The following is a 72,089-nucleotide window of genomic DNA, read 5'->3' on the forward strand; positions in this document are numbered from 1 at the left end:
TTGATGTATGCTAAGAATTCATTTAGGTGTTTTGGTGTCAACCTGAGGTAGCGTTTAAACGAATCATAACAAAATGTAAAACTCTCCGTTGGTAAAACGGGAAACACTGTATAATTTCGACTTTTTGGTACTTGTGTACTAAACGGTCGGCAGTGAAACTTCCCCCACGGAGCCCCCTACTAGAATGTACCATTTTATTTTAATCCAGCAAAATGAAACCTCATAATATTTTACACTCGAACATAATTCATACGAAAATGAACGTTTGTACGTTACCAGCATTCTCTTACCTTAGAAGCCCATGTGGTCCAATATGTCTTGAACAAAAAAACAATCGCGTTAAACAGCAGAAGCTGGCTTGTGCGAAGTCACGCTGGTCTCCAGCCATGTCTCAGCCATGTATTGTACGCTGATACGGTGGTATCTAGACGAATTTCCACCCCTCATGAAATCCTTCGTGACACGACCATAGCCAAGCCCGTTTGATGATAAAAGGTGGCAAACCTGCAGTGCCCGTAAACCAAATGGCCACGTGACGCACACATCAGCACCTAGAGCTTGCAGCTGCGTCAGCGCAGGATATAGGGATCGGGAGCTACAGTTCAGTCACTCTGTGTTTAATTCCTCGCCGGTATGCTTCATCGTACAGTCATAACAGCTCTAACTGCTGGAAAAATATTAGTCATTATTTCACACAAATGTATGTAGGTAAGTTGTTGTTTGAAGGCGCAAATAGAACAGTTTGGGCAAACAGTATTCGCCATCCGCTGTAAATAGGAATAACAGAAGTTCTGTCACACGTTGTTTCAGTTAAAATATACTGTGTATACAGTATATATATATATATATATATATATATATATATATATAAAATCCCTATGTGCGTCCAGGTGTCCGTGTGTGGGTGTCTTCTGGTGAAGTGCGCATGCGCGGGGCACAGTGCGACGCGTGATATTACTGTCAGAGAAAGTTACAGGCGTTTTACGGAAATACAAACCAGTATTACTGTCAGAGGAGATTAAAGGCATATTACCGATGATCACGCCTGTATTACCGCCAGAGAAAATTAAAGGAATATTACGGATGTACAAGCCAGCGGACATACAAGACGGTATCCTTCAATAAGGGTGCGCACAAAAAGGCGAGCCTCAAAAGGGCGACCTCAATTGGTCGCAGCGAATAAAGGCGCACGTAAATAAAGATCTGCACCTTTGTTGCTCTTCACATATTCCAGAGCCATTTGAACTAAATTATCTACGAACGCCTTTATTCGCCGCGCTCAATTGAGGTCGCCTTTTTGTGTGCGCCCTTATTGAATAGAGCCGTACAAGACAGTATTACTGTCACAGAAAATTAAAGACACACAATACACGGCGGCAGCCCACGAAGAACGGTCAGCTCAGCAAGTAAACATCAACAAAAGAAAGGCTGAAAGACAAAGAAAAATACGACCAACAAAAAGAATGAGCTCAAAGTCCCTTGCCATTTAATATTGACTGTTCCTACTAATGTTTATGCACTACTGTTCTAGCGCCCGTTATTGTAACGGGCTAAATGACTAGCTATTAATAAGAAGCCATTAAAACAGTGACTGCAGCTGTTTAAGACTGAAATAAGCAATTAAGGATGGGGAACCTTAAAAAGAGAGACCACTAAAATGAAGCAGAAAAATATCACTTGAGTAATAAGTGCTTAATAGCAATAACTGACTTCTCATTAAAAAACTGGGTTGGAACAAAAACCTGCAGCCACTGCGGCTCTCCAGGATCGACGTTGCCTACCTCTGTCCTAGGAGAGAGATGCCCAGAGTCGTTCCTTTCAATTACCTGACATCTGTACATTTCAATTATTTTTCTGACAATTTCAGTAGTTTTTAGGGCCCCGGGCTTTTTACAGCACGGGCTTACACAACTAGTGTATACGATATAAAAAATACGCTCTAAACCGATTTTAGTTCTTGGCACTACAATTCCACTTCCAACTTTACACTCAGTGCCGCCTCTAGCCAAACCCCAAAAACAATTTTGATGCAGCCACCACTACAACTACTAATACTAATAATGATAAAATATTACTAATATAAAAATACTACTACTGATAGTAGTAGTAGTAGTAGTAGTAGTAGAGCTTTATTGTCATCCTAACAATATACTTAAAGTACACAGTGGGACGAAATATTGTCCTCCAGAGTCAAAAGGTGCAGTACACAAGATATATATATATATATATAAAACTAAAAAACATATACAGTATTACGTAGTATTATTTATTCCAGAGAGTGTGTGGAGTAAAGAGTCCAGTGTGGAGGAGGGCAGCATGGTGTTCAGGAGCCGGACTGCTTGGGGAAAGAAACTATTGCACAATCTCGCAGACCTGCTCCTGATGCTGCAGAGTCCTCTTCCAGATGGAAGAGGAGTAAACAGTTGGTGGGAGGGGTGGTGGGGGTCAGCCATGATGCTAGTGGCTTTATGAAGGCAGCGTGAGGTGTAGATCTCCTGCAGACTGGGTAGAGAGCTGCCAATGATGCACTCAGCAGTCCGCACAATCCTCTGAAGGGCTTTGTGGTCGGAGGCATGGCAGTTTCCATACCAGACTGTAATACAGCTGGTCAGGACGCTCTCTATGGTGTCTCTGTAGAAGGTGGTAAGTATGGGTTTAGGGAGGTGCACCTTCTTCAGTCGTCGTAGGAAGTAAAGACGCTGCTGGGCTCTTTTTGTAAGATAGTTGGTGTTTTTGGTCCAGGACAGGTCCTCTGTGATATGAACACCTAGGAACTTGGTGCTCTTCACTCTCTCTACTGTGACGCCATCAATGTTGAGTGGGAAATGGACAGCCTCTGTCTTCCTGAAGTCAACAATCAACAATAACTATTAATTCTACTATTGAATGTGCTTAATAAATTTACTTAATACAGTAAATAGTGGGTCAAAATAAAGCTTAATATTTGGATATTCTAAAAACAAACATGAGAATGTATCACCTACCTGTAGGAATTTATCTAAACTTCATTTTGCTCTTCCAGTGACAGCAGGTAACAATAAGGTATTAACTTAATCAGTAATGTTAGCTACCAAATAAAATCATCTAACAGTTGAAGTTAATCTGTGCTCATTGCTCTTTTTGTATCGCCTTACCATAATTTAGACAATAACTAGCTAGAAAGCAAGAGAGCCTGTGTGTTTTGGTGAAATTTACAAACATGTCCTCGATACGACACTATGAGCACTGAATGTGTCGACTAACGTTAGCAACCTGTAACCACATGTAAAGGCGCTGAGGTCTGTATGGCGCTAATAAATAATCCTCAACCATGTGAACAGCTAGGGACTGTAGCATCAGATAGCACCTCAGACACTCGATATCAAAACTTTTGCACATAATGCTATTGTTACTCCATTGTTACCCCTGTAGCTTTAGTGTATTGACAAAGTTAGCTTGTTGGAAATTGGACAAATGTAGATTTCTTAATACAACTGCTAGTGCTGCACATGCTGCTGCTTTAGATAGATAGATAGATAGATAGATAGATAGATACTTTATTAATCCCTTTATGCGTTTTGTTTCCTGCGCTCCTGAGTGCAGTTGACTTGAAGCTATCTCTTCTTGTTAATAGAAAATGATCACAACATGTGACTGTCAACAACATTAATCTGATGATTCATAAAACAGCAATGACCACAATAGAGACACACTGAAGACCACCAGAGTCCTGCTGCTTTGAGAAGCCTTTGCATTATACATCAGTGATGTTATGTGATACATGTTGTTACACTATACTTAGGATTGTGGGCGGAGTATCTGAGATAAATAAACTAAAGCAAAAATGACAAAAACGTGCGATCCAATTGGCTGTCTAGTGGAGCTGCTGAATCACGGAGGTCTGTGAACCCTCAGTGGGCCCGCCGAACATCGGTCCTCTGATCACAGGCCCCACTTGCAGTGCATGATCTTTACAACACTGTCTACATCCCTGAAAACCTCACAACAAACAACAGTCCACTTACTCCATGCCTCAACCTTAAGATTGTGAGATGAAAGAAAAAATAGAGTCAACTGACAATAGATAAGCAAACGTCAAACAGACTGTTTGTTAAACTTAGAGGCATAGTGTTAGCAAAGAGCTGTGCCATGTCATATCTGCTAAAAGAAAAAAAAAGTTATGGCCATGCTGAGGTGTCATGAGGTCCACCTGATGAAGCCAAATCATCTTCTCTCTAACCTTCTTTTGTTTTTTTTCAGTTTGGGAATAACCTTTACTTTTTAACCCCACTTGGTGGAATATACCAAAAATTACTATTCCTGTCACCAGTCATGTCCTTCCCTGAAAACATGAATTATTCTTCTTTTAACAACCTCCATGGCAGTTTGACAGATACTCAGAATATTGTTAGATAAATGATTAATTGTTGCAGGAGACGGCTCTCAATTAAACTCTATAAGAATGGATGTGCCATTGTTGAACTGTCTCACATTTAGCGAAGTTTCATCAGCAATGAATGTACCTAACAGAAATATTTTTTTAAGCAGTAGAAGAGTGGTGGCATGGTGATGTAGTGGATAGCACTGCTGCTTCACAGTTTCTGGGTTCTAAACCAAGAACTATGGAGACTTCATTTTCCCCACATCTGCACTGGTGCTTTCTCCCAGATTCGAAAGACATCCATGGTAGGTTGATTTGTAACTTCAAATTGAGTTGATGTGCACGAATGTGGATCAGCATGTTCTTCTATGTCCTGATCCTGAGGCCATAAACTGTTTTCTACCTCACATCTCCCCTGACCTTAAAACTGGATTAAAAACCTTGAAGATGGAAGATATTTTTTGGGCGTAAGGTGTTAGTAAGCAAGTACTGCATTATTGTAAAAGGAGCACAGTTTTTTTTCAAAATTTGTCATACATTTGTGATGCAAATTTGCTCATTTTATGTACATTTTAACCTAATTAGGGTTAGGGTTAGGGTGTTGAAAGTGCAGTCCCATTCACAAATGGAGGAACAATGCTAGCTACATGTGCAAGCTTATTTGATTGCCTTCTTGAATGTCCGACTTCTATGTAAGATGCCTTATTTGCTTTTGTAAAGGGAGGCCTTCATTCTGAACTTCTGCTTATGCCTTTTAGTTCAGAGAATCTGTTGTAGCCTTTGACAATTGTTTGACGTGCAACCTGTTTCTGAAAGTTTCGAATGTCATGTTTGTGTATGCCAACCTATTGTGTGTTATTCAGCCTGTTAGTGTGACGGAGGGAATGAATGGTGGACTTCAACAGTTCTCCAAGTTTAGTTTACATCACAGGTGTTGAACTCTGGTCCTGAAGGGCCGCAGTGGCTGCAGGTTTTCATTCTATCCGAATTCATTTGTGTCCTGCTTTTGCTGCTAATTAACTTCTTTTGCCTAAGTTTTAATTGACTTGGCTCAGACCCCTTAGTTGTCTCTTTTTCCTTAATTAGCAGCCAAACAATAATGAGACACAAAACGAGTCGCCACATGACCAGCTCACCTGTGTCCAGCACATAATATCTGAAAATAAGGAAAGGTGAAGGTCTCAGTAAGGTTGATTTCTCAGGTAATTTTGACGATGTTCTTAGAAAAAACAGAAAATCAACAGTTTTAGAAATGTCTGCCGTGGCAGAATGAGAACAGCAACAAGGCATAGAATTAAATAACAAGTTTAATTAACAGCAAGAATCAGCTTTTCATTAACAGATTGGTTGGAGTGGAAATCGGGTTGGAGTTTGACTTTCCAATTTAGCCGGTCATCTGTCGGCTTGTTTCATATCTCATTTCTGTTTGGCCGTCATTTAATGAAGAAAGGAATCAATTCAGAGGACTGAATCCTTAAAAACAGGGCTATGAAAATGAAGGGAAAAGGAGTTAATTAGCAGTGAAAACTGATTAGGAGAAGGGTTAGAATGAAAACATGCAGCCACTGCGGCCCACCAGGCCTGGAGTTTGACACCCCTGGTTTACATAATGGTTAACCAAAGTTGGGATAAAACAGTACAGTAATCCCTCCTCCATCGTGGGGGTTGCGTTCCAGAACCCCCCGCGAAAGGTGAAAATCCGTGAAGTAGAAATCATATGTTCATATGTTTATTTTTATATATTTTAAGCCCTTATAAACTCTCCCACACTATTATAAACATTTCCCGCACAATTATACAGCATAAACCCTTTGTATTCTCTTAGATATTAGGTAAGATTCGTTGAAATTATGTATGTAAACACAGTTTATATACAGTAAAAACTAAATATTATTTTAAAGATATCGAGCGTCTCTGATATCACGTATGTTACAGCCATTATGACAGACAGGCCACCAGCAATAAATACGTACAATGCAAGAAAAATTGTATACAGTAAAATGTGTGTACAGTGACACTAAACTATGTACATGTAATAAGTACTGTACGTAGATAATTAATTATGGTTACTCACCAACAATGACACGACGACTTGTCCGATAACGATGAGTTTAATTTTGCTGCACAACAAAGGATAGCGTTACAGCTCTTCTAAAGGAGCCTCTTCAGGCGACTGTGTAGCACACAGTGTTCTTCTGTGTTCTTCTTCCAGCACTCTTCAATCCAAATCCCTAAAGCAGATTCCATCCAGACTACTGCCTTATCACGTCCACTTGCAACTCGTTTTGCACCCTGGTTAAAGGACACTGCGGCCGTAGATCTTATATGCTTTTCCTCCTTTTTAAATAAAAAGAATCGTGGACTCACTGATGCCGTAATGGTGTCCTGCAGCGGTGTAGCTGTTCCCTTCCTTCAGCATATCCAAAACTTTTACCTTTTCTGCAATCATTTGCATCTTCTGTTGGCGCTTGGACACGGCCCCTGAAGCAGTAGCAGGAGCACGTTAATGCTGAATGAGTGAGATGAGACTTCCTGGTTAATGCAGCACTCCGTCGCTGAGCCAATCAGCACACAGGAACTTAACTGCGTGCTCTGATTGGGTAGCTTCTCAGTCATCCGCCAATAGCGTCCCTTGTATGAAATCAACTGGGCAAACCAACTGAAGAAGCAAGTACCAGAAGTTAAAAGACCCATTGTCTGCAGAAACCCACGAAGCAGCGAAAAATCCGCGTTATATATTTAGATATGCTTACATATAAAATCCGCAATAGAGTGAAGCTGCAAAAGTCGAAGCACGATATAGTGAGGGATTACTGTAGTTGGATCTCTTTGTGTTGATCCACACAGTAGCAACATGCTCACATAGTACAATATTTAAGCTCACATCAACAATGGGGGGATAGCATTTGATAGACTCATAAATAAGCATATAGGCAACTAACAGGCAGGCAGTGTTGAAATTCAAACCCCGAGGTTGTGGGTACAAATCTCACTATTGACACTGTGTGACCTTGAGCAAGTCACATGACCTGCCAGTGCTCCAACTGAAAAACCAAAAGAAATGTAACCAATTGTTTCATAGATGTTGTAAGTCACTTTGGATAAAGGTGTCAGCCAGCTAAGTAAATGTAAATGGGATACCTCAGCTGGACCACGATGAATATCTCCAAGTCTGTCCATCTGTTATCTTCACCAAATCATTGAAGATGAGATTTTGGGAGTCCATCCAGTTCTTTACCTGCATGTTGAGTTCACTGCCATGGGGAGTCTGTACCTACTGCAGCACTGCTGGCCATAACATGGGAACCAATGTCTCGGGAGTCATTGATGCATATAACCTGTACTGACACTCACATTTCAATTTGTTAGTTAGCCTAACCTGTTGTGATTTCAAGCTTCACAAACTACACAGTAGGGCTGAAAACAGCAAGTAAGTATGGATCTCAAAAATCAGACCTGCAGCCTACACCCATGAAAAGAGCAAGGCCTATAGTATCCAAATGGGAAAATAAGCTGTACTAACCCCTGGCCTAAAAGACAATGTTTATTATATTAATAACTAGACATTAAGCCCAGTACAATAACGGACGCTAGAACAGTAGTCCATAAACATTAGTAGGAATTTTTTCCGTAAAATGCCTGTAATTTTCTCTGACAGTAATACTGGCTTTGCTGTCCGTAATATGCGTTTAATTTTCTGTCACAACGGTGGGCAATCAGCAGATTCTTCCCAGCAACTGATGTAATGTGCGTGAAAATAAATCCACTTTTAAAAGTCATCGTATTGTAATATCATGAAAATTCGTATATTTAGGATAACCCCTTCAACGACTGACACTTTACCGGGCCAAGCTTCTTAATCGCAAATCTGACATCCTCAGAGTGAAAACTTGCACAACAATGAGGAAGCTGGTCTCCGCGTCTCAGTACCCGATTGTATTTTTCGTGTTTTCTGTTTTAGGTTGTACCTCATTTACCGAAATCCGATTGGATTGGCCGTGCGATATTTTATAGGTCCTGCCCTCTCTGTCTTGTGTGACGCGTCACGCGGCCTTTGAAGCATCTGCTTTGAAAGCGTTGCACCGTGCCCCACGCATGTGCACTTCACCAGAAGACACACACACACGGACAATGGACGCACACAGGGGTTTGATTAAAGAGGATATTAAACTTTTTTCATAAAGTATCTATGTTTTCCTCTAGAAAGCGCTAGCTCCCTGGTTGGAATACATTCTTTTTCAACTGCGTTCTCAAGTAACCCGAAACTTTATAGATATAATATTAAGGAGGCGATATCCCTCCCATAGTGATACAGCGGTAAGAAATCACATAAAAGAATATAACTTAGCTTTCTTTAATGACGATTTACATGGCATTACAGACAAAGGAAGTCATAGCAAGACTATTATCGAAGTGGGATCTTGATGTATACAGTCTGCCATTTTCTTCGTTGCGCTGGAAGGATTTTCAGGATCGGATGACAACAACAACAACATTTATTTATATAGCACATTTTCATACAAAAAGTAGCTCAAAGTGCTTTACATAATAAAGAAAAGAAAAATAAAAGACAAAAAACAAAATTAAAATAAGATAACATTAGTTAACACAGAAAAGGAGTAAGGTCTGATGGCCAGGGTGACGTCATCTCCCATCTGTCAGTTGGCTTCAAAGGTGTGCCAGGCAATGTTCCAAGGCTTTATACTCTTTCTCCATGTGTAGGCCCTTACTTAGGTAAATCATGCCTTTCCAAACAAGGCAAAGAGGATCCAATGTCACGCTGACTCTGACACACAGATATAGTACAATGCCCATTTTCATAGTTGTCCCTTTCTTGTCTTCTAATGCTTGCCTAGCAGTTCTAAATGATGAGCTCCTGTGTGCTAAATCTGGCCTTTCGCTGTACATGTGAGAAGAAGCAGATTTATAATATTTGCACAGAGCACAGTGACATTAAACTTATATTCTGATTACAGTCTAAAAACAAATCAAGAAGTGATATCATAAATGGTTTAGAAGTCCATGAGGCAACCCAAAAGCAAGCAAAATCAAAACTGCAAAACAAAAGTCATAAACCAAGGGCAGAACAAAATGCTCAAAAACTAAAAGAAGTGAAAACAAAAAAATTACAAGCAGAGGAAATCAAAGAAATGGAAGTTGAACAACATAAGCAGTAGGTAATGATTCGGCAGTAGGCTGAGGCATCTCTAGCCTTTAAAATAGTCAGGCTGCCCAATTTGGCTTAGCATACCAAAAAAAAAAGGGAAACCATCCGTCCATCCATCCATTTTCTGTTTATTATCTGTTTATCCAAAGCAGGGTCACAGGGAAGTTAGAGCTTTTCTCAGAAAGTATCATACAAAAGCCAGGAATGATCCCCATAAAGCCCATATCAGGATGAACACACACACACAGCAGGACCAGTTTAGCACCACCACTCTGCCTAAGCTAAATATCTTCGGACTATGGAAAGAAACCCGAGGAAATCCACAGACACAGGGAGCACTAAACAAAGTTGGTAAGTTCAACTGACCCATGATAATATATAAGAATTGCATTGGTTTGGGATTTGGGAAGAAAACCCATAAAGACACACTGCTTTGTGAGTGGACTATGTAAAATAACAATTAATTGATTTCCCACTCTTAATTCAAATATTAAATCCAAGATGACTTTTATAGAGCAGTTTATTGCAAATGAATATTGCAAAATAAGCTTTTAAAAACAAAAATAAAGTCCACCTTTACTACCAAACGAACATCAGCTTCAGCTTTCTGCGTCTTGACAGATTATCACTAAACTCCGAGTCTTGTTTCTTTTCACACATATTATACTGTGCTCTGTCTTGTAAGAGGCACTCAGGAAGATAAAAGCTACTTGAGCAGAATATCTTATGGGAAGGTGAAAGTGTTTCTAACCTTATCATCATCCATCACTGCAGTGCCTCCATTCTTAAAGTTTACTAAAAGGGGTCATTTTCATCATGATGTGTCGAGAGCCGTATCTCCGTACATAGCAGCTGATTTCAAGGTGAGGCTTAGTGAATTTAATCATGAATGCCTCCATAACCAGCTTAAATGGAATCACTATAGTATCACGTACATAAGCAACGCTGTTTAAAACGGAGCACAAATAAAAATCTTTAAACCACAAAGAAACTATGAAGCATAGGGGATTCAATCAGCTCAAAAGCTAAACAGAAGAGCAAGACAAAGCACTTTATCCTTGTATAACAGAGTAAAGGTTTCAGTTTGCTAATTGAAAAAAAAGATTTGGTCATCAGTAAAAATGAGGTGGACCTCCTAAAGAGTGAAGTTTATCAGACACTGAAAGAGGAGGTTTGTGATGATCTGGCAAGTACTTGTGTTCTCTTCGTTGCGATGAAATGATTTGCCTATCTTAGAAAATCTTGCATCAGGAAATTGTAGAGCCCAGTTTGTGTTTCCTTTTATGGAACACTGATGTTCCATGGAAGGGTCCAGTGGTAACCCTATCCTCACCTTAGGACTTTCTATGTAGACCAGAGTATCTCCAAACCTTTGCCTCTTGCTCTTATAGTCACCAGCCTAGGAGATGGAAATAATAATAAGAATACATTTTATTTATATAGCGCCTTTCTCATGCTCAAGGCACTTACAGAATATAATCAAGAACGGCAGTGTATACAGTATATAGCATTGTACACACCAGATAAATAAATAAAGAAGATTAAGACAGTGAAATGCATGTAGTGCTCTGCCAGAGTGTGAGAATTAAACCTGTTTAGTCTCAAGCAGAGAAGGGGGTCTTAATAACCTTTGAGAATTCTGAAGATCTGGATTAAGAAGTAGAAAGTAGATCCAACCAGACTCGGTATCTGTCAATAAGGGTGCGCACATAAAGGCGACCTTCAAAAGGGCGACCTCAATTGGGCGCGGCGAATAAAAGCGCACATAAATAAAAGCGATCTTCAAAAGGGCGACCTCAATTGAGCGCCGAATAAAGGCGCGTGCAAATAAAGGCGAGCTTCAAAAGGACGACCTCAATTGAGCGCAGTGAATAAAGGCAAACGCAACAAAATTACAGAAAATTTATTAGATAAAGGCAATGATTGAATGTATAAAAAGGTGAAAGCAAGAATATTAAAACATCCAATTAATTAATGCATGAACGTCTAACGAACTACTTCTAACAAACTATTTCTAAAGCTCTCTATATTTCATTGTTTTCAAAATTACAGAAAATTCGATTAAGGCAATGACTGAATGTATAAAAAGGTGAAAGCAAGTTACACTTGAAGCTGTAGATTATGTGCAATGCCACGTAGATATTCGAGATGCGGTCTATTAGCATAATCAAGGACAATTAATTTAATTCGCTCCGAAGGTCATCCTTTTGAAGCGCTCCTTTATTTGCGCGCACATTTATTCGGCGCTCAATTGAGGTCGCCCTTTTGAAGATCGCTTTCATTTATGTGCGCTTTTATTCTCTGCGCCCAATTGAGGTCGCCCTTTTGAAGGTCGCCTTTTTGTGCGCGCCCTTATTGAATAGAACCACCAAACTCCTTCAAATAGGTGGTGAATCATGTATACAAGGAAAGCAGTGACAATTAACGGAAATTACATTTAGGACTGAAGCCAGGAAGCACTTCTTTACTCAAAGAATTGTGGGAATCTGAAAAACAAAACTACTGAGACATGGAGATGAAGCAGAAACCTTAACAATCTTTAAGAAGAAGTCCCAGAGGCACCAATAAAGTAAAATGTGAATCATGTACTGTACTCAAGGGTACCAGTGGGGTGTATTTAGGACTGAAGCCAGGAAGCACTTCTTTATGCAAACTACCAAGACATGTAGTTCAAACAGACACCTTGACAGCGTTTTAAGAAGAATCTGGATGAGATGTCTTAGCTATTAGCTAAACAAACGAGCTTGATGGACTGAATGGTCTCCTCTCGCTTGTCAAGCCAAGTGGCTTTATTGTCATAGCGTCCATACAATGGTATGAAATAACGCTCCCCAAGTCTGCAGTGCAACAAATACATAAATACTGAACAAGTGCAGGCAAAGAACTACACTATACAATAAATAAATACATAAATAATAGGTAAGTGAATAGATATTAATTTTAAACAGATAGTAATAAATAAATAAATACACAACAGTATAATGATGAAAAACAGCAGTAATAAGAGGTGTAACACATGTACAGCATATAAACTAACTACTAGGAGCAGATCTAAGGGCAGTACAGAGTTCAAAGTCTGGACAGCCAAGGGGTAAAAGCTGTAGGAGAACCTAACAGAACTTGTTTTGGATGCTACAGAACCTTCTGCCAGATGGAAGCGGGACAAAGAGACTGAGGCAAGGGTGGGAGCTGTCCTGACATCTTCAAAGGAGGACAGAGAGGTCCCCAAAGGTCCTAATGATCTGTTGTAAGTGACGTAGTTCTCAAACCCAACGGTGATGCAGCTATGGGTTTGCCTCGTTTGCATACATTTTATTTTTTTCCTCCCCCAGACACATACATGTTCAGTTGATAAGGTTGTCCTTGTTTCCATATACAAGCATGTGCCATGATGGGGAAACGTTCTGTAATAATAATAATAATTCTTTACATTTAGGGCAGTTTTCTCTCTTAGGCTCAGAATTGCAATGCTAAGCATTTGGCTCTCTGCACATTTTCAATGAGATAATTATGATTAGGAAGTTGATTAGAGAGAGGAAATTTTTAACAAACCGTGGAGCAAATAAAAGGCTTTAAATGTCTTTTTAATCAGTAAAGACCTGGCAGCAGCAACCAACAACACAGAAATAAGCACAGTTCTTCTGCTGCAGGCTTCAAATTGAGAGCCATAACGGCAAGTGACATTTTTGTGTGCAAGGCAGCCTGTGTGCCTTTCCCATGAAGACATTTACATGCGGCGACTGCCTTACTTTTTGCCGTCAGAATGCTTTATATTCTGTATACTGTCTCTAGTCTTGATGTGCCAAGGTGATTACAAACCTCTGGGGTTTGCAGCACATTTACTGAAGGACAAGTGTGCAGCCTGTCATATCTTTGCCAATAAATCATAACGAAAATGTCAAAATGAGTGACAGCTGTGGTTCCTACGGGCTCTGGAGTCCAAATATGAGCGTTAGTGAATATATCAGGGGGCTCTTGGGTGGTGCTTACATACTGTATTCCATATCGTGAGGACATCTGAGTTTTGCATATTGCAAACTATGGGGAGTCCACAAGGTTTCTGTACAATTTGAGTACAATATGAAGAGATACCTCTGTGCAAATTGTTGTAATGCAGAGTAATTTAAGTTTTACATGACATATTTTTTTGTCATTTTCAGGTAAATGGTATATTAAGTATTAATTCAAAATGGCTACTCCTCAAAAAAAGGCACAGGGTGTATCCTGTTGTATTGAAACAAAATGAGAGTTGCAGACTCACGGAAACATCAGGACAAAGTAAGGAAAAAAATCCACCATCAGGTATGAGTACCCATGACTGGCACAAAAGGTTCATGGAGATAGAAGAAGAAATTCTCTTAACATCGCTCCCTTATTTAGGCTGCTCCTGTTAGGGGTTGCCACAGCAGATCATCATCTTCCATATCTTTCTGTCCTCGTCATCTTGTTCTGTTACACCCATCACCTGCATATCCTCTCTCACCACATCCATAAACCTTCGCTTAGGCCTTCCTCTTCTCCTCTTCCCTGGCAGCTCTATCCTTAGCACCCTTCTCCCAGTATACCCCTCATCTCTCCTCTGCACATGTCCAAACCAACGCAATCTTGCTTCTCTGACTTTGTCTCCCAACTCTGAGATGACCCTCTAATGTCCTCATTTCTAATCCTATCCGTCCTCATCACACCCAATGCAAATCTTATCATCTTTAACTCCACTACTTCCAGCTCCATCTCCTGCTTTCTGGTCAGTGCCACCGTCTCCAACCCATATAACATAGCTGGTCTCACACCATCCTGTAGACCTTCCCTTTCACTCTTGCTGATACCCGTCTGTCACAACTCACTCCTGACACTCTTCTCCACCCACTCCACCCTGTCTGCACTCTTCTTCACTTCTCTTCCACAATCCCCATTACTCTGTACTATTAATCCCAACCATTTAAACTCATCCATCTTCGCCAACTCTACTCCCATCATCCTCACCATTCCACTGACCTCCCTCTCATTTACACACATGTATTCTGTGTTGGTGGTAATACTGACCTTCATTCCTCTCGAGAGAACATGGATGGAAATTGAATACTATCTTGAAGTTCTTCATGTGACAAACGGTGGCCATGAAGAAGTTAAAGAAACATTATGTAGTTTAGTTATTATGCAACAAACTGCAGAGAGCCTTCACTTCATTTGCATAGTTAATAAAGTGTTTCAATTGTACAGTATGTTTAAATATAGGGCTATGTGGCATTACGCAAATTTTGATTTTCAGTTCCATAATCTTAGCAAGTCGGAGGCACCAATGACTCCCTCTTGTTAACCTGATATCACATAATGTCTATCAATTCATTCCGAAAAAGTCAAATCGGTTTGGTTTTGTCTTTAGTCGTAGACACGTAAGTGGTATGCATAACAGCTGATAACCAATGACTGCTCAACCAGAAGCAGAAAGCATTTAATGAAGTAACGAGAAATAAGCAGTGTGGGTGTTTTGGACCTAACAAACAGAAGATAAGCTTGTCTGATGTCTCATTTTATGTACCATGAAAAAAGGAAAGAAAACACAAAACAAGGTCAGTACTCTGTCGATAAATGTGACATGGGCAGCAGTTTTCAGTCATTTACATCGCTGTGGTCTGGCAACAACATCTGGAACAGCAGTTGGCCAATTTCGTCATACCCTGCGACTTAATGAGACATTGGCTTCAGTAGCTGAATTAGCCGGTGTTGCCTGGGTATATTTGTGTAATGGTTTACAGGGTAAGACAGCGTGTTCATGTGTTTTTCCTTAGAACTTTATTACTAGAAGACTACAGCCAAGAAATACTTCTTTACGCAAAGAGTTGAGGAGAATCTGGAAGAAACTACCAAGTCATGCAGTTGAAATAGAAAACAATCATTAAGATAGATAGATAGATAGATAGATAGATAGATAGATAGATAGATCTTTATTGTCATTGTCACTTTTACAAAGGAACAACGAAATTGAAGGTGCAATCGACTCAGTGTGAGGAATAAGAGTTAAAATGACAAAAAGACAGAATATAATAAACCGAATAGTAATAAATATACAAATTGCACTTGTTGACTTACGGTCTATATTACACATTGGAAGAATAATATGGAGCAGTTTTATTTTGAGTTCAGGGCCATGATTGCTTTCAGATAAAAGCTGTTTTTAAGGCGGCTTGTCCTAGTTTTCATAACTCTGTATCTCTTGCCCGATGGCAAAAGCTGGAAGAGGCAATGACCGGGATGTGATGAGTCCTGTAAAATGTCTATTGCATTTTTGCGGCTTCGGGATGTGTAGATTTGTTCCAGAGTGGGGAGGGTACAACCAATTGTTCTCTCCGCTGTCCTGACGACCCTGTGTAGCGCTTTCTTTTCTGAGGAAGTGCAGCTGCCGTACCACACACACAGTCCGTACGTGAGCACACTCTCGATGGAACAGTGATAAAAGGCAAGGAGCAGATTTTTTGGGAGGTGGTTCTTTCTCAGAATTCTCAGAAAATACAGTCTCTGCTGCGCCTTCTTTAGCAGCTCCTTGGTGTTGGCGCTCCAGGTCAGGTCATCCTCCAGCTCCATACCCAGAAACCTGAACACCGGGATTCTCTCCACACAGGCCCCGCCAATGATGAGTGGCTGGATGTCAGTTTTGTTTTTCATAAAGTCAATAACAAGCTCCTTCATTTTTTTGGTGTTGAGGAGCAGGTTATTGACCGTGCACCACTCTGACAGTCGCTCCACCTCGTCCCTGTATGCCAGCTCACCCTCCTTGCCCGAGATGAGTCCGACCACCATTGTGTCATCCGCAAACTTTATAATCTTGTTGCTATGGTGAGTGGGGACACAGTCATATGTGTAGAGGGTGTAGAGGAGCGGGCTGAGCACACAACCCTGTGGCGTCCCGGTGTTGAGGCTGAGAGCAGTGGATGTGTGGAGACCCAGCCTGACCCTCTGGGAGCGACCCGACAGGAAGTCCAGTATCCAACTGCAGGTGAGTGATGGAAGTCCCAGATCTGCCAGTTTGGACACCAGTCGTTGTGGGAGGATGGTGTTAAACGCCGAGCTGAAGTCTACAAAGAGCAGTCTGGCGTAACTCCCCTGCTGCTCCAGGTGGGTCAGGGCAGCATGAAGGGCTGTGGCCACAGCATCCTCCGTGGATCTCTTTGCTTTGTAAGCAAATTGAAATGGGTCCAGGTCTGGCAGGCAGGCGATGATATGACTCCGCACCAGTTTCTCAAAACACTTCATGATGACAGATGTGAGTGCCACTGGGCGGAAATCATTCAGACTCTTCGTGTTGGATTTTTTCGGCAGCGGAACAATGATTGAGGACTTGAGGCAGGATGGGACAGTGGCCTGGGACAGGGACTGGTTGAAAATCCTGGTGAAGATTCCGGCCAGTTGATCTGCACAGTCTTTCAGCACCCGTCCAGCCACACCGTCGGGTCCTGCAGCCTTCCTCGGGTTCACTTTCCTCATCACCCGCCTCACCTCACACTCTTCCACTGTGAGTATATTGCTGTTGTGAACAGGCTGTTGTGATGGAGCTCCTGTTGGTGTCGCCTCAAAGCGGGCAAAGAAGATGTTCAGCTCCTCTGCCAGAGAAGCGTCTCCCTCAGCGGCCAAGGAGTTGCTGGATTTGTAGCCGGTGATGTGCTGGACACCCTGCCACACCTGCCTGGTGTTGTTGCTCCTCAGATGGTCCTCTATCCTCCTTCTGTATGCTGCCTTGGCCTCTCGGATGCCTCTCTTCAGGTTCGCTCTGGCTACACTGTAAAGAGCCCCATCCCCAGACCTGAAAGCAGTATTCCTAGCTTTCAGCAGACTCTGGACATCCCTCGTCATCCAGGGCTTCCTGTTAGGATAAATCCTTATGCGTCTGTCCCTGGTGACGTTGTCCGTGCAGAACCTGATGTAATCCAGGACTACCGTAGTGTGGTACTCCAAGTCTTGGTGATAGAAAACCTCCCAATCGGTTCTCTGGAAGCAGTCCTGCAACTGTTGGGAGGCCTCCTCGGGCCATATGGTAACAGTCCTGGTCATAATGGGAGCTTGTTTCCTAAGTCTCTGGATAAGATTTTGGGACAGCTTAGCTATTAGCGAAACAAATAAGCTTGATGGACTACACATTCTCGTCTTGTTTGCCAAATGCATCATATTCTTATGAACAAAAAGCAGACGATGCAATCTGAGGGTCGAAATGAGGTCCTTAGCGGGCAAAACAGATAAATATCACTAAACAAAGCCGAAAAATCCAATAGACGGACAAGACGGGGTGTTACGATTTTATATACTTGTATAGTTAAATGTGTAGCATGCATCAATTTCTGTCTGAGTGGTCAACTTTGTTTTGGTGCTTTCAACTGCTTTAAATGTACATCATGACTTTTCACACGCCAGACAATTAACAATATAATTAAGCTCTCGTTTAACAAAAATTTATTTTTTGCAAAGCCCAAAAATCACACAAGGAATGCCTCACTGGATTTTAACAGGCCCTGTTTTTTGCCAGCCTTGACTCCCTAAGATAACAAGTAACCTTGTAGGAAACAAAAAAAAAATGGAAGAAACCTTGGGAAAGGCAATTTAGAGACAATCCTCCTTCCAGGTAGGTTGGGCAGGCAATAGGAGTAAAAAAAAATGGGTCAAATACAACACACAAAAGAGAACACAAAAAACCTCTTCACAGAGCTCAATGGCCAATCTATCATTGCCACCTCGGCTTAAACACCTAACCGATTCACTACATTGCCGAAGAGTTTAAAGCATTTCACTACATTTTATATTCCCAATAGTCAGTCTAAAATGTGCTATTTATATTGCTGTATTTCTCCTGGCAGATGGTGCATTATGTGTAAATGAAACATTTCCATTCCTTCCTTCATCCTGGGCATTTTCAGTATCATTAGTATGTATTTATGTCAGCTGGTGAGACAGCCATCAACATTCAAGTTGGCAATGAGAAAGAAACACAGCAAATGAGTGCAGCAGTAAGAGTGAAAGGTCAGAGAGGCCCACTTTTATTGTTTATATAAAATTATATTTATATATATTTTTTTATATAAAATTGTCCATTGTTGTCACTCAGTCCAGAAAATGAAATTTTGTCTGAGCAGTCAAAAAGCTTTATTCATCTGTCAGCAGAAAACAGAACGAGAATACACTTCAAGCTGCAAAGAGACTCTTTAGCCCACAATGAAGACTCCTTTTCTGTTGCGTCCGTCACTTACACCAACACACCTGGCATAGTCAATCCTCCTCAGACTGGCACTCCCCTCTTGTGCCTACCAATAGGCATACCAGACATCTCCAGACAGAGGAGCAGTTTCAGCGACAGACTGCTGTCACTGTCCTGCTCCACTGACAGACTGAGAAGATCATTCCTCCCCCAAACTATGCGACTCTTCAATTCCACCAGAGGGGGTAAACGTTGAACATTATTCAAGTTATTGTCTGTTTTTTTACCTGCATTTTTTATTACTCTTTAATTTAATATTTTTTGCTGCTGGAGTATGTGAATTTCCCCCTGGGATTAATAAAGTATCTATCTATCTATCTATCTATCTATCTATCTATCTATCTATCTATCTATCTATCTATCTATCTGTACAGTCAGGCTTAAGGAAGTCTCTATCTGCCATTGTGAGATTTGTTTACATGTAAAAGACAGTCTTTTTTTGACATATTCAAGACATGCTGATATTTAAACAGCTGCATTCACGCTCACCTCAATCAGCCAATGTTGCTGCAGGGATATTTACAACACTACTGTCCAAATAAAATGAAGGGTTCTGTGCTTATGCCTCTCAGCATATAAAGCAGTGTAGGACAACAGCACCAGTGTTTGGCTCAGCAAGTCTAACGAAAGCACAGAAAGAAGCAGTCATAATGCTGATCAGGAGCCGGGGAGTCCCAAAGCCAGGCTGTGGTTGACACTAGTCATCAAGAGAGGAGTAATTCAACAAAGGCCAAGACACAAGGCAAAAATCAGGGTCAGGTCAGAAAAGTCACAGCAAGAGAATTTAGAGGCAAAAATGAGATAAATTCATTAAACCAGAAGAAGAGATGAGAATCAAAGTCAGATAACAAAATAAGAGTCATAACCAGTAGATCACATTAATAGAATGAATTGCATGCAAAGTTCTTTGAAAGACACTAAAATTTGCAAAGCCAACCTTTACCCAACTTGGTGAGGATGTTGCGTTTCTCACAATTTCAGTCATCAAGTCTAAACAACACACAACAACACAAAAGTGCGGCCATACCGTATCCTAGACTTTAAGCAGTGCATACTTGTATATTATTTAAAAAATGTATAATATTTGGGTGGTGTATTCCTTTAATATCTCAAAAGGTACCCCAAATACACATAATTACTTTGGTCAGTGCCTTTGCCACATTTGCTTAATTTGTTTTATGCAGAGGAATTACTTTTGGAGACTGAGTAAAATAATTATCTCTTACCAAGATATAACTATCAGTTGTAGCCCCCGTTTTTCCGAATGGGACTTCACTTATTGACATAGGAATGAAAGGAGCCAGTGGGGGTGACAATGAGATGATTCAAAACTATTTGACCTCCATATTTTCTGTCTTCTTAATTCGGTTTTCTGGGGGTATGCCCATTACAAGTCCTGGTGATCATTGTGGTTCAAAGTGTTCAGGTGTATGTTGATCATCATCACTTAAGTATTCCCTTCTTGCATATTAAAGTAATTAATATTCCACCCCAAAAATTGTACTTTTTCATGTTACTTATCCTAAGTAGCTTGTAGTGAAGGCTGAGAAAAAACTTTAATCTCATGTTTTCATACAGATGGAGTTAACAAAGTTTATGATAAAATAGGTGTCTATGGTGACTACTGCTGGACAACAACAAACTTTATGAAAAAGTCCCTAAAAAAATCTTGCATTACCCGTGTCACATAATCCACATGTCAAGTCATCCTGCTGCTTCAATTCAAATGCTCATATGTGTCTGAGTGCGTTCCGGTTCCATTCAAGAGAGTGTTTTCTGGAAGTGGTTTATTTAAAAATACATGTGTTTGGAATGTTGTTAGCATAAGACTGGACAATTTGACTTGTGGATTATGCAACATGAGATTTTTCATGGATATTTTTGATATTGTTTGCAGTTGTCCAGCACTGGTCACCACAGATGCCTACTATGTCAGAAACTTACTGCCATTCTGCATGTGAAAACATGAGATTATACACGACAAGCTACATGGGGTAAGTAATTTTTAAATTCACAAAGTCATATGGCTCTTATAGGCTATCCATTAATTTTGTTCAGTTTAATTTCAATGAGTGAAAGCTATCCAGATTAAAAACAGTAACTATTTAAAAAGTATTCGTTTCATAAGACAGTAAGAAGTCAAGCAAAATGACACCTTTTATTGGCCAACTAAAAAACAAGATAGGAAGCAGAATAATTTTAAACAATGACAGAAGCATCTATGACTTGGATTTTTCATTCATGCTGTTAATTTAATAATTGAATATACTGACTTGAATGCTGGCCAGATGCAAGTAAGATCATGTAATCGGAGCACTGTAGTATTAATCCAGTTTAATGTTTCATGGACTCAAAGCTTATCTTGGCAGTACTGGTCACAAGGCAGCAACCGACCCAGTCCATTGGAGGGGCTGCTCAATGGCCACACCATCACTGGGGCCAGCGTGCATATCTTTGGGATGAGGAAGTACTCTGAGAAAGAAAACAACACAGACACAGAGGGAAAGAGCCAGGCAGCGGTTCAAACAACACAATAAATGGGCACAGGTCACAGGATGTCAGTTCAATGTTATTTTTGTGCTCCAATTCCATCACTAATATAATAAAAATATACTACATCATTCAAAGTAAACCGTTTAGTTAACAGAACATTTTTATTTATGGTGCAAATTACAACGAAAAGTGCCGTCATGTTTTAGAGGTCTTCCCCTTTTTTAATTTGTAAAGTCTAACAAATCTAGTATTTGGTTATACAGAGATATCAAAATACCACAAACATTAATTACACTTACCTGGCGCAACGTCTCAGTAGTAACAAGTGATGCTAGGTATCATCATTTTTATTTTCCTTTTAAAACGTAAAATAAAACTTTAAACACTTGCAACAACCTATTTGGTACTGTTAATAAATAGTGTTTTAAATAAACTTTAACACAAAAGAGATTCCAAACATGACAAATGTACAGTATTATTGAATGGAATGTGTGCAAATTAAATAAGAATCTCTGTCCTTTCTATTAATCTGTAAAATATACAAAAACTCAGCCAGACAGAGTGAGACTGCCACTCCCCGTTTCCCTTAAAAATACATGCCCATCATATTAAAGTCGGACATCCCAACCTGTCCGATTACCAGGATGTCCCCGTTACACTTTTGTTGCTGTTGGGCTCAGTTCCAGGACCCCTGTACCACTTTCTCGGATAAATGGGTTGGAATTGATTAAAAGATGGCTAATTCACTACACACAATCTTAAATACGTTAGGAATAAATTAAATTAGTACAGCAAACCATAGCAGGCTTCACCTTTGAGGTTATTATTAAGAAATTTTCTGAACTACTCAACTCATTTTGGGGTTGAAGTGGGGGGGAAGGGGGGGGGTCTTAGTAAAACAAGAATGACCCCAGGGTGGGACGCCAGTTTATCACAAACCCACACTCACTAAATTCTGAGTCGTCAATAAGCCTGCCTTGAACTTCTTTGGGATGTGGGAGGAAAACACAAATTCTGCTCAGTTGTTTTCAAGTACACAGTACTTATTTCTAAATATTACTTCACCCAACCCCAACATTTTTTCATGGTTATTAGAGCACATTGAAAAAAAACAGAAGGCCTTTATTTCAATCTGTTAAAAATCCACCGGGTTCCACGACGGCCATCTTCTAAGCTTAACCGTAGTTAGAGAAAATCTCTTCTACGAATGAATGTCATCATTCCAGGCTCAATGTCGTCGTCCAAACCAATGAAAGACCTGCAAGTCAGATCTGAACTACTTGGAGTGTTTAGTAACAAAATCCAGCATTTTACAGAACACATCACTGGTAGTTGAAATTTTTGAAAATGTCTCCTATCTTCAGTATTGTAGAGTTGCCAAAACCTTTTGCACAACTGTTAAGAGCAGGTTCAGACTTAACTGTGAAAAACATTTCAGTTCCAGCTGGGAGGAAAATATTTGCAGGTAAATGTTGAGTGAATCTATAAAATTTGAGAAACATCTGAAATACTGTAAATGGGTTTCACAGTTTCATTCTTGTGTTGTTCACTGAGGGCTGTCATCCACTGTGTAGAACTACTCATAAATGAACCATTTTAGTCTTTACATTGTACCTTTTCCAATCATACACTCAACATAAATACTTCCAGTTTCGTCCATTCACTAAAAGGCAAATAAGAATCTTGATTAAATTAAACATCACTTGCATCATAATTGCATATTTACAATTAGACATCGATTGCAATGCCATGCTTTGTTGAAATCATATCTCTGGTTCCAGTTAAATACATCAGCACGGAGCAGAGATGAGGCAATGATGCAGTGATTGCAATGTACAGCCAGTAGGGCACAGGCGCGGTGCTTCCAAGGGGACAGAACCATAGCCCATGACGAACCCCATCACGGACGTGATGTGAAGCCCATGAAATAAAAATCATCCAAGGAAGAAAGCACCAGGAGTCCTTCAGCTTACAAATCCACATAAGAAATTTTAAAGAAAAAGACACCACAGGGATTAAGGTAGAGCAATGAAGATGAGGCCTTTGGGGAAGATTCAAAGCTGCCTGGAAAAAAAAAAAGACATTTTATATACAACATTTTACACACACAGACTGTATGTATGTATATATATATATATATATATATATATATATATATATATATATATATATATATATATATATACACACATCCACACACTCGCACAATATACATCACACATATGTTTTAAATGACAAATATAATTTATTTTCCCAGCATTTATTACCTGCTGCTGGATAGACATGAGACAGACAAAGTGGTTCTGTATCTTCATTATAACACACAAAACGCTGTGGTCATTTAATTCACCCCATAAAGCCGAGTCTCATTGGCATTTTTCCCTAATTCACAGCATGTCATAGTCGATGACAGATTTTACATCTCTTAGCCATGGCAACAGACCATCTATGCACACCTGTCCATTACAAGCAGCTGTTCTCAGTTTTTTTTTTGGCCCAACAGTTAACATTTTGAGGATGTGAGCGTATCTCAGCATATTTATGAAAGCAACTCAATGTCACCATGCTCCTGTTTCTGAGAAGCTCCAATCAGGATTTTTTTTAGAGCGGATCACTAATTTCATGTTACCAGAACTGCCTCTGATTCAATATCAATTCCATTTTTTTTTTAATGGAATTTTAAAACACTAAGCTCCTGCGTGATACATTTACATTTATCAATGTAACATAACATGGGATTAGATTCATACCTGGTGGCATGGATCGTGGACTATCTTAAAGACAGACCTCAGTATGTGCGTCTCTGGAACTGCACGTCTGACATTGTGGTCAGCAACACAGGAGCGCCACAGGGGACTGTACTTTCTCCGGTCCTGTTCAGCCTATATACATCGAACTTCCAATACAACTCGGAGTCCTGCCATGTGCAAAAGTTCGCTGGTGACACTGCTATCGTGGGCTGCATCAGGAATGGGCTGGAGGAGGAGTACAGGGACCTAATCAATGACTTTGTTAAATGGTGCGACTCAAACCACCTACACCTGAACACCAGCAAAACCAAGGAGCTGGTGGTGGATTTTAGGAGGCCCAGACCCCTCATAGACCCCGTGATCATCAGAGATGACTGTGTGCAGACCTATAAATATCTGGGAGTGCAGCTGGATGATAAATTAGACTGGACTACCAATACTGATGCGCTGTGCAAGAAAGGACAGAGCCGACTATACTTCATTAGAAGGCTGGCGTCCTTCAACATCTGCAATAAGATGCTGCAGATGTTCTATCAGACAGCTGTGGCGAGCGCCCTCTTCTACGCGGTGGTGTGCTGGGGAGGCAGCATTAAGAGGAAAGACGCCTCACGCCTGGACAAACTGGTGAGGAAGGCAGGCTCTATTGTTGGCATGGAGCTGGACAGTTTAACATCTGTGGCAGAGCGATGGGCGCTGAGCAGGCTCCTGACAATTATGGAGAATCCACTAAATAGTATCATCTCCAGACAGAAGAGCAGCTTCAGCGACAGACTGCTGTCACCGTCCTGCTCCACTGACAGATTGAGGAGATCGTTCCTCCACCAAACTATATGACTCTTCAATTCCACCCGGGGGGGGTAAACGTTAACATTTAACATTATACAAAGTTATTGTCTGTTTTTCACCTGCATTATTATCATTTTTTAATTTAATATTATTTATTGTATCAGTATGCTGCTGCTGGAGAATGTGAATTTCCCATTGGGATTAATAAAATATCTATCTATCTAATCAACATAATCAAGTAAACATTTGTCTGTGGGACTGTTTAGGAACAAATGTTACAAGAAAAGGTTACAAAATTGATCATCACAAGTGAAATGTTCAGAACAAAATTCCAATGAATTACAATTCCTAGGTTACAAAAAACCTAACAAAACCATTATCAACTAGGCAGTAATGTACCAAACAAGAGTCTTCAAACACTTCCTAAACACACTGAGGAGTCAGAAGTTGAAATGGAGGTGGGCAGATCGTTCCAGCAGCTAGGAGCTAAACGTGAAGAGTATGGATTGACACTTGATGCCACACACAGGTGGCTGACCAGACCCCATTTGTCAGCAGATCTGAGTGGATGAGAAGGAGCTCAGGACCTCACAAGTGTTTCTCTCTCTCTCTCAATAAATAAATATGTGTGTGTGTATGTGCTGACCCACTGACTACTCTGTAGGTATGCATCAAGGATTTGAATTTAATATGTGCTGCTACATGGGGCCAATGTAGTGATCTGATGAGTGAAATGTGCACCCCTCAACTGGTTCAACACAAGATATACCACTGCATTCTTGCAGTGGCTTGATACCACATGCCGGTACTCCTGAAAGTAGTGTTGCAGTAATCCAGATGACAAGACAAGGAGTTGTGTTGTATACTCTGATAGATTCAGTGTGATCTTCCACATGTTGTATGGAGTGAATGAATCTGCAAGACTGAGAGAGAGACCATAGCAACATGTTCAGTGAATGACAGCAGGTCATCGATCAACGACCCAAGATGGCTCACCAACTTGGTGGGAGTTAACGATAGTGAGTTGAACTGACCAGAGATGAGGTGCTGAATAGATGGACAAAGTGGAGTAACAAGAGGGTGCTCGTTCATTCCGCAATATCCGTGAGACATGCAGAGATTCTAGCAGATACCGTGTGGTCTTCTGGAAGGAGGAACAAGAACATCTGCATATAATTGGCAAAGCACTAATATGAAAAACTATGGGACAGAATGATGGGGTGGCATAAAGATAGAACAGGAGCGGACTTGGCACTAATCTTTGGGAAACACCCACGCTTGCCTGGTTCACCCTTGACATCTCTCCTCACGAAAACACACGGTCAGATCTGTCCAAGAGGTAGAATTCAAACCACCCAACGGCAGTCAAACTGATGCCAAGGTCAGGTAGGGTAACAAGGACATTTGGGAGCCTTATGTTCTATATGAAAGCTTTAGCTTTGGTATTTTTACAATTAAACTGCAGACCCCAGGTCTACCTGTTCATTTTCTATTAAGAGAATGAAATTCTGTACGCTTATTGTTCAATGACCATAAAAAAAATACCAAAATAAATAAAATCCCTTTAATTATATATATATATATATATATATATATATATATATATATATATATATATATATATATATAATAAGACATGTACACAAAATATTTAACCATAATACAGATGGAATAAATGAAAACATGCTTGTTATAATTAAAAGCCCAAAATTAAAAGTTCTAATAAAATGTTTAGGCTCATTAAGAAGATACGAAGCTGACGTGCTTAATATATGTACATTTGAAATAACAAATATGCCTCTTAGGCTAACAGGCCTACTGTTTGCTAAGCAGTGAGGGCAAATTTATCTGTTGTTCTGATTAAAAACGTAAGCTGCTGTACTAAACACAAGCCGGCTCAGTGATCACACTCAGACAAGGAGCGTCCTTTCTAATTAAAAGGACAATAAGAAACGGCCTGAACTCGTTAAAGCAGCTGCTTTTTTCATGTCTGCTAAAGATACCTCCCTTTCCTTCTACTCTAAGTTTAGCCGGACACTGTATAAGTCGTCCATTCCTCTCACGTATGGGGTGACTCCTCAGATTCGTTTTTCTCAGTTTTCTATTCCACTTTCTTTAATGTAACAGTAAAATATTCTAATCATGTGTCTCTACTAAGGTCTGCCTTACAGATTTCTGTTTATAGGAAGTTCTGGCAGCAAGCTACATGCGCACTTCCTCAGGTATTGTAATGGCTTGTGTAAAAGAGCTGTACAACGTAATTACCATAAAGCTTAGAAAAGCAGATACTGAAAAAGTATCATTTTATGAGATCACCTAATTTACGGATGACTGATCAACTCATCTGGAGTGAACAACTAGTCAATTTAGTTCTGTGGCTGATCAACCAGGGCATCACTATTATAAAATGTTTATGCAATGAAAACAGGCAGTTTGCAAAAAACATTCACATACATTAAAATAAATTTTTACATACACAACACATAATCCTTGCATTATTTTCTATGTTCTTTAGCAAGATTTTAAATGATTAACAGTTATTAATCAAATGGGTCAACTACTTATTATGTAATAAAAACTTTACATCCCTAAAGTGCACTTTATGTTAACAACAAGCAAGTGCGGAATAAAACCCATTAGTTAGAACAACTGTCTCAACATTTAAATCCAGACCGGAGACTTTCCTGCACTCTGTAGTTTTACAATTGCTGCCCCTTCATTTGCAAGTCACTATAATAATATTGACACCACCATTCTGTACAATGACATGTTCTCTTTCTGTAAATGGCTATAACCAAAATGTTTTCAATTTTGAATGTGTTTGTCTAAGTCTTTTATATATTCATATACATAAATATTTATATATTTGTCTCACTATATTAATTCTTTGTAATTTTATATTTTACCTTGTAAGAAAAAGAATTGACCAAGGAGTCCCAAAGAAAAGTTGGGGGTGCCAGCTGGGTTACCCTCTTTACAGTACAGGTCTATAAAACTGAACATAAATGGCTGGACGTTGGCGCAACATTAAGGAGGTGTAACAATTGCACTATGAGCCTATTTGGCTCGTCAAACAGTTTAGCTCTCTCTAGTGGGTCAGCATTTGGGATCTCCGTTATGCAGGGTTGTAATCCTGAAATGAGACGCTATCTCGGAGCAGTCAGCTTTATACGGTCCAGACCGGAAGTGGCAGGGCTTAGGAGGTAGCAGGTGGGGCTTAGGTGCCCTCAGTGAGCATCTTCTTGGCACTGCAGTGGATAAGTGAGATAGTACGGTTAGTGGAGGTGCCCCTCTTCTGCAGATGGGGTATTGTATAACTTATTTGAGCCTGGAAGGTGATCCTCAGATGTCCATGAATGACAACCTGTATTGTTTTTATACTGTAACTGCAATACTTTGTATTATTAAAGCAATGTGTTGTATTTTGGCGAGTGCTTTCCATTTTTCTTCACAAGAACATTTTCCGGAAATAGTTTATTTAATAATATGTTAATAAAAATATGTTTGGGACATTGTGAGCACACGACTGGATGATGCAACAGGTGAATTATACGACATAAGTAACATTGGCCATTAAGGAGGTTGACAGAATGTTAGGTTATATAGCGCCCTGATGTGTAGAGTACAATTCAAAGGAAGTTCTCCTCAAGCTTTATAACACACTGGTGAGGCCTCATCTGGAGTACCGGGTGCAGTTTTGGTCTCCAGGCTACAAAAAAAGACATAGCAGCACTAGAAAAAGTCCAGAGAAGAGCGACTAGGCTGAGTCCACGGCTACAGGAGGGGTCTTGTAAGGAAAGATTAAAAGAGCTGAACCTTTTTGGTTTAAACAAAAGAAGATAAGGAGGAGACATGACTGAAGTGTTTAAAATGATAAAGAGTTAGTAAAGTGGATAGAAACTTTAAATTAATTCAAGACAAACACAGGGGCACAGCTGGAAACTTGTTAAGGGTAAATTTCGCACAAACATTAGGAAGTTTTTCTTTACACAAAAAACGATAGACACTTAGAATAAGAAACCAAGTAGTGTGGTAGACAGTAAGACTTTGGGGACTTTCAAAACTCGACTTGATGTTACTTTGGATGAATTAAGTGGATAAAACTGGTGGGCTTTGTTGGGATGAATGGCCTGCTCTCGTCTAGATTGTTCTAATGAGATTTTTTCATGGACCATTTTGATAAGGTTCATTGCTGTCCAGCTTTGGTCACCATGGTTGCCTATTCTATCAGAAACTGTATCTCTGCATGAAAACATGATATTACATTTTTTTCTTAATCATCACTACAAACCACATGAGGTAAGTAACATATAAACTCATTTTTGGTGGAGTACTGCTTTAAACTAGGAGTCCAATTAAAGGCAGGAATTGGTCTGTGATTACTAAATTAGTTCAAACAAAACCCACGAGGCGCAGTGCTTCTTCACAACAGAGTTTTTAACAGGACTTTGCCTGCAACAGAGAACATGCAAAAACAAGTCCCTAACAAGTAAAAGGCAGCCAGCCATTACTGTCAGCTGCCACAATGAACTGGCACCTGCTCATTTTCTGTTTTCTCTCTTTCCCCTGGCAGGGATCACAAGATTGAAGTTAGTAGAAGTAGCAGAAACATGAAAACAAGGACTCACAGGACAAATAATACAGCCAATCAGTATGTAAATAAATAAATAAAATGTATATTGTTCAGATACTTCAAAATGGTATTTCAAAATAAACTTAACAAGTACCAGGAAGAAACATTAAAATGCCTGATAGCACTGGGCAGAAAAGTTCTCAGAGGCTCTTCTTAGCAGAGCATGGTGGAATGAGCCTGTGTCTGAAAGTGCTCCAACAAAGTGCCTCCTGGAGTGGAATTTTCATGATGGCATCCAATTTTGCCACCATCCTTATTACTGCAACAGTGACCAGTATGTTCAGGGTTAGTCCTGTGACGGAGTAGGCTTTCCTGATAAATGTGTGCTTCATTTGAGCTCAAGTTGCTTCCTCATTAGCTACACTGGCTACTATGGACTGCTAGAACATTTCCAGCAGCTTTCTGCATACATCAAAAGACCTGAATCTCCTTAGCATGTCCTGTCTGCTCTGGCCCTTCTTATACAGCACCACTATGTTGTCAGACCAGTCCAATTTGTTCTTTACACGGACCCCTAGGTACCTGTAGTTTTGCACCACTTCCACATCCTCCTCCTGGATGGTGACTGGTCTCTGAGGCTCCCCTGCATAACTAAATTCCACCATCACCTCTTTTTCTTGCTAAAGTTGAGCTGCAAGTTGTTGTCTCTGCACCACAAGATGAAGTCCACCACAGCCTTCCTGTACTCTGATTCATCTCCATTATTAATGCAGCCTATGATGGATGAGTCATCTGAAAACGTATGTAGATAGCAAGCGCTGGTATTGTGCTGGAAATGTGTTGTGTAGGGGGTGAACAGGAAAGGAGACAGGACAGTTCCCTGAGGTGCTCCAGTATTACCACCATTTTTGACACACCGCCCCTCAGCCTCAGTGCTGTCTATTTGTCAGGTAGTCCGCGATCTAGGAGATTGTGGAGGCATCAAGATTCAAAGCCTTTTTCCCCACTCGATAAGGCAGAATGGTGTTAAAAGCATTGGAAAAGTCAAAGAACATGATCCTGACTGTGGTGCCGGCTTTGTCCAAATGGGAGTAGGGTCAATGGAGCATAGAGACGAAAGCATCTTCCACACCTACATGTATCTGATAGGCAAACTGCAGAGAGTCCAGATGTTTTGAGATCAGGGTCTGTAGCTGTTTTAGGACCAGTCTCTCAAAGATCTTCATGATATATTAGGCAAGATCAACTGGTCTGAAGTCCTTGGGATCACTGGAATGACGTTTCTTTGGCACTGGGACCACACAGGATGTTTTCCACAGCTGGGGAAACTTCTGCAAATTCACAGAAAGGGAGAACAGGTGTTGTAGGATCCCACAGAGCTGGCTGGGGCATTTTTTCAGTACCCAGGGGGTGATTCCATCTGGCCCTGTAACCTTGTCTATGTTGAATTTTTAGCATTATTCAGCAGGGTTGTTAATTTTTTCAAATAACATAAATATAATATCTGTAAATAAACTGAAAATGCATCTTAGGTTTAACACAAGTAAGCAACCAACAATCAAGCTAGAAAAATTGCAGAAGTGGTCAGTAGTGCTATCTGCTCATTGCCAGGTGTTGGGCACACCAAGTCTCATGTTCCTGTCCTTTATGTGCTCTTGACAAGTCCTAGAACTATTTTATCTTTCTCTGGATTTAGCAGAAGCAGTAGGCTGCCATTTAATTCACAGGCAGTCATCTTGCTGCTATGTAGGATGCCTCATAGTACTGCAGTGCACTTTTCATTCAGTCATTTATATTTTACATACACCCAGGTGTCATTTGAAAATAAGACCAGAAGGCAGCCGGTGCTACAGGAAACATGGAACTACGGTATGTAAGATCAGCTTTTAGTTACTCACCACTGTGCTGCAAAACTAACTCATTCAGAGCCTGAAAGACGATGGTAAGCCACTGACCCACTTGGCACTAATTAACATGGAAATGCAAAAGAAGCCCTGTCACAGTATCGCTTGTCTGAAGAAACAGCAACACACAAAGAGACAAAGCTGGCATCAAGAAGTGAAACATATTGAACAATGAAGAGTAATCTGGAAAAGCCGAGATGTGGATAAAGAAAAAAACTGGAATTTCACTGTGAATACAATGAAGTATTCTCTGCCAGACTGATGGCCAAAGGCATAAAATCAAAAGGAGGCCTCTGTTCAGGAGCACCCGTCTTCCTCATTTTAATTCAACACTATGTGGAGGATAGGTGGATCAGTACTAAAATTTTAACTTCAGAACGGATAGCAGCTTTTGAACATCGGTACCGATACCAAAATAGTTATGAAGCAGAGAAAGGATAACCCGCCATCTTAGTCCAGCCACTCTAGTGTGCCACACAATCACCACATACCAAGGCTATCAAGAGGGAAGCAAAGTCCCAATCGTATTGAAGTGGGGTCCACATCATATAGTAGAAGCAACAGCAGGTGGTATCCCCCCGTGAAGTTCCAACTGCATCAAAGTGTGTAGTTTTGTTTTGTGAAGTCTATGAAACGGATGTTTTTCTACAACTGCAACAGTGAGTGTCAATGGAAGTAGGAGAGGGGGGTGGAGGATTGAGAGGAAAGATAACAATTATTTCTAGTACCAAAAAACCCAAAATGCTGGTACCATACTCTTTCAAGATTTGGGTTTTTTCGACTCTCCCATGCAAGCTTGGATTGAACCAAGGGGCACTTTTTGGTTGTGAATGTAATGACAACAGAAATATGTATTTTATAGTTTCTAAGTACAGCATAACCTCGATTGTCCGTCAGTGGTTGGTACCAAGGCCGTGACATTTAACAGGTCAGGTGACACCTCAGCACCACACACACAGCTCTGACTCCCAACAGACCTGACATCCATGGGCTCTCCGACTGTTTCGACTCTTCCGAGGATGGGGCTCCTGAGGGCTTTCCCCCCCCCAACCCCTTCATCATGCAAGCAGCCTTCCTATGGGTGGCTCCAGCAGAGCTGCTCCCGCGGAGAGCAAACAGGAGTCCTGTCTGACGTCTCACAGCTGTGTGAAGCTTGATGTTTTTTTGTTTTTTTTAAAAAAACAGTGGCTATATATACACATACATACATACATACATACATACACACACACACACACTATATATATATATACAGTGATACCTTGAGATATGAGTTTAATTCGTTCTGTGACCGAGCTCTTAAGTCAAAATGCTTGTATCTCAAATTAATTTTCCCCATTGAAATTAATTGAAATGAGATTAATTTGCGCCGGCCCCCAAAAAACCACCCCAATTTTTTGTTAAATGTTTTCAACATAAGAAAAATGTACTTATAATGAACAAATATTGTATACAAACAAAATAAAAACTAATACATAAAAGAGAATCTAAAGAAATAAACAGACGTTGGCAAAGCCGATTAGCGTATTGTAATGTTTTTTTTCTTTCGCTTCACTTTTGCTTAACTTAATTTTCTTTTTCACTAGTTTTTTTCTTTTTTGCCACGCTTTCATCACTTTCATTCGCATGGCGTTTCAATAGAAACCTGTCCAAGGAGCTTTGTTTAGTCCTCTCCTTTAGAATGTTTCTGAAATGAGTTAGGCAAGTGTCATTGAATAGCGGAGCTGCAAGTTCAGTTTCTTTTCAATAAAGTCAGGCGTTAGGCAAGTGTCATTAAATAGCGCCACTGTGTGATCAGTTGTAATTTTTTCAGGGTGTTTCTTTTCTTTAAAGTTCGAAACTTTTTCCCACATTGCAAACACTTCCTTTATCTCACTTTAAGAGATAAACTCCTCCGCGATACCGATCTCCTGCAGAACCTCCATATGTTGCTGTGTATGTAGTTCCGTCAACTCCTCTGTCGTCAGTTCCTCGGAATGTGCGGGGACAAGCTCCTTGATGACTCGTATTTCAAATTTTGGCTCGTAACTCAAGACAAAAAATCGACCTAGTGACGGCTCGTATCTCAAAAAACTTGTACATTGGGGCACTCGTATCTCAAGGTATCACTGTATGTATATATATATATATATATATATATATATATATATATATATATATATATATGTATATATATGTATATATATATATATATATATATACATACATATACACACACACACACACACACATTACGGCCAAAACCCGAAATTGGCCAAATCGAGAAATGGCCAATGTTGCTGTAAATTGACCAGCCAATGTCCGATCTTTTCCTCGATTTCGGGATTTGGCTAGCCAGTTTGCGAAATGGCATGGGGCGATCGGCCAAAGTTGGAAGAAAAAAAAGGCACGAGCAGCAATTTGTTGCACACTTAGTAATGCAATTGCATCGAGTGTAGCCTTGGCCGCCGGTCGGTGATTGGGAAGACGTGTCAGTTCGTAGTGATATTTCTTCTGTGCCTATGGATTCCAGTGTGAGCAGTTTCTCGTGCAGAATGGAAAACTCGCTTCTGAATCTGCACCTGAAAGTTTTTAAGCATCTTCGTAACTTGAGCAGACAGTCTTACATCAGCACATCGAATTTTGGCCAGGGAGTTCTCGCCACTTTGCGAAATGGCCGGCCAAAGTAGCATATACACTGGTCATTTCTAGTAATTTGGACTTTGGCCACACCTCGCGGCCAAAATGCGAAACGGCCGGACAATTCAGGAACTGGCCGAACTTTGGGTTTTGGCTTTAACACACACAAGCACGCACGCACGCACGCACACATACGATATATATCTATAGCACTGAAGCCACCACCTGTGCTCGTTTTGTTTTCAGATTCTGCAATTGACCAGGAATGTATCGGTACTAAATGTGCATTTTCATTTTCAGCACTAAAGTTAAAGCTAACTGTGTACTTGACAAGGTTTATTAAGCCTGATTTCACCACTGATATTTATCCTGAGTATATGATGGGTAGGCCTTGTGTGAGTCTACTACTTACTTAACAATAAATATTAAAGGATAATTTATTTTGTTGGTTTATATTTACATTGAAAACTTTCAGATCACTTTGTTAATTAAATGTTCGAATCTTCATTATTTTTTTATCCAGTAATTTGTTAATAGCTGTGTATTAAAACAGCCATAACAATGATGAAAAATAGAAACAAGTAAATGATATAATTAAATTGCTTGAAGAATCTAATTGGTTTGATAAATTATTTCATTCACAGAAACAAAGTGCCGTAAATTAAAAGCCGACACACTGTAATATTTCCCTCCGAGGCGTTGCTTTAAGCTGTAATCACTCAGACAGCAATAACTGGAACAGCTCACAAAAGCACAGAGGCACAGCTTCGACAAGGACTCGGAATCATGACCTTCATGCAGAAGTACGTCACGCTAATTACCACGTCACTATTAAGGACTGCCATACAGTACATAGAGAACATCTGTTTCAAATTTTGCAGGCTGGGTTTCCTTTATTTGAATGCATTTGATTATGAAGTTCAAGGGCCATGGAAAATAAAGACACTCTTATCAAGTGCCAAGACCTTAGTTAGAAATCTCTCTTATGTGAATTTACTTAATGGTGATTTGAAATCTAATTTGAAGCCAGGATGCTTTAAGCATCACCGCAAAATCTCAATATTCATGGGTAACATTTCTTAGTCTTGTAGTCTAATTTACTTTGATGTGTCTAACAAAGTGCATTTTGAAAGTTGCCTTATGAAGCAAGGATTAACTGTGTGATTGTTGGCATATTTTTAAAAAGGTATTAGTAGAACCCAATCCAAAATGTAACCATTTAGTGAAGTACAATGAATAAAACATGCCAACTCAGAACAAGCTCTTTAAATGCTATCTGCTTAAAATGAAAATAAAATTAATTAAATTTAAGCAAGAAAAACTGCATTGCTCAAAAAAATGAAGGGAACACTTAATCATCTCAGTGTAACGCCAAATCAATGAAGCTTGTGTCCAGTTAGGAAGTACTAGGGGGCTTCGCTCGCCAACCCCTGTGTTTGGTTAATTGGATATACAATTTTACATATTTTTTTTGGAATTGTTTCAATTTCATTATTTTCACTTTTACTTTAAAGCTTCATTAAAAACAATATTTTTTGGAGACACATTGTGACAACGCAACGTATAACTGCCCGTGAGTGAATATTGTTTCTGTTTCTGTAATAAATAATCCGAGTTTTTCTGTTTGTCCCTGTGATTTATTGATTGTCATAGCAAAAGCTATTCTCACGGTAAACTGTAAACATTTTACTACGAATGGCATATCACGATCTCCTTTGGTGTGTAATGTTATTCGCGGAATATATACATCACCTTTCTCTTTGCCTGTTAATATTTGCATCGCTTCTCCGAGATCATCAATATACACCCGACCGAATTGTGTACTCTTTGAAATTTAACTTGTCGTTCCTTTAACTGTTGTGGGACCACAGATTCTCGTAGCGTATGGTCCATTATTGTGTAAATTCACGTTTTGTCCATTGAATGATGCGAATGCAAAAAGACTTTGTTGTCTACTTTTTATTTCTGACCTCGATTTGTCCTGGTATTTTTTTCAATTACACCTGGTTCTGATGATTAATCACCTTTTGTTTGCGGTAATGCAATCGTTTCTATCTTTTCTTTGATACTGTAGTGACTGACATGACAAAGTGTCACAAAAGTTGTACTTGAACAATCGCTGACTTCCTAACCCCAAACACAACTTTCTAGCACCCTCTCCAACGCCCCCCCCCCATTACCGCATGAAATCAATACCCCACTATCAGTCCTCCGTGCTGTACTCCGCCTTCCCTCAATCGGACCTAACAGTCACTTAAAACCAAAAAGCCCTCAACCTGACTGGGACGCTACAATACTTTCGAATTTTACCACTTTCATATTCTGTACCTTTGTCTGCATGTGTATCGCGCCATCGTTTGTTTGAGCCTTTCGAATTCCACTGTTTTCATAATCACTTATCTGCCTTTTTTCTCTCCAATGCCTTTGGGTCTCTATTCTCCGTATTGTCCTTATACGCTTTCTATGCGCTGAGAGCACATGATTTGTGTGTACTATGTGCTTTTACACGATTGATTTTTTTTTTTGATCGGTGTGCTCTTATATATTCCGTACTCTCTTTGTGGACCCTTGCAGACCCCGTAGTGTCTTATGTTTGACTCTGGGGTGCAGTGCAGAATCCTCTTTTCTGTGTGGCTGTGTTGTTAGTCCTCAGCTATGGGCGCGTTGTTTATCCAGGCGGGCTCGTGTTTGTATATCCGTCAGTCGAGCTCGTTCGTTTTGAACCCATGCCTGCTTTGCTTCCGCAGTTTCAGACGCGCGTTGTAGGCACCTGCGTTCATTAATCTTATCCAGGTGGGCTCGTGTGTGTATCGTTGAGCTGTATTGTGTTTGAATTTGTGTAAAGCGTTCAGCGGTTTGTACAATCCCAAGCAGCACATTATTCCTAACTTGACTCCGCAGAAGTGCCACTCACAATATGGCGGTGACGCTTGCGCCTTCTGTATTATCTCGGGTTTCACTGTGCTGTGTAGTGTGGACGTTTGTGGCATCCGTATTCTCTCCGGTTTGACTTTGGGCGGGGTGCCGAATCCTGTTGTGTGTGTTTGTTCTGTGCCCGTTCTCTGGGGCCGTGTGTTAGTTGAGCTGTATTGTGTTTGAATTTGGTGTAAAGCGTTCAGCAGTTTGTACAATCCCAAGCAGCACATTTGTTTTATTTGCTATTTCCGTTAGTTGAGCTGTACGCGCCTGCGCAGTACGTCTCATGGTCCCATCACCGTGTACCTGCGTCCATGCCACCATCCGGTTTACCATTCTCGGTTAGTAATATGGATAAGCGATTGTGAATTAACTTCACCTACTTTGGTGCAAAAGAAAGTGACAAGAGGTGCACTGAAGAGAGAGCAGCAAGAGACCCCAAAAGAGAACGGTGGCCACAGACAGTTGCTCTCCCCTTATCCTTCCTGCTGATTATTCTGCAGTTTTGCTAGTGTCCTTGTCACTACTGGTAGCATGAGGCAGTAGCTGCAGATGATTCAGGGTGCACAGGTAGTTCAGCTCCTCCATATGTGCCATCGCAAGAAGGTTTTCTGTGTCTGTCAACACAGCCTCAAGAGCATGGAGATGACATGTGGAGAGCTGGACAGGGTCGTAGAAGGACATCCACCCAGAAGCAGGACCGCTATCTGCACCTTTGTGTAAGGAGGAACACCCCCAGAGTCCTACAAAATGACTTCCAGCTGGCTACTGGTGTGCATGTTTCTGACCAAAGTGTCACTTGATTGGTATTTGCCAGAGAATACACAATTGGCAGCTCCGCCACTGGAACCCGTTCTCATCACAGATGAGTGCAGGTTCACACTGAGCACATGTGACAGACGTGAAAGAGTCTAGAGACGTCATGGTGAGTGTTACATAGGCTGCAACATCATCCAGCATGACATGTTTGACAGTGGGTTAGTGATAGTCTGGGAAGACATATCCTTGGAGGGTCGCACAGACCTCCACATGCTAGGTAACCATACCCCGACCACTGTTAGGTACCAGGATGAAATCCTTCGAGTCACTGTCAGACCTTATTCTGGTGCAGTGGGCCCCAGGTTCCTCCTGTTGCAAGGTGATGCCCAGCATCATGTCGCCAAAGTGTGTTGGCAGTTCCTGAATGACGAAGGGATTGATGGCCTGCACGTTCCCCAGACCTAAACCCAATTGAGAACCTCTGGGATGTTATGTATCAGTGTGTCTGATGCCACCAAGTGGTGTCACAGACTGTCCAGGAGATCACGGATGCCTTGATCCAGGTCGGAGAGGAGATTGGAACATGCTCAGATGTTGTCGGGAGTGCATAAAGGCATATGGGGGCTATACACACTACACAGTCACAGTAGGAGTTTATGTGATGAAATACAAACAAGTTGGATCAGCCTATGATTTCAATTTTTGATTTCCGGTGTGATGTTGAATAAGCCCTCAATGGGTTGGTGATTTTGTTTTCCATTGACCGTTGTTTTATCATTTTGTTCTCAACTAATTTCACATTATTACTCAGTGAGAAGCCAAGTAAAACGACAATTTTATTGGCTAACTTAAAATATTATAATATGCAAGCTTTCCAGGAAACTCAGGCCCCTTCTTCAGGCGAGACAGAAACTGGAGTTCCAGTAAAGGTTTTCTGCTTGAATATTTCGTTCCTCAAGATTCGATGTGTGATTTAAGTGTTCCCTTAATTTTTCTGAGAAGTGTATATAAAAGTATAGCAAAAGCTTACATTAATTTCTTGCATATTCATTTTGATCCATATTTTATTGAAACACACAGACATGTTACTGCAAATATTAACTCTCTCTCTGTTAAGCTACACTTGTTAACGTTTTCTTGGGAAAAGATGTGATCTTCTCTACAAGCTCTGCGAAGGCTGCAAATTATGCTAAGTGCATAAAGGCTACCGTATATTGATTACTAATTTACACTGCACGGATAACATACTCTTAAAATGTTCAAATCATGGTGATATTAGTGGAATAATCATAACACGCATCTTTTTTCTTTTTAAATCTAAGGTTTGAAACTGCAGAGTCAGTTTATTCAAAGAAAAAAAGGTTTCATCAAGACTTGTGCGGGATTCACGTGCCTTATTCAGTGTACTTATGGAAGAAGAAATGAAAGGGGTGCGTCTTTTAAGAGATTTAGGGAAAAAAAAGACATTACTTCATGATTTTGCTCACTAAAAAGCTGGCAGTGATTTTTCTTCCCTGTTCCTTTAATATTTTGCTTGAGTACATGTATTCCCATCCACATGATTTGTAGTGTTTTTAATTATTTCTTCAAACTGGATAAGGACTTTAATTACAGAGTTTGAATGGACCCTAAACCATATTGGTTAGTTGGTACTTCATGTGGATGTGGCTGTATGACTCACAGGGCCCTGCAGATATTCCGTGACATCTCGATCGATCTGACGATTCCGCTGATTGGTAAATTGGCCGATCTCAAAACCTAGTTTTTCACTTTACTACATTTTACAGTAATTTAGTTGTACTGCTCCTTTCCGCAAAGTAATATGGTAGCTAAGAAAGTGCAGTTGATATTCTGCAGCTGGAACAACCAGTTCAAAGAGAAGAGCCGGGAAAACTTTACAGAGAAAAGATGGGGACATTTGCCACTGTATGCTGTTCATCTGAACTTGGACTGTAAGAAAAGAGAAGTGCATTTTCAGTAGAGAAGCTGCTTTAATAAGTTCAGATTTTCATTTTATCTTTTTAATTAAAATGGATGCTCCTTGCCCGACTGTGGACAGTGAGCCAGCTTGTATTTAGTACATACAGCAGCTCATATTTTTAATTACAAAAAGAACAGATAAGGAAGAGTTTGCCATCATCACTTTGGCTAACAAGCCTACTGTTTATGAAGAGCCAAACTGGTCTGTTTTACATGTAAACCTGTTAAGCGTGTCAGTTTTGTATGTTTAGAACATTAGAACACTCTAGACGAGAACAGGCCATTCTGCCCAACAAAGCTCGCCAGTCCTATCCACTTATTTCTTCCAAAAAAAACATCAAGTCGAGTTTTGAAAGTCCCCAACGTCTTACTGTCTACCACACTACTTGGTAGCTTATTCCAAGTGTCTATTGTTCTTTGTGTAAAGAAAAACTTCCTAATGTTTGTGCAAAATTTACCCTTAACAAGTTGCCAACTGTGTCCCCGTGTTCTTGATGAACTAATTTTAAAATAACAGTCTCGATCCACTGGACTAATTCCCTTCATAATTTTAAACACTTCAGTTAGGTCTCCTCTTAATCTTCTTTTCCTTAAACTGTAAAGGCTCAGCTCTGTTAAACTTTACCTCATAATTCATCCCCTGTAGCCCTGGACTCAGCCTAGTCGCTCTTCTCTGGACCTTTTCTAGTGCTGCTATGAGTCAACATGTGCAAAATCAGTAGACAAAACAATTTTGCAAAACAGAGTAAATAATACAAGAATTAAAATTAAAAAGAGACGTTTTTGTGCTTATTGCTTTTTTCTTCTGTCAAATCATTAATCTGAATTCCTTTTCTTTTACATAAACCTGCAATCCCATGAATTTGTCTGTAAAGTCCCAGGTTGAATGTCAAAACCTCAATTTTTTTTAAAATGTAAGGATAATTTATAATTCATTTTAACACAGACATCACTTTCAGCTATTCTTGTGTGTGTGTGGGGGGGGGGGGGGGGGGGGGAATAGATAAGAAATGAGGGTGTCCACATTTTGCACACAGAAAATACAACTATATCCTTCTTAGAAATACAAAAATATATAAATACAACAAGGAAAGGTGCAAAATAAGAAAATGTATTTCTATGCAGACTTTTGAGTACTTTGTTTGTAATTTGTTTTTACATTTGCAGCCCTCACTCCTCTCCCCTGTCGCCTCCACACCGCTTTCACAACACTTACAGGCGACTGGCCTTAAACTCTTCCGTCTTCTTTACAACCTCTCACTGTTCTTCCCAATAGCTTGTATTTCACCCAAAAAAACAGTATGACTTGTACAGCACCCCAACCAGACCGGCCCGCTCACTAATGACAGCCGACTTTCTTTTCTCCCCACCGTAGCCTGGTCACTGCTGCAGGCTAGGAGGGCATGATGGATAGCTCTGGTGTATTCTTCTGCTGGCATCTTGACAAAGAGCACTCTCTTCCAGAAAATAATCACACTGTCTAATGGGATATATAATAGGATATACAGTGCAGGCTGAAACGCTGACAAGCTCAAGCTGTCCATGGTGGACTGCCTTTATTTTCCTCCCAATACATTCTCACATTTGTTCCATTGCACTGTAGTTTGGCTTTAAGTGCTAAACTACAGTGGATGTCATTTAGCAAATTTTGTGTTTTAAATGTGTTTGTTTGTCATCTGATCTTTATATTCAAACCAAAGGCAGACCCAAGTTACTGCATTTCTTTGCAACAAGCTTATTCATTAGATAAAGGCAACTCATTCTCCATCTTTGTATTAATAGTGTTTGACCAGCTGAACAAACTGGGGTGATCAGTTGCCTGATTTTGTTCCTCCATTGGTGCCAACTGGTACTATATATTTAAATTATTTTATATATATATATATATATATATATATAAAAACACACACACAGGGCGAGTTAAAATTATGTTAACACTAATGGATTATTCTCATCTCGAGCACACCTTTCCAGGTCGATGAATAGGTCGTGGTGGACCACTGCCATGTCCTCCACACTCCCCTGATTTGACACCTGTGATTTCTGGTTATGGGGTATGATGAAGGAGTGCGTGTATATAGCAGGTATGTTTGTGATATCAATGACCTGAAGGACAGAATACGGACTGTGATATCAGCAGCCTTTTCAGCAGCTCCGTGTATGACTATATGTGTATGTGTATTTTTCTACTTTTATTTTTCTATTTTTATTTATTGATCACTCCTATTCAAGTTATTGTCTGTTTTTTACCTGCATTTTTTATTACTCTTTAATTTAATATTTTTTGCTGCTGGAGTATGTGAATTTCCCCTTGGGATTAATAAAGTATGTATGTATGTATGTATGTATGTATCTATCTATCTATCTATCTATCTACTATTCTCCACAAAATGTGTGCCCGGGCTTTAAATGGTAAGGTTGCTCGTTGGGTTTTGTGTGTTGAACATGATGGCGAACAGGTTGAGAGATTCCTGTGAATCATCCTGCACATATGAAGTATGTTTTGTGAATACATTTTGTCCGCCATTCAAATGTTAACAGAATTTTGACTCACCCTGTATATAAGAAAAAAAAAACTGCAATTTTCATTTTGGAATATTGTTTTATTTTGGGTGAGCAGCGTCGGTCCTGGAGGGCTGGAGTGGCTGCAGGTTTTTGTTCTAACTTAACTGCTTAATGAGAAGTCATTGATTTGATTCCTGATAAAGCTCTTATTGCTCAAGTGACAGTCTTCTGCTTCATTTTAGTTGTCCTGTTTGTTACAATTTTGAACTTTTAATTGCTTATTTTAGTCTTAAAACAGCTGCTTCCCCTGTTTTTAATTACTACTTATTAGCAATAAGATGCAAATGGCAAAGGAGCCAGCAGTTGCCCATTTAGCTCGTTTCCATTTACACCTCTGTATGTGTATTCATTGCGCACTTTTTGGTTTAATAACACACTTAGAAGGAAACTGAAGAGAAAAAAGTGGAGGACTGAGAATTACTCATCTATTTTAGGCTTCCAGTCATTTGGATAATATGATTAGAAAGGAAAATAATCTACAGTTATAGGAATGACCAGATAAGGCAGCTTTAAAGCATTAACAAGTCATGAAATTATATATAAGATTTGTTACTGGGAAGGATCGTTTCCTAATTTAGCAACCGGGTTGGAACAAAAACCAGCAGTCACTCCAGCCCTTCAGGACTGACGTTGCTCACCCCAGCTTTAAAACATTCACTCAAATTTACAATTTTAAACAAAAATCAAAAAAAAAAAATGGCTCAGCTCTAGTCAAGTGTATGCAATAACAAAATCAAACGTGGCAAATGTGATTTCTCAGGTCCGCACCCAAGGTAAGGCTCATGTGTGAACAAAGATCAAAAACTGCCACCGTTGAATTCACATTAACATGAATGCAACTCAACTAATCAGCTCAGATCACTCAGCAAAAGTTTACTTTGTTACGTTCATTTAAAATATCTGACTGGCCTATTGGAAGAACTTTGTTATTAGCTAAACCAAATGAACGTCTTGTCTAGAAATCGGATTAAATTGGGGTGCACATCTCCAACCAAGCCAAGCTGAAAACTATGAGCCCACTTGCACCAGACACAGCCATACACAAATGTGACTTGTGAGCAATGAGATGTGTTTTTTTCCCCAATGAATGTCTTTCATATTGTTTGCTGTTGTCCAGCACTGGTCACCATAGGTTCCCAATACCTCTGTTACTTCCATTCTCCATGAAAACACATGATTAAAATATTTTTCTCGGTCATCATTACAAACTATATGGAGTAAATAACATGGCACAAATAGAATTATAGGGCGTAGTACCGGTATTCCTTTAAATTTAAGGTAGGGATTTCCTCCCAGTTTCAAAAATGAATTTCAAGCCCTGGACCTTTTCCACTCCTTTTTAGGGTCTTCACCCTCAAACCTGTGCAATGAGATCCACGTGTAAATGCCACCTGGGAAATTTCTAGGTCAACCTATTACATGTGGATAAGCAAATCCTAACAAATGCTGGGGATGGTGAACCTGTGAATGATTTCTGGTCAGTACTCCTTGAGAAAACTGCCCTAATTATCAGTGGAATGAAACATGGCCGTTTAAAATTCTACTGGAATCAAAACTCTTTATGGTTGCATGTGTCCGTGTGTGTGTGTATATGTAAGTCTGTCCTGTGATAGACTGGGATTATGTTCTTATCCCCCCTTCCTTATCATTCTGCTTTGGAATAAATGAGATTTTAAAATGCACAGAAATCAATGCCCCAAAGTTTATAAACGATTTTTACTTACTTTAAGTGAAAGAGAGCCAGCTAAAAAAAAGTGGTCCAAGTCAATGACTGAAGCAAGGAATCCAGCAAAGATGACTTCACAGAAGTCACTCCTCTTCTTGAGTCCGATGACAATAGCCCAGGACCACAGGGCAACAACTCCATGTACAGCATTGTCCGAAACAGCTCTCAGCCAATCGTGGTGCTGGACTAAGGAAAACTGAATAAATCTGTCAGCAACGAAACAGAAAATGCCCAGTCCTGTGCTGGCTATGACAGAGGCAGTGCTGAAGGTCTGGAGGAGGGCATGGGCTTTCTCTGTCTCTGTGGCCATTGTGAGAGCAGCCATGGTCTTCTGTGGGCGACTTGAACTGAATTTCCTATAAGGTGGGCGTCATCCATGGCAGATCAGCACTGAATCATTCTAGAAAGGAAAATCATAATTATAAAAGTTAATGGGAAGTAAAAAAAAAAAAAAAGCAAAAAGAACAAGGAATGAAAATCTGCCTTAAGTATTCAGTGGACAGTACAGATGGGAACGAATACTCGAATACCCGGAAGCGCACTCAAAAGTGTAGTCGAGTACTTCATGGTAAAAGTGGAGGAATATTGAAATATAATAATAATAATAATAATAATAATTTTATTTATAGTGCACTTTATATTTTAGCAATCCCAAAGTGCATATTTGTACATTGAAATTCAAATCCCTTTTAATACACACTAAACGGGCACATAGCTGAATAGAGAGCGTTGTGTACAGTGCGCTCTGTCTAATCACGACGCATGTTAAATGGACAAATCACAATGCACTTAAATTGGTGCAGGGTCCGATGTATTTATTTTCCTAACTGGGCAACAAATTTGGGGGTAGGTTGTACAGTAATCCCTCGCTATATCGCGCTTCGACTTTCGCGGCTTCACTCTATCGTGGATTTTATATGTAAGCATATTTAAATATATATAGCGGATTTTTTGCTGGTTTGTGCGTTTCTGCGGACAATGGGTCTTTTAATTTCTGGTACATGCTTCCTCAGTTGGTTTGCCCAGTTGATTTCATACAAGGGACGCTATTGGCAGATGGCTGAGAAGCTACCCAACCAGAGCACGTATTACGTATTAAATAAAACTCCTCAAATAAATTGTGAGCACGGGGGCTGTTCGCACCCCTAGAGGATACGACCACTCCTCAAAAAACGCTGAAAGATTACCTTCACATTGCTCCATTCCTTGCTGGGCTTACATGTGGCTGCTTTGTCAAGCAATATGCTACCCGCACGGTGCTTCGCATACTTAAAACATCAAACAGCACGTATTGATTTTTGATTGTTTGCTTTCCTCTCTCTGTCTCTGACATTCTCTGCTCCTGACGGAGGGGGTGTGAGCAGTGGGGCTGTTCACACACTGGCCTAGAGGATACGGACGCTCCCTTCCTTGCAGCTGCTTTGTCCGGCGGTGCTTCGCATACTTAAAAGCCCAAACAGCCCTATTGATTTGTTTGCTTTTCTCTCTCTGACATTCTTTGCTCCTGACACGCACTCCTTTGAAGAGGAAGATATGTTTGCATTCTTTTAATTGTGAGACTGAACTGTCATCTCTGTCTTGTCATGGAGCAGTTTAATCTTTTGAAAAAGAGACAAATGTTTGTTTGCAGTGTTTGAATAACGTTCCTGTCTCTCTACAACCTCCTGTGTTTCTGCGCAAATCTGTGACCCAAGCATGACAATATAAAAATAACCATTTAAACATATGGTTTTTACTTCGTGGATTTTCACCTTTTGCAGGGGGGGTCTGGAACGCAACCCCCGCGATCGAGGAGGGATTACTGTATGTTCAAATTTCCCAGACTGGCTGCACAACAATCAGCCGCACGCTAACTTTGTAAGCAGAGACAACGACCTTACAGAAATGTAGTGATGTGCAGTATGTACTAAGGGGATAAGTCCAGTGGACCGTGACGGTGACTTTAAAATGGGTAAATTTCGCACAAACATTTGGAAGTTTTTCTTTACACCAGTGGTCTCCAACTCCAGTCCTGGAGGGCCGCAGTGGCTGCAGGTTTTCATTCTAACCCTTTTCTTAATTAGTGACCAGATTTTGCTGCTAATTAACTCTTTGCCTTAATTTTAGTTGATGGACAACTTAAGACTCAGACCCCTTTATAATTTCTGTTTTTAGTTAATCAGCAACCAAACAACATTAAGACACAAAATGAACCAACACATAAACAACAACCTGCGTCCATCACACAGTAACTGAAAATAAAAAAAAGGTGAAGGCCTCAGTAATGTTGATCTTCTCAGGTCCAGACAGCGCTCAATCAATTCTGCGGTCAGAGTCTCAAGAAAAGTCAATTAAAATAAAGGGAAATAGTTAATTAGTAGCAAAAACTGGTCACTAATTAAGAAAAGAGTTAAGAGTTAAAACTTGCAGCCACAGTAGTTCTCCAGGACTGGAGTTGGAGACCCCTGCTTTACACAGAGAATTGCAGATCTGACATTGTGGTCAGCAACACAGGAGCGCCGCAGGGGACTGTACTTTCTCCGGTCCTATTCAGCCTATATACATCGGACTTCCAATATAACTCGGAGTCCTGCCACGTGCAAAAGTTTGCTGACGACGCTGCAATCGTGGGCTGCATCAGGAGTGGGCAGGAGGAGGAGTATAGAAACCTCATCAAGGACTTTGTTAAATGGTGCGACTTAAACCACCTACAACTGAACACCAGCAAAACCAGGGAGCTGGTGGTGGATTTTAGGAGACCCAGGCCTCTCATGGACCCCGTGATCATCAGAGGTGACTGTGTGCAGACCTATAAATACCTGGGAGTGCAGATGGACGATAAATTGGACTGGACTGCCAATACTGATTCTCTGTGCAAGAAAGGACAGAGCCGCCTGTACTTCCTTAGAAGACTGGCATCCTTCAACATCTGCAGTAAGATGCTGCAGATGTTCTATCAGATGGTTGTGGCGAGTGCCCTCTTCTACGCAGTGGTGTGCTGGGGAGGCAGCATTAAGAAGAAGGATGCCTCACGCCTGGACAAACTGGTGAGGAAGGCAGGCTCTATTGTTGGCATAGAGCTGGACGGTTTGACATCCGTAGCAGAGCAACGGGCGCTCAGCAGGCTCCTATCAATAATGGAGAATCCACTGCATCCACTGAACAGGATCATCTCCAGACAGAGGAGCAGTTTCAGCGACAGACTGCTGTCACTGTCCTGCTCCACTGACAGACTGAGAAGATCATTCCTCCCCCAAACTATGCGACTCTTCAATTCCACCAGAGGGGGTAAACGTTGAACATTATTCAAGTCATTGTCTGTTTTTTACCTGCATTTTTTATTACTCTTTAATTTAATATTTTTTTGTTGCTGGAGTATGTGAATTTCCCCCTGGGATTAATAAAGTATCTATCTATCTATCTATCTATCTATCTACAGACACATGGAATAAGTGATCAAGTAGCGTGGTAGACAGTAGGACTTTAGGGACTTTCAAAACTCAACTTGATGCTATTTTGGAAAAATTAGGTGGATAGGACTTGCGAGCTTTGCTGGGCTGAATGGCCTGGTCTAATGTAGATTGCTCTAATGTTCTAATTCATACAGTAATGGAAGATGATGAATAAATAAACAGTATCACTACTGGGGTATTTCATTACAATGTTATTTTCAGCAAACTGTATAGAGACACACACATCTAATGGTGTATCTTTCTTATATGGTAATACTCAGTCATATCACCCTGTCTACCTCTACCCCGCTCCATCAGGTGTCCTGCAGTAAGGTTTATTCGCTTCAGCTTTGCCATCAGGAGTAGCAATCAAACAAACAACAAATAACAAATTCAAACATAATCTAAAAAACACACAAGTTAAAGTAACCGCTCCCAGGATCAAATTAAAACAGTAAACCAACTGGTAGTTAAAAGTCGCACAGAAGGTTTCTCTGCTTTAAGATACACGAGTTTGCAAATTCACCAAGGGTTTTTTTTATTTCACAAATGTGTACGGCACACACTGTACTCCAGATATCTGGCAAGGAAAACTCGGCTGTCCTAACAAATTTCCTTGAAGAATTAGTGCACCAAATTTTAATAGAAAAGGTCTACAGTTTATACTGTGCTAGCCTCGCAATAAGGAAGCCAGGGTTCACATCCCAGGGCCTTCCTGCATGGAGTTGTCAGGCTCTCCCTGGGTCTGTATGGGTCTCCTCCACAGTCCAAAGACATGCAGGTTAGGTGGACTGCCAATGCTAAACAGCCAATGGTGAGTAGGGGTGTGTGTGTGTTCACCCTGTGACAGACTGGTGGCTGTCCTAAAAAAAATATTATATATATATATATATATATATATATACACACACACACACACACACACACACATACAGTGCATCCATAAAGTATTCACAGCGCATCACTTTTTCCACATTTTGTTATGTTACAGCCTTATTCCAAAATGGATTAAATTCATTTTTTTCCTCAGAATTCTACACACAACATCCCATAATGACAACATGAAAAAAGTTAGAGATTTTTGCAAATTTATTAAAAATAAAAAAATTGAGAAAGCACATGTACATAAGTATTCACAGCCTTTGCCATGAAGCTCAAAATTGAGCTCAGGTTCATCCTGATTCCCCTGATCATCCTTGAGATGTTTCTGCAGCTTAATTGGAGTCCACCTGTGGTAAATTCAGTTGTCTGGTCAGGATTTGGAAAGGCACACACCTGTCTATATAAGGTCCCACAGTTGACAGTTCATGTCAGAGCACAAACCAAGCATTAAGTCAAAGAAATTGTCTGTAGACCTCTGAGACAGGATTGTCTCGAGGCACAAATCTGGGGAAGGTTACAGAAAAATTTCTGCTGCTTTGAAGGTCCCAATGAGCACAGTGGCCTCCATCATCCATAAGTGGAAGAAGTTCGAAACCACCAGGACTCTTCCTAGAGCTGGCCGGCCATCTAAACTGAGCGATCGGAGGAGAAGGGCCTTAGTCAGGGAGGTGACCAAGAACCCGATGCTCACTCTGTCAGAGCTCCTCTGTGGAGAGAGGAGAACCTTCCAGAAGGACAACCATCTCTGCAGCAATCCACTAATCAGGCCTGTATGGTAGAGTGGCCAGACGGAAGCCAGTCCTTAGTAAAAGGCACATGGCAGCCCACCTGGAGTTTGCCAAAAGGCACCTGAAGGACTCTCAGACCATGAGAAAGAAAATTCTCTGGTCTGATGAGACAAAGATTGAACTCTTTGATGTGAATACCAGGCATCACGTTTGGAGGAAACCTGGCACCGCTCATCACCAGGCCAATACCATCCCTACATTGAAGCATGGTGGAGGCAGCATCATGCCATGGGGATGTTTTTCAGTGGCAGGAACTGGGAGACTAGTCAGAATAAAGGGAAAGATGACTGCAGCAATGTACAGAGACATCCTGGATGAAAACCTGCTCCAGAGCGCTCTTGACCTCAGACTGGGACGACGGTTCATCTTTCAGCAGGACAACGACCCTAAGCACACAGCCAAAATATCAAAGGAGTGGCTTCAGGACAACTCTGTGAATGTCCTTGAGTGGCCCAGCCAGAGCCCAGACTTGAATCCGATTGAACATCTCTGGAGAGATCTTAAAATGGCTGTGCACCGACGCTTCCCATCCAACCTGATGGAGCTTGAGAGGTGCTGCAAAGAGGAATGGGCGAAACTGGCCAAGGATAGGTGTGCCAAGCTTGTGGCATCATATTCAACAAGACTTGAGGCTGGAATTGCTGCCAAAGGTGCATCGACAAAGTATTGAGCAAAGGTTGTGAATACTTATGTACATGGGATTTCTCAGGTTTTTTATTTTTAATAAATTTGCAAAAACCTCAAGTAAACTTTTTTCACGTTGTCATTATGGGGTGTTGTGTGTAGAATTCTGAGGAAAAAAATAAATTTAATCCATTTTGGAATAAGGCTGTAACATAACAAAATGTGGAAAAAGTGATGCGTTGTGAATACTTTCTGGATGCACTGTATATTATATATATATATATATATATTCATCCTTGATTTATACAAAAAGATTTTCAGACATCCATCCATTTTCCGAACACAGGGTCACGGGGGTCTGCTGGAGCCAATCCCAGCCAACACAAGGTGCAAGGCAGGAAACCAATCCCGGGCAGGGCGCCAGCCCACCGCAGGACACACACACACACACACACACACACACACACACTAGGGACAATTTAGAATCGCCAATGCAGCTAACCTGCATGTCTTTGGACTGTGGGAGGAAACCGGAGCACCCAAAGGAAACCCACACAGACACTGGAAAATATAAACATTAGGAATTAATTTAATAAAGACGCCCCTGGAGCACACCATACAAGTTATCACACTCGCATTGCAATAACGGCAGTGCTGACAATCCTTTGTTCAGGTGAAGCTTTTACAGTCATTGAATACACAAGAGCCTTGTTAGGATATACAGTAGTTGATAACATGCCATTCTGAAAAGACAACGACCTTACAGAAATGTAGTGATGTATGTACTAAGGGAATCAGTCCAGCGGATCGAGACGGTGACTTTAAAATGAGTTCATCAAGAACACGGCGACACAGTTGGAAACTTGTGAAGGGTAAATGTCACACAAAAATGAGGAAGTTTTTCTTTACACAGAGAACCATAGACCATGTTACTTTGGAAGAATTAGGTTGGATAGGACTGGTGAGACTTACAGTATGTGAGACCTTAGATCACCCTGTCTTAGGCATGATGATCACGGTCAGAGGCCTCCTAGGAGTCTGCATTCCAACAGACTTTCTTCTTACATTAAAGCAATTAGGCAAAAGGCAATATAAACCTGAAAGGCTCAAAATGCTAAAGTATTACAATAAAAGGTATTTTCCGCTAGACACCATGTCCTTGTGCCTTACACTTGCTGGGATTGGCTCCAGCTTCCCTACTACACTGCTCATGACAAAGTAGGTTTGGAAGACAGATGGACGGTCCATCTCTCCACAGGGAGCAGAGTTGTTTCAGGTGGACAGACAGAAAGACAGACATGGCATATGATACTGTGGTATTCCTTCTCAGAAATGGCAGGGAGACCTCATAACACCACTTGTTTCCAAGAACCTACAGTAGATGTTAATTTAATCATTCTGTTATATTACTCGGGAAGCATTAAGCAAACAATGATCACTCTTAGCCCATCCACAAACTTCCCTCATTCCACTAAACAGTACTGCAAGCTTTTAACACATATTGTTAACATGGAGACAAAGTGATACGGATTTATGCTTTGTAGTGCTCAAGTGACTCGTGCCATATCCAGGGTTGATGCCAGCCTTGTCCCCAATGCAGCCAGGAAAAGCTACAGCACCCTTGTGACCAGTAAAAGGAACCTCAGGTTCGAAGAATGGTGGATTTTAGCAGGAAGCAGTAGTGGCTCTTCACCCTTTCCCCTGTAGTTCCATTGATATGGACTGGTGTGAAGTGCCTTGGAAGTCATCACTCGAAGGACCTGACCACGATTCCACATATCCAAGCTCAGGCCAAAAAGGCAAGGCAGCATCTGCAAAATCTGCGCCAGCTGGGGAAATTTAGATTTTCCCTAACGGTCCTAAAAACGTTTGACCCTAGTGCTGTAGAAAACATCTTAACATCGCATCCTGGTTTGGCAACTTCTCTTCTCAAAAACGCAATGTAATGCCCTGCAAGCTGTGGAGCACACCATAAGATCTGCTCTCCCCTCCCTGCAGGTCATTTACACCAATCAGTGCGAGGCCAGAACAACCAAAAATCATCATGAACTCCTCCCACCCCAGTATTGGACTGTTCTGAAATTGGACAAAAGGTTCTGCAGCATTCTGGCCAAAACAGAGAGACTCAGGAGGAGCTTCTATCCTCAGGCCATCAGGCTTCTCAGTCAGAACAAGCCCCACCACATCTTATGAGCGTTAACTCCACACTGGTCTCATGAGATGACACTCCTACCTCATAGTTGTCTTTTTTCTTTTTAATTGATGTAGATTAGACCTGTTGATTAATTTGCGTTAACATGTGCAATTAACGTATACAAAACTCCTGCTATTACGTTTTTCAATGCAACCCCTAAATGTGTTAATTTAGTCCGTTCAATCAGACACTTTAATGAACCAGCAACAAATGAATCCAAGTCTATTAATAGCGCTTAATCGATTCCTGTGTTATTTCTGGTTTCTTCATGATGGTTTTCATCCACACACACCAGTAGAGTCGCCACTTGGCTCTTGTTAATGCAGGAACGTCCCATATTGGAACATAAAATACAGCGTACCGTATTTAATCAGTAAGGGACATGTTGTGTCCTGCATTTTTCTATACATCGTTTCATATACACACAAACTCTTCAAACTGCAGAGAATAACATGAGAATAATTAAAATCAAAGCAGGTATACAAGCAGAGTGAAGGAGTTTGATTTTCATGTGGCATTGACGTTACAGACGGAGAAGCACTGCACACCAAGTAAGACTGCACATCAGTGTCATCCTTGCCATTGTGCTGCATTCACACATTGACGTTAAAAAGCGTAAGGCGGAACATCCTGAACAAGACGGTACATGCAGTGATGTCTGCTAATCCAAGTTCTCACTCGAAACGCGACAGGCTGTGGAGATATAGGTCTGAGTGCGAAGCTGAATGTCAGTCGGTCAGCCCGGCTCCTGGTGATATGATTACCGTCATAACTTTTTCGAGCCACCTATTGAAGGATATTTGACCTGAAAAGGCACAGTGCAGGTGGTATCCATGTCTAAGCAGCTAAAGAGAAGATGACACGCAGTGGAATTGCTCGACACCCCTCTCCCACTTCCCCCAATGCAGACTTGGTATGATGTTGTTGTTTAACTGAGTGTTACTTACTGTAGTTTACTGTACATTAGCCTATGTTATACTGGTACCAATACAACTGGGCAATAATCAATGCAAAGTGGTCATGCTTATTTCCATTCATGTGAGCTAAAGAATAAGATAGACTTATTTTATAATTCACAAATCACATTCTATGACAATCTGCAATGTAAAATGTCTAAATAAATTACCGTATCAGATACATATTAAGAAGTTTTTTTTTCAGTCAATCCTTTACTATTTAATCTATGAACATTTTCAATCTAATTCCTGACTTCCTTCCAGTAACAGCTGCACAGTCAACTTGTGGGGATCACACAGTTAAACACAACCAGAGCTGTAACAGGGCGGATTGTGCGTAAAAGCTGGACCACAATTTGATGTTTCTGTTTTTTAATCTTTAAACATCTGTGTAACTGCTAGAGCTTTTGGTATGACGCCTTGCAACACAGCAGTCCACAACACACATTACAGTTTTTCCCCAAATGTTACAGCAACCCATGGGGATGGGTGGGGTGTTTGGTGGTCATTGTTTCTGGTACACAAAACTGTTCAATAGACTAACGCAGGGCCGTCTTAATGTATGGGCACTGACCCGGGGCCCACAATGTTTCTGTTTTGCTATCAAAACAGGGACCCCAGCGCACTACTTTGCCTGGGAGCCTATGATGCTGGTAAGACGGCCCTAATAACTGGAATTATTTATGCAGAGGCAAACGATTATTAAGACATGTTTTTTTCATTAGAAAATAATCATTTTCCTTTATAGAAAAATAATAATATGCTTGAAGAAAATATGATAGATTGTGATTAATATGTAGCTAATTTCGATAAAAAATTTTAATTGATTAATCGCAATTACATTCTTTTTTAGCAAACAGCAAACCTAATTTATATAAATATATAAAATTAGGTGCGCCCACATAGTAATGAAACAGGACAAACTTTAAAAATCAATAGATGTTGGCACTATATCTGATCGTGTTTAGGTCTGACAGGAAAGCGTCTCCCGCATGGGGAGAAAAGCACATGGCCGTGATATCTCTGGCAATCAGCAGCTACCCTCTAAAACACATGGAGCTCTGATCTCTCTTTCAAAAACGTCAAACGTTACTCCTTAACAATCTGTAGATGATAATGTCTGTTGAACAAACAGGTATCGCTAGCTAAGCGGAGGCGAGGTACAATCCAACACGTGGCGAGACGTGGACCGACTTGAACGGAAGCTGGCGCCTGATTGAGGAGGGCCCCGTCCCCCCTACTCTTGGCCCACAGCCACTTTATAGGATTTGCATAAATACATCGGTACTGCAAGCGAACTCTGGTACTTAGCGCGATGAGAAAAGTCGCAAAATCAACTGGAAAGTTCAAGCAAATTATAGAAAACAACCAGCTCTAAATCCGTTAAGTAATTCTCTCGTGAAAAGCGGACAGACATACAGATGGAACGCGCTTGGACCACAAAATTTTTAAAACCATTTCTTAATGAGCACCTAAAGTGCATCCAGAAAGTATTCACAGCGCATCACTTTTTCCACATTTTGTTATGTTACAGCCTTATTCCAAAATGGATTAAATTCATTTTTTTACTCAAAATTCTACACACAACACCCCATAATGACAACGTGAAAAATGTTTACTTGAGGTTTTTGAAAATTTATTAAAAATAAAAAAAACTGAGAAATCCCATGTCCATAAGTATTCACAGCCTTTGCTCAATACTTTGTCGATGCACCTTTGGCAGCAATTCCAGCCTCAAGTCTTGTTGAATATGATGCCACAAGCTTGGCACACCTATCCTTGGCCAGTTTCGCCCATTCCTCTTTGCAGCACCTCTCAAGCTCCATCAGGTTGGATGGGAAGCGTCGGTGCACAGCCATTTTAAGATCTCTCCAGAGATGTTCAATCAGACTCAAGTCTGGGCTCTGGCTGGGCCACTCAAGGACATTCACAGAGTTGTCCTGAAGCCACTCCTTTGATATCTTGGCTGTGTGCTTAGGGTCGTTGTCCTGCTAAAAGATGAACCGTCACCCCAGTCTGAGGTCAAGAGCGCTCTGGAGCAGGTTTCCATCCAAGATGTCTCTGTACATTGCTGCAGTCATCTTTCCCTTTATCCTGACTAGTCTCCCAGTCCCTGCCACTGAAAAACATCCCCACAGCATGATGCTGCCACCACCATGCTTCACTGTAGGGATGGTATTGGCCTGCTGATGAGCGGTGCCTGGTTTCCTCCAAACGTGACGCCTGGCATTCACACCAAAGAGTTCAATCTTTGTTTCATCAGACCAGAGAATTTTCTTTCTCATGGTCTGAGAGTCCTTCAGGTGCCTTTTGGCAAACTCCAGGCGGGCTGCCATGTGCCTTTTACTAAGGAGTGGCTTTCGTCTGGCCACTCTACCATACAGGCCTGATTAGTGGATTGCTGCAGAGATGGTTGTCCTTCTGGAAGGTTCTCCTCTCTCCACAGAGGACCTCTGACAGAGTGACCATCGGGTTCTTGGTCACCTCCCTGACTAAGGCCCTTCTCCCTCGATCGCTCAGTTTAGAAGGCCGGCCAGCTCTTGGAAGAGTCCTGGTGGTTTCGAACTTCTTCCACTTATGGATGATGGAGGACACTGTGCTCATTGGGACCTTCAAAGCAGCAGAAATTTTTCTGTAACCTTCCCCAGATTTGTGCCTCGAGACAATCCTGTCTCGGAGGTCTACAGGCAATTCCTTTGACTTCATGCTTGGTTTGTGCTCTGACATGAACTGTCAACAGTGGGACCTTCTATAGACAGGTGTGCCTTTCCAAATCATGTCCAACCAACTGAATTTACCACAGGTGGACTCCAATGAAGCTGCAGAAACATCTCAAGGATGATCAGGAGAAACAGGATGAACCTGAGCTCAATTTTGAGCTTCATGGCAAAGGCTGTGAATACTTATGTACATGTGCTTTCTCAATTTTTTTATTTTTAATAAATTTGCAAAAAAACTCAAGTAAACTTTTTTCACGTTGTCATTATGGGGTGTTGTGTGTAGAATTCTGAGGAAAAAAATGAATTGAATCCATTTTGGAATAAGGCTGTAACATAACAAAATGTGGAAAAAGTGATGCGCTGTGAATACTTTCCGGATGCACTGTATGGGCAAATGTGAAGTCCCAAGTCCTCATGGTTCGGGAGATTTCATGATGAGTGAGTCAGTGGTATTTGGCCTTTATATATATGTATGGGGTGGGCAAAGGTAGGTATACAGTTGTTCATATGGAAAAAGACATGTAGGTTACAATTATTATGATGGCTTTATTAACTTTATTAATGCAAAAAGAATGTCATAATGGCACAGTGCACTTAGTTATAATCTCTCCGTGTTTGGTGTACTCACAACTGTAAAAATACTTTTGCCCACCCCTGTATATATAAAGACAGCTTACTCAAATAATGCCCTCGCCTTGCCCAATGGTTGCACCAATAAGAAGTGACATATTGTATCATTTTACCACTGCGTGTTACATCTTATATATCGTTAAAAATTTAAGTTGCTCTGGAAAACTCTGGGGATGGTGGCAGGTTTGGCACTCCAGAAGCTGTAAACAATGTCACACTGTCCCATTGTGGTGCCGAGGAGTCACCCGCTGCACTCGCGTCCCAATCCGGGTGGTTCGTCGTGTGGTGGGTGTGGCCACGCGCTGTAATCAGCGCATGCTCCCAACCTGTTCATTCTTCGGTTTCTCTCTACAGTATTCCTTATCTTTTTACTGTCAGTGAGTCATTTTCGAACCCGCCATATCCTAACACAGGGCCACGGGGGTCTGCCTTTCGCATGATCTCAACAGCGACCCAGGATGACATTTCTCCGCACGCTGTACGTACTGTATGTAGCTCTGACCGTGACACATTAAGAAATGGCCTGCAGGACTGTCTAAAGTGCCCGAGTTCATGGACGACACATAATATGTTCATTCTTGACCTAACCGAGACCCTTTTCTTCCGCTTCCACCACAGACTGTAAATCGTTTCTTTAAAAGTTTAAAGAAGTGGTCACATGAAGTCCATCACAGGAGACTACATCTTCCAGTCGCCCTTGCGACAAAGCCGCCCCGCCACACCATAGGTCTATAAGCTGTCATTTTGCGAAGACATCCGCGGACAACGAGGAGTAACTTTCACCTGTTTTGAAGTGCCGTATTACCAAAAACAGGAGCGAATTCTGTAGGTTCTGTTATGAACGCAAACGATGCTTCTCGAAGGCTAAGACAGCTTGCACGGAAAACCGACAATGACACCAACTCCGGGCAGAGAAGTCATTCATGTTTAAAGTGTGCTAAATTTGGATGACGGGATTAATCGGGCTATCACTTTTACACGGCGCGTTCAGACACAAAAACGTATCGAGGGGAAGATTCACGAGGCGACCTTTTATGTTACAAACTATCCTCGGTGTTTTAGCGACGACTCGACCTGGCTGAAATCCACGCAAACGGCTGTTTCACGCAGATTTCCTTTGTAATGTACACAAAGAAACATTTCCACCACCATCCGTGACGCTAAAAACCCAAAAAGCTCTGCTTACCTCTGACGTCTACCTGAGCCGTGTGCTGCAGCACAAACCGATAGATCTCCCTTCAACCGACTAAGAAAACAGCCCACACCTCCAAGGACTGCTCATTGGCTCGGGGTAAAGGAACTCTTCGCCGATTGGTCAATGGGAACGTCTATTGATAAGTCGGAGAGGGAAATAGGGAAGCGAAGGAGGCCGTCGTAAAAACACAGAAGGCAGCAGTACACGGAAGCGCTGCGCCATCTGGTGGACTTGTGAAGGGATTGCGCCTAAGGTTTGTGCGAGGTACTACGCAGATAGATGGTTTTAAAAGGCACTACTGTATACGTTAGATAGATACAGTAATGTGCAAAACTCTCAGGCACCGTAGACAATTTATATAAATGTGTCTTTTGTTTATATGTTTTCCTTCTGCATTAGTGTATTAATGGTGAAAAAGAGCATTTTTATAATTTCAAAACACTCATTAAGCACCCTGTTCATAAGAAATGTAATGATTTGTTTCATAAGGTACATAATAGACAAGAATAGTTGAATTATAATAGTTGCTTCGATTTCAGTGTGTGAAGTCTAAATATTTTCAGCTGTAATCTAAAAAAAAATAAGAAATGACAAGTTTGTAATCACTGACCTTGAAATGGTCCAAAATGATACCTCACATGCTTATCTTGGAAATTTGTTGTTTCTAACCTCCTGGATGTTAGAGAGTTAGGACCCCTAGTAAAGAGTCAGATGTCAAAAATATATTTTTATATATTTTATATAATATGATCAGCAACCTCAAAATAACATCAAATGACACCCCACATGCCTCTGTTACCCAGCCCTGTTTTTGGAAGGTTTGTGAACAGAAGGAACTCCTCATATCCTGTTAGAGGGTGAACCTCGGGGTTCAACTTCAAGTCCTTCTGATCATTTTTGATGAAGACACCTATTGGTTTTCTCCTTATCATAATCTCCGGCACAAAAAAATGGCCTAAAAATGAGTGTTTTTTGGGTCTAGAGAGCCAAGAATAGGGGGAGAATTCCCAAAAGCTACACATCCCACATAACTAAATATCAAGATGAGTCAAACAGTATGTGCCATGTGGGGGTTTTCTTGTAGTAATAATATTATTTTATTTATCTAGCAATTGCTTTGTCCTGATGATGTTAATCAGCAAGCAGGTCTTCCAACTTACTGGGAAAACTTGGGGGTTGGTGGCAGCCAACGTTAAAAAGAAACCTCCCACTGTTCAGTGTGGTGCTGAGGTGTCACCCACTCCACTCAGGTCCCAGTCCAGGTGGTACGTCATTTGGGGCGTGAAGCAAGGTGATATCAGCGCACGCTCCAATCTCTGTATACGAGGTGAGACACAAAAATAACTGGACTGGTAAAAAGATAGATAGATAGATAGATAGATAGATACTTTATTAGTATGCTGCTGCTGGAGTATGTGAATTTCCCCTTGGGATTAATAAAGAACAATATTAAATTAAAGAGTGATAACAATGCAGGTATACAGACAGACAATAACTTTGTATAATGTTAACGTTTACCCCCCCAGTGGAATTGAAGAGTCGCATAGTTTGGGGGAGGAACGATCTCCTCAGTCTGTCAGTGGAGCAGGACGGTGACAGCAGTCTGTCGCTGAAGCTGCTCCTCTGGAGATGATCCTGTTTAGTGGATGCAGTGGATTCTCCATAATTGATAGGAGCCTGCTGAGCGCCCGTCGCTCTGCCACAGTTGTCAAACTGTCCAGCTCTGTGCCTACAATAGAGCCTGCCTTCCTCACCAGTTTGTCCAGGCGTGAAGCGTCCTTCTTCTTTATGCTGCCTCCTCAGCACACCACCACATAGTAGAGGGTGCTCGCCACAACCGTCTGATAGAACATCTGCAGCATCTTATTGCAGATGTTGAAGGACGGCAGCCTTCTAAGGAAGTATAACCGGCTCTGTCCTTTCTTGCACAGCGCATCAGTATTGGCAGTCCAGTCTAATTTATCATCCAGCTGCACTCCCAGGTATTTATAAGTCTGCACCCTCTGCACACAGTCACCTCTGATGATCACGGGGTCTATGAGGGGTCTGGGCCTCCTAAAATCTACCACCAGCTCCTTGGTTTTGCTGGTGTTCAGGTGTAGGTGGTTTGAGTCGCACCATTTAACAAAGTCCTTGATTAGATCCCTATACTATAAATTGGGATTGTTTTGTTCAAGAACATCAACTTCACCAGGACTACAGTGACCACTGTGCTATCCCGAGGTCAGTAGTAAGTTATATAGAACTGAAGATGCCAACAAATTTTAGATTTTACTCTTCTTTGTATCAAGAACTCCATGACTAAACAACATTGGAATCATAGCTGTCGTTGCTAGAATATAGTGTTTGATAGTTCTGTGTTTTGGTGACCTCTGCTGGCCATTTTTCTACATCCAAAGTTGAGTGTTTTTTGTTTTGCTGAGAATGCACTTTCAATCACCTTTTGTTAGCTGGGAAGTGCAGTTTGGCAACTGTGTGCGATCTTTCAAGGGTGTCAAGAGTCATCCAGTTTTCTGAACAAATGTTTAGTCGATGGCCCTTCATAAAGCATTACCAGGAAAGGGTTAATTTTGTACAGTTTTTAAAGTTTTGATTGAAGATTACTTTTGACCAAGACAAATGTTTATTTTTAGAAAGAACCAAAGGCCGATCAACAGTATTTTCCGTTGATGCCCTTAATTACGTGCCTATTTACTGCTTCATCAACTTTATTAATGCCTTTGAGAATTTCTGAAGACCAAACGTGGGTCCCCACACTGCATCTTCTGCTTAAGGTCCCGTTTCTTTTAAATGCTCTCTGTTTTTGCCTTTTGTCACATTAATCCCTGAAAATGGAGACTTTTAAAACTGCTCTCCAGAGCCGCATATTTCTGAAAACAGTGGTATCGGAAATTCAACATGGGAGGATGAAAATGTAGAGTTTTGAAAATGCAGACTTGACTCGCTCTCTGATTGGTTCAGGCTTATTACGTGGCCCTTCAATGATTGAATCCAGCTCGTTATAATGTCTCTTTCTCTGGCTTCTCACCTTTCACAGAAGAAAGCCATATTCCAGCATAGCGGACATAATGTAGAAGAGTTGCTTCCCATAGCACTTCTTGTGTTGCTTACCTGTACACATCCGAGTTGAGATTTATACAGTTTGAATGCTGCGTACATGCAAAAAAGGGAAACAGTTTATCAGTCGCTACACCGTTACCATCTAAGATTTTCCATCCACTACGCATAATGGCTGACCTTAGGCAAACTTCTACATCATGTGACTTTTGATTGTTTTAGTGAGAGTGGAGATGCTTTCATAAACGATGTGAGAATGCTCGTGTGGATGGAGATCGTTTTAGTATGCAAATTCATCTTTTAAATGAAAACATAGCAGTATGGACATAGCCTAAGCCTAAAGATATCTAAGTTGCAGAGGCTCTAAGATGAATCCATGACTTTTTGGTTCATGTGTGTACCTGGTTTGGTCTTCACACCTTTTAGTAGCATGGTGGCCGGAACTGCACACAGTCCACCAGATGCCCTCTCTGTCTACCATCCCTTGATTTATGTTCAGTAGTTCCTACAATATAACCTAACATTTTGTTTGCCTCTTTAATGGCTTCGGCACATTGCCTGGACAATTAGAATTGTTCCTCAATGTCCCTAAATCCCAGGCTGCTTCCTGTAGGACAGTGTCTTCCCATCTTGTATTTATAATTAATAGAAGGGGGCTCTGCCCCCTGCTCGCTTTGCTCACCTACCCCCGGTGTTGGGTAACCCGAAATACATTGACGAATGTATGAGATATGTGCCTGCTTTGCTTGCGGCATTTCAGACGCGCGCTGTAGGCACCTGCGTTCATTGATTATATCCAGGCGGGCTCGTGTTTGTATCTCCGTCAGTTGTGGTCTTTTGTTTTGAACCCGTGCCTGCTTTGCTTCCGCAGTTTCTGACGCGCGTTGTAAGCGTCTATGTACATTGTATTTGTCCATGCGGAGCTGTTTGGTTTTGGAGCCGAGACAGTTTTGCTTCCGCGGTTTCAGACGCGTGTTGTAGGCGCCTACGTCTATTGTTTTTATCCATGCAGGCTCGCTTTTGTAGCTCCGTTAGTTGAGCTGGATCGTTTTGGAGCCGTGACCGTGACTCCATTAGTAATCCGTTGTCTACCGTTAGTAATATGGATAATTGCACTTACTGTTAATACGGAGCGTTTTCTGTGGTTGTACCGTTAATAATGTTTCACTGTAATGTGATTCACATATGCTATATGGTTTGGACGTGTGAGGATGCCGTACGTTTAATACGGAGAGTTCGTTTATTCTCATTACCCGGACCATGCTGTGTAGTGTGGACGTTTAGTTCAGAAGCGCGTTGTAGGCGCCTGGGCCTTTTGTACTATCTTTGTGGACCTTTGCGGATGCCGTAGTGTCTTACGTGTGACTGTGGGGTGCAGTGCAGAATCCTCTTTTCTGTGTGGCTGTGTCGTTAGTCGTTAGCTATGGGCGTGTTGTTGCTTCATGTCCTATTCAGAAGCGCGTTGTAGGCGCCTGCGCCTTTCGTACTTTCCTGCGCCTTCTGTACTATCTTTGTGGACCTGTGGGGCCTCCGTAGCCTCTTCCGTTTGACTCTGGGGTGCAGCGCAGAATCCTCTTTTTTGTGTGGCTGTGTCGTTAGTCGTTAGCTATGGGTGCGTTGTTGCTTCATTTCTCATTCACGTTAGTTGAGCTCTTTCGTTTTTGGGCCGTGACTCCTTCGTTCACGGTGGATAAGACTTCGCTTGCGGTTTATGAGACGCGCGCTGTAGGAGCCTGCGCAGTATGTCTCATGGTCCCATCACCGTGTACCTGCGTCCATGCCTTCCGGTTTACCATTCTCGGTTAGTAATATGGATTCCTTTTGCCTACACTGTGCTGTGTTAAACTTAATTTTTAATGTGTTTGTCCAGTTCTGCAGATTGTGTCTTTTCGTCCTCTTTTATATCCGTCCTTTGCAAATGTCACACTTTAATTATCAGAATAAATGTTAGTATAACCGGTGCCCTGCTAGACAGTAGTGGTGGTGGTGCTGTAGGGGGTGGATTTGGGGGCTCCTACGCCTCAGTGGTCCTTAGAACCATTTTGTCAGGAGATGTGCGCTCCTGACAGGGTTACCAATGGCAAGTTGTTTGTGTATAGCAGTCAAAGACCCTCATTAATATCATCCTATTCTCAAACCACTTAAATCAATTCAGGGTCACAAAGGGCAGCACAAAGTGTGACAAGTCCAGGGTGCCATTCCATTGTAGAGCCCACTCAGGCACACCCACACCTGTGCCATTTTGGAAATTTGGGAGGAAAATTCAAAGAAAGCCCTGTAAGAACGTGCAGCCCCTACACATACAATGTTGGATGCACAATTGAAACCCAGGATGCTGGACAACACGAGCTGGGAAATGCCATCTTCTGCACCACGGTGTCGCCTACCCTTAATAATGTTCTAGTAAATCTAGCAGGACCCCTCTCCTAGAGGGAGGCTTGGCAGTGGTGCTCACCAGAAAGTCTTGAAGACTTGGTGACACACAGTCCAAATGGGATCAGTCTGAAAAAGCTGCTTGGAGTCAGTGGGTGGCCTTTCTACCTCCGACACAAAGGGTGAGGGACAGGTACAATGACATTCAGGTGACAGGCAAGAGATGGGACTGACTCAGGCATAACAGAAAGACTTTGGTAATGAACATACACACTTGGAATGTGAACACACAATGTGTTGGACTCACCTCCGCGCACAGCAGCAGTGGTCCTGGTGTCTCGTCTCGTCTCTGCTGTTGCCCTGTGGGTGAGAACCTTGTCAAGGAAGGAAATCCACAAGCCCACGGGTGGGTGCTGCACAGTTAGGAGTTTGCTTCCGTCAATGAGAAGCCACCTTAATGAGGCTCTGGGGGTCAGTGTGAAAAGCTCTGCTGTCTGCATGGGGCATGGAGTTGGGGGGGGTGGCGTGTCACAACTATTTCCTACACACTTTACTGTGATTTGTCGTTTTTTTAAAATGTTGCCATCTCTGTATAGAACACATCGGTGGCTCTCAACCACTGGTGGTACGTGAAGAATTACTGGGTGGTATGCAAGGGAGACCCTAACCCCCCTCCGCCCCCCCCAAAAAAAAACAGGTGGGCAGAGAGATAAAGAGAACTGCACTCTACAAGAGAAGGAGACAACAGTTTTCTTGTTTGCAGTTACACGGCAAAAATAGCTTCCAGGGTTTGACTTTTGGTGCAGGATTGCAGGTATCAAGTGAAGTCAAGTTGGGGAGCATGCACTGGTACAGTGTGTTGCTGCACCCACTACACGATGAAACAACCCGGGACCCCCCAGGCAGACATGCAGTCCAGTCCCATCCTCCGGAAATGACCCTCTATCTGCCGCAGCCAGGTGTTACGTGGGCGACCCCTTGGCCTGGTCCAGCCACTCGGGTCCTCAACAGAGAAGATCCTGTGAGCCGGACCACCCTCTGGGAAACGCGCCACATGGCCGTAGTGCCGTAACTGACGCTCCCTCAGAATGCAGGTAATGTGCCTCATTCGGGACTCCATTGCAGGTATCCCGTCTTTTATTTAGAAATCCTGCATGGTATAATTTAGTAAAGTGGAAGAATCCGGCTACACTTTCATGGCAAAAAAAAAGACTGGCACCAAAATTAGAAATTAAAATACACAATTCCTGTATGCTTTGAGAATCAATCAACTGTCTGTTTAGTGAGTTCAGCAAGTGGTAGCATTATTCACTATTTAATAATAGTAATATATTTTATTTATAGAGCGCCTTTCCCATGCTCAAGGCACTTGATACAATTATCTGTTCACCATGAACAAGTCTACAGCTCCCTCTCCAATAATCCACTATCTAACTGGTGTATCCAGTTCAGGGTCACTGGTAGCTGGTGCCTATCCCAGCTGCACTGAGCACAACACAGGAATTAGACTGTGGATGTGGAGACAGACCACCTCGCACACATCCCACTACACATCATTCCAAAAATCAAATGAATTTAGTCTTTCAAAATTTCCTTAATGTTCTGAAGCACAAAGCAAATCTCCTTAATCATGCGACATTCACGGTCTTAACGGAAATGCATAATCTCAGAGATGCGCAATTAGTGAAGCTACTGAAATGGCGTACTTAATTACTCCAAACAAATCAGCAAACATTAAATTTGCATCATGCATTGGGTTTCCTTGAAACCAAAATAATGTCCATTACTTGAATGACACAGGAGCGAATGCGATCCCGTCTCCAGTTGGGACTCATTTCTGTATTCACAGCCAGTGCAATTCTGTATTCATACCGAGGCATATGTAGTAGCAAAGGCTTTTTTTTTTTTTAATTTTATTGTAATCATTCATACAAATCGATCAATTTTTACAAAAAAATAGGATTGAAAAACAAGTCGACCCCCACCCCTGAGAGAGAGAGTATGGCCAACAGGGTAAGACTTAAGGCTTGTAAACAAACCTAAATTGATGAGTTTAATAGGCCAGTAGAGATGAATGGAGAAGAAAAAGATATCGGAGATAATTGCATCCTTGGTGCTTTAAGAGCTTATTCTAAAATTTTATTGATTATATCCTGCCAGGTTTTTAAAAAAATTCTGTACAGAACCTCTAACTGTATATTTGATTTTTTCCAATTTCCAATAGTATAAAACATCGGTTACCCACTGACTTAAAAGAGGAGAATTAGGATTCTTCCAGTTTAGCAAAATAAGTCTGCGTGCCAAAAGTGTAGTGAATGCAATCACCGTTTGCTTGTCCTTCTCCGCTTTAAACCCATCTGGAAGAACACCGAACACAGCTGTTAATGGGTTAGGAGGGATTGTGACCCCAAGGCTGTCTGAAAGGCACTTAAAAATTTTGGTCCAAAATGATGTTAGTTTTGTGCAGGCCCAAAACATGTGACCCAGTGAAGCTGGGACTTGATTGCAACGTTCACAGGTTGGATCTTGCCCTGGAAACATTTTGGACAGTTTTATGCGAGACAGATGAGCTCGATATATAATTTTGAGTTGAATAATTCTATGCTTTGTGCATATGGAACTCGAGTGAAGTCTGCATTGCTACTTTCCACTCCCTTTCTGATATATTGATTAAGAGATCTTTTTCCCATTGTCCTCTTGGATCTTTGAAAGGGAGGGACTGTAAAATAATTTTATATATTGCAGAGATGGTGTCTAAGTCCTTGAAATTGAGCAATATTTTTTCCAGCATGGACAAGGGTGCAAGATGAGGAAAATCGGGGCAGGTTCTGTTTAACAAAGTTCCTAATTTGAAGATAGTGAAAGTATGCAGTAGCAAAGTCTGATCATTTGTGTAAGGTAACCTGAAAACAACACAACAAAATCTGTTTTAGTGGACTGTCGAAATAACAATCTTAAGTGGCAGGTCTGATTTCATTAAGGGAACCTTAAAGTTGGCTCAAATCTAAAAAGGGAGGGAGGGGAGGATTATACTACAAATAATTATTTACATTTATACAGTGCAGTTCATAGTGACACCACTAATGTGCAGCATCCACCTGGATGAAGCGACAGCAGCCATTTTTGCACCAGTACTCTAACCACACACATTAGCTGTTAGGTGGTGAAGGGGTGAGAGAGATAGCCAATTAGGGACAGGGAATAGGAACCCCAGGCTATGTGGGGGCAATTTAGCCTGGACATCGGGATTGACCCTACTCTTTATGAAGGATGCCCAAGGATCTCTAACGACCACAGAAGGTCAGGAGCTTGATTTTACATCTCCATGGGTGTCCCCAACACTGCACAGGCCACTAGGATCGACATTCAGACCACAGAGTAAGTGCCCCTTGCTGGCCTCACCAACTCCTCTGCCAGCAGCAACCCAAGCGTTTTCCTGGTTGGTCTCCCATCCAAGTACTGGCCGGGCCTAAACATACTTAGCTTCAGGTGAATGACCTCTTCTCAAGTGCATGTGGCAATGGCTTTGGAGAATCAGGTGTATGAAATTTAAAGCTGAACTGAATTAGACTTGTGGATTTCTGATTACTCTTCAGTACGTGTTACTAACCAGATAATGTCTGTACACTGATGCCGTCTCACAACAGCAAATGATGTAAACTTTGTAAAGTGATTTTTGACGAACCTGACTTGAAAAGTGTGCCTTTTATGAAAAGCTGCTTTTAAGAGTTTATCCATCCATCCATTTTCCAACCCGCTGAATCCGAACACAGGGTCATGGGGGTCTGCTGGAGCCAATCCCAGCCAACACAGGGCACAAGGCAGGAACCAATCCTGGGCAGGGTGCCAACCCACCGCAGGACACACACAAACACACCCACACACCAAGCACACACTAGGGCCAATTTAGAATCGCCAATCCACCTAACCTGCATGTCTTTGGACCGTGGGAGGAAACTGGAGCGCCCGGAGGAAACCCACGCAGACACGGGGAGAACATGCAAACTCCACGCAGGGAGGACCCGGGAAGCGAACCCAGGTCCCCAGGTCTCCCAACTGCGGGGCAACAGCGCTACCCACTGCGCCACCGTGCCGGCCGCTTTTAAGAGTTTATGCAAATTTAAATATTCTGAATTATGGCAAGGACATAATAATGTTTACACTTTTTTTAGTATGGATTTAAACAGTGTTTATTATTCTGCAACTAAAAATAATCACTGAAAAGGTGTATAGTATGGCAGGGCCTTTAGAGCACAATCACGCTCTCACCGACTCTCACCTTGGACCAATAGAGTTGCAAGTTATTCCAAAATACTTGACTTTGGGATATCTGATCAAAACTGAAGTACCTACAGAGGAATGTGCAAATTCCAAAATCAACATCATGCAGCAGATTGGCAGATGACAGTGTAAGAGTTGAATTTGACCCCTGCTCTCTGTGTGCCCCTGGCATGTGTCTGAGTCTCATATCCTTCTGAGCTAATGCTTAAAAGCTGACGCTGCTATTTTATTATTCACTATGATAAAATGTATTTCTTGTCCTTTATATAACCCCTTAAGAGAAGTGCTATATTTATGGCATAACCTTTCTTCTATAATACTGTTTCCTGTTTTGTACTCAGCTGGATCATAATATATATATAGGCCATTGTTCTTTTCTCTTCTTTGTGAAATTCACACATCTCCTAAAATAAGAATAAAAAAGTCACGTAATCCTAAACAAACAGGACTATCAATCGCATTATGATCATCTAAGGCAGGGGTGTCGAACTCCAGGCCTGGAGGGCCGCAATGGCTGCAGGTTTTCATTCTATCCACCTTCTTAATAATTATTGACCTGTTTTTACTGCTAATTAGCTTCTTTTGCCTCAGTTTTAATTAACTCGACTCAGACCCCTTAGTTCCTTTTATTTCCTTAATTAGCAGCCAAACAATAATGAGACACAAAATGAGCAAACAGGTGACCAGCTAACCACAATATCTGAACATAAAGAAAGAGGAGAGTCTCAGTAAAGTTGATCTGTCAGGTCAATAATCAGAAACAGAAAATCAACAGTTTGGTAAATGTGTGCTATAGCAGAAAGAGAGCAGCAGCCAGCCGAGGAATTAAATAACGGGTTTAATTAACAGCAAGAATTGGTTTCTCATTAAGAAACTGGTTGGAGTGAAATTGGTTGGAGTTTGAAACCCCAGTTTAGCTGGTCATCTGTTGGCTCGTTTCATGTCTCATTTCTGTTTGGCTGCCATTTAATGAAGAAAAGAATCAATTGAGAGGACTGAATCCTTAAAAACAGGGCTATTAAAATGAAGGGAAAAGGAGTTAATTAGCCGTGAAAACTGCTCACTGATTAGGAAAAGGGTCAGAATGAAAACCTGCAGCCACTGCGGCCCACCAGGCCTGGAGTTCGACACCTGTGATCTAAGGTATCAACGTTTGTCATGTTCCGTTAGCAACTAGGCGTAACCAATCATATTAAAAGTTTTCTGAATTTGTAATGAATTCCTTTTAAAGAATAGTGACCTAATCAATGGATTGTATAAATAGAGCGCAGAGGACACTTTTTTCTTTACAAAAACACTGATATGATGCTTTTTTGCCTCTTCGGAGATTTAGATAAAGAATAACGGCTGACGCTTTCTCCTGCCTGTGTTTTATTACTTAAATCGGGGCATTCCAGTTGGGGGGGGTGTCTGTATTCATTCCTTCATTTATCTCCATAGCTAATTTCCACCCTTGACCTGTTTACACCTAAACTGTAAATAAGCACACAACAAGGTTACAGCCACCATTTATAATACCAAAGAAAAACTAAAACTCTTCTTCAGCTCTGTGCAAAAGGTACAAAAAGGCCCTGAGATTTTGTGCCTGTTTATGTCCTTTCACAGATTACAGTTTTTCTTGTGCTCACAATAATATTTTAGCTTTGCATGTTACATTTATTGGAGTGAAGAGCAGCCAGACACATAAACTGAGCAGCAATTCTTCATATCACTTAAACTTCTTTGTTTCATTCATCTAGAAGAGAAGCACTGGATAAAACAGGTTAGCACAAATACACAAGAAAACAACTGGACAATATAATAAAAAAAAATGATACAATTTATAATTTCATTTTTATTTAGTTGGATTTTTTTTAATAAGAAATCATTGTAACAGGCCGTGGAAATATAGCTGTTAACAGTTTCATTGTTAAGAGGTACATGTAACAAATACAAAATGGGCTCGTCGAGACAAAATATATTTTAATTTGCAGTTACTGAGCCTTGTCTGACTAGGCAAGTGGAAAAGCACTGTAAATAAATCCTTTAACTATATAAACTGCTAAATGTTTGTAAACCATGACCTATTCCCGTATAAGCAGTTATTTCTGCCCATTTTCAAGAATAACCAGGAACCTTTTTTTTGTTTGTTTGTTTTATTATTTCCCTCAACTTGCCAAAATAATAATCCAAAGAACAGGAAACGATGGACTCAGAAAACTGGCTGTGATATGCGAGCAAATGTCAAAGAGGAGCACAAATCCGAAACACATTTTAGGGAGATGGTGAAAGGCCCAGCATGTGCTTTCACACAGCATGTAGTCAAATCAAAAGTGAAACGTGGGACATACTTTAAATTTGACTTTAAACAAAGGTCAAGTGACAAAAATGGAAACAAAAAAAAAAAACACAAGTGCTGTCCAATATAAACACACATTTAACTTCAAACACCATTACATTCTTTACATATCTATTATAAATGTAATTTCCACTTCATGGCTGCCGAAATCAAAATAAAACTGCTGATACTTTGATGTTTGGGTTTCTTTCTTTACGGATTCCTAAAAATCTGACTGTTGTGTGCAAAAAAAATTAAAAGCAAGTCAGATATTTGGCAAAACTAACAAGCAACAAGGACCAGCAACACTCATCACTACGTTTGCTTTGCTGTGTAGAAAAACAAGTTACAGCTAATCTGTATAACGTATTACAAGACGACTTTTAGGGCTGTTTAAGAACTCAGTGTGGTTAAGATATCTCTAAAGGTATACTGTGCTTTGCAATTGTAGTATTCAAGTACAATGTATTAAATAAATATAAAAAGTAATACAAACATTTCCCTTAAAAAACACTTAAAAATATTCATGTAGTAATATAAAAACTGCTCTGAAAAATACTCATTAAAAATATTAAGCGATAAGACAAATATTGGAAATGTCAAAATAGGCAGATGTGTTTCCAAAGCTATACGCTGCAATGCATGCTACAAGTCCACAAACCCTGCTTTATAATCTAAAGTAATATAAAATGAACGACTTAGGGACAACGCCAATGGCTGTGCTTATACAAAAAGGTGACTGCATTTGTTTTTAATAAAAAGTCATTTTTAAACCATGAAAGTTGTTAAAAGATGCTCGGGTCCTTCTGGTGTTATTGCTTCAACACAAAGAACAAAAAACGAAGAAGAGCAGTAACTCGGAGTCTGCTGCTTTCCCAGAAAAATTACAAAATGTCAGTTACTGATGAGGATCTACTTCATGAATATTTTAATAAATAGCAATTCCTATTGGTCTATCCCCTCATTTTCCCCTGGTATATTACAACTTCATTGTAGAAGATGATCTGTTTTTAAAAATATTTTTTTCTCCCTTTTTAAGAAGAAAATAGAATTTTTATTCACCACCAAATAACTGGTTCAAATTAATAATGCAAAATAATTAAACTGATTTTAACACTGAAGTTAAGGTTCAAAACCTGCACACTGAGGTTGAACAAACTACAAATACTCTTTAGATAAACTTTTCCTGCTCTTGTATTATATGAATATTGAAATTACGCTTATGGAGTATTTTACTGCATAGTAAGTTTTTGACCATAAACATTATTTAATATCAAATAATACTCAATACGGCATGAAAGTCGCAGGAAGACATTTTCCGCTTTGAGATATTGTTGAATAAAATGAAAACAAACCCCACTTTTCAGCTAATTTAATATTGCAGTGAAATAGCCAAGAGAAAGTAACCTTTCGTAAAGATTATAGTGGATTGTTGTTGCTTTCGTTTGTCTTTAGTCTTCCTTTGTTCGTAACGCGGTGCCCTTGGCTTGCTTTCAGTGTGGCATCTGCTAAATCCAATCAAGTGTTTCATCATTTTGCTTGAGTTGGCATTTTACACATCAACAGGATTTGTTTGAGAGTCTTCTGTACATCTTCATCCATCTGGCCCTAAAGAGTTTGGACAGAAACATTGTAAGTTTTGTAATTGTAAGTAACATTGTAATTGGAGAGGAGTGGTGGCTCTGAGGCTAAGGATCTCTGCTGGTATCCAGAAGGTTGCCGGTTCGAATCCCCGTCACTGTCAAAAGAGATCCTACTCTGCTGGGCCCCTGAGCAAGACCCTTAACCTGTAATTGCTCCAGGGGTGCTGTACCATGGCTGACCCTGTGCTCTGACCCCAAGGGGTATGCGAAAACTAACAAATTCCTAATACAAGAAATTGTATAAGGCGAAATAAAGAACAAAAAAAATAAATAAGTCAGGAAATGCCAAGTACACCCTCTATACAACATGAAAACGTACAAACCTCATTTTGAAAATAAATAAATAAATAAATAAATAGGATGACGGGTATAATAATATCTCTGAATTAAAAGCAAACATTTGCAGGGCCCCATAAGTAAAACCTCAACTGAAACTGAGCCTGCTGCTTATCATTTGGTTTTCATTTCCTATTTATTGAATCCCCAGGGTTCTTCCTATAATTGAAAGGAAGGCTAAATGTTATTATAACACTCTGGTCTGTGACTTTGAAGGTGTCTTTTTTATGACACTATATACAGTGCATCCGGAAAGTATTCACATTTTGTTATGTTACAGCCTTATTCCAAAATGGATTAAATTCCTTTTTTTCCTCAGAATTCTACACACAACACCCCATAATGACAACGTGAAAAAAGTTTACTTGAGATTTTTGCAAATTTATTAAGAATAAAAAAATTGAGAAATCCCATGTACATAAGTATTCACAGCCTTTGCCATGAAGCTCAAAATTGAGCTCAGGTGCATCCTGTTTCCCCTGATCATCCTTGAGATGTTTCTGCAGCTTCATTGGAGTCCACCTGTGGTAAATTCAGTTGACTGCACATGATTTGGAAAGGCACACACCTGTCTATATAAGGTCCCACAGTTGACAGTTCATGTCAGAGCACAAACCAAGCATGAAGTCAAAGGAATTGTCTGTAGACCTCCGAGACAGGATTGTCTTGAGGCACAAATCTGGGGAAGGTTACAGATAAAATTTCTGCTGCTTTGAAGGTCCCAATGAGCACAATGGCCTCCATCATCCGTAAGTGGAAGAAGTTCGAAACCACCAGGACTCTTCCTAGAGCTGGCCGGCCATCTAAACTGAGCGATCGAGGG

General features: G+C 40.9%; 2 protein-coding genes across 8 annotated transcripts in view; both read right to left on the reverse strand.

Annotated features, from left to right (window-relative positions):
- Positions 1 to 21,389: 21,389 nt before the first annotated feature.
- tmem267 (transmembrane protein 267) lies at positions 21,390 to 57,365 on the reverse strand. The gene is made up of 3 exons (XM_028805012.2): positions 57,251 to 57,365; positions 43,838 to 44,239; positions 21,390 to 23,325 (listed from the first exon to the last, which is right to left on the reverse strand). Exons 2-3 carry the CDS (start codon positions 44,162 to 44,164, stop codon positions 22,990 to 22,992), a joined length of 663 nt encoding a protein of 220 aa, XP_028660845.1. The 5' UTR covers positions 44,165 to 44,239; positions 57,251 to 57,365; the 3' UTR covers positions 21,390 to 22,989.
- Positions 57,366 to 68,784: 11,419 nt separating this feature from the next.
- The window catches only part of rai14 (retinoic acid induced 14), a 182,086-nt gene continuing 178,781 nt past the window's right edge, over positions 68,785 to 72,089 (reverse strand). For all 7 annotated transcript variants that reach the window (XM_051929766.1, XM_051929760.1, XM_051929761.1 and 4 more), the window contains one exon: positions 68,785 to 70,895. In XM_051929766.1, coding sequence (XP_051785726.1) covers positions 70,818 to 70,895 — 78 coding nt within the window. In that variant the 3' untranslated portion in view covers positions 68,785 to 70,817. The remainder of the gene's footprint in view (positions 70,896 to 72,089) is intronic.

This window comes from Erpetoichthys calabaricus, chromosome 7, assembly GCF_900747795.2.
Source record: "Erpetoichthys calabaricus chromosome 7, fErpCal1.3, whole genome shotgun sequence".
NCBI classification, from domain to species: Eukaryota; Metazoa; Chordata; class Cladistia; order Polypteriformes; family Polypteridae; genus Erpetoichthys; species Erpetoichthys calabaricus.

What these genes read in the sequence shown, in the direction of transcription:
- tmem267 (XM_028805012.2), bottom strand. Translation starts at nt 44,164, where the DNA reads ATGGCTGCTCTCACAATGGCCACAGAGACAGAGAAAGCCCATGCCCTC. An exon ending in CTGGCTCTCTTTCACTTAAA is followed by an intron (nt 23,326 to 43,837) that starts GTAAGTAAAAAT and finishes TTTTTTTTCCAG; the next exon opens with GCAGCTTTGAATCTTCCCCA.